The sequence below is a fragment of the Phoxinus phoxinus genome, assembly GCF_949152265.1.
Source record: "Phoxinus phoxinus genome assembly, chromosome: 14".
Taxonomy (NCBI): domain Eukaryota; kingdom Metazoa; phylum Chordata; class Actinopteri; order Cypriniformes; family Leuciscidae; genus Phoxinus; species Phoxinus phoxinus.
In genome coordinates, this window is record NC_136889.1 from 19,070,948 (window position 1) to 19,125,168 (window position 54,221).

General features: G+C 38.8%; 1 protein-coding gene across 2 annotated transcripts; it reads left to right on the forward strand.

Moving 5' to 3' along the window:
* The first annotated feature begins 8,456 nt into the window (after positions 1–8,456).
* Positions 8,457–49,861, forward strand: jag2a (jagged canonical Notch ligand 2a). 2 transcript variants are annotated; one of them, XM_079634579.1, is made up of 26 exons: positions 8,457–8,703; positions 9,209–9,529; positions 20,409–20,469; positions 31,110–31,364; positions 33,052–33,112; positions 34,123–34,253; positions 35,024–35,143; positions 35,285–35,398; positions 35,493–35,606; positions 37,600–37,713; positions 38,550–38,596; positions 39,049–39,222; positions 39,301–39,451; positions 39,663–39,827; positions 39,921–40,034; positions 41,774–41,887; positions 41,968–42,081; positions 42,159–42,275; positions 42,499–42,526; positions 42,804–42,889; positions 44,653–44,766; positions 45,371–45,486; positions 45,755–46,012; positions 46,139–46,270; positions 48,211–48,364; positions 49,380–49,861. In XM_079634579.1, exons 1-26 carry the CDS (start codon positions 8,641–8,643, stop codon positions 49,844–49,846), a joined length of 3,705 nt encoding a protein of 1,234 aa, XP_079490705.1. In that variant the 5' UTR covers positions 8,457–8,640; the 3' UTR covers positions 49,847–49,861. The 2 variants fall into 2 exon arrangements, with proteins under 2 accessions (XP_079490705.1, XP_079490706.1); XM_079634580.1 differs by lacking the exon at positions 37,600–37,713.
* Positions 49,862–54,221: the final 4,360 nt, after the last annotated feature.

The window sequence follows — 54,221 nt, forward strand, 5'->3', positions numbered from 1 at the left end:
GTATATAATTAAAGTAAAAATTATTGATAAACACGTCTTTTGGTATGTAATTAAATAACAAGAACTTTGAGTGTCTTGTCCCGCGATATCCGCCTTTGATCTCGTTGGTGTCTGATCCACTGCGAGAAGAGAGATCTGTCCGCCTGGACATCAAAAAGTTAGAAAACCCCTGATGAGATGGAAAAAAAGGATGTTGCATGTGGCAAATTGAGAGGAATGATAAAACTGTTTGTGTGTGTACAGCTACACCTGCTGGTCAAATGGAGGATTTTTTTCTTTCTCTCTCTCTCTCTCTCTCTCTCTCTCTCTCTCTCTCTCTCTCTCTCTCTCTCTCTCTCTCTCTCTCTCTCTCTCTCTCTCTCTCATTCTAAACATGATCACTAATCTTTCACTTCTCGCTTTGTCCCGCGTGGGTGGAGAAATCTGCATAAATTATCATCTTTTCATATTCAAATAAGGCCCACTGATCGTTAAACCCATGAGGGGTTAATGATGAGAGAAAGCTTGTTAAGGCCAGGCCAATTCAACTGCAGAAGAGCAGTGTGTAAAGCAGGGCAATTAAAGACTAATTAGGAAGAATTTTCTTAATTAATTCCAAAAGAGCACATGTGTGTGAGACCTCCCAAATGATGGTTACTGTTATAAAATCACAGACTGTGTACATAGAAAAACACACATACATCCTCATATCTCTCACTCAGTTCTCAGAAAATGGGTCACCATCAAAGAGAAACTGGAAAATAGAAGCATAATGAATAATGATTTCTTCTGCTCAAAGATCATTAGAATTAACCACAAGAGGCTTGCACTTTCTAACAGCTGTCCTGGGGTACTGTACAGACTGATATACTGTATGTGCTAAATTAAGATTTTAATAAGATGATTATAAGATAAGATATTGAGTGTGATCTTATTTGACAAAATACAGAACATCTAAAAGCTCCAGGCATGATAAAATCATTTAAAAACTGATTTTCTTTTCTTTTTTAATGATTTATTCCAACTTTGGCTGATATTGTCAACAGAGTTGCAATGGGACCCTTCTTCATTATGTGGATCATGTTTGAGGAATGTATTAGCCGTATGTGGCAGAGGAATGTCCATAACTACAATTTTCGATCTATTAGAAATCAATATTTTCCCCATTAAACTGCTTTTGACAGTTAAAGGCATCCTATATGCAAAGCACAGCATGAATATTTATTTAAACTGTGTTTAAAAGTCTGGTTGGTTGGTGTATTTAAAATCCTAAATATTAATGTTAGGGTATGCAATGTTTTTCATAACATTTATGTTATAATGGTTGAAACTCTCTTCACATCCTGATAGCAATCAATAATAGAAGTGGTCTAAATATAAAAAAAAATAGAGGCCCTACGTATCTCTTCTGTGAAAGTCTCAGGATCAAAAACTGTTTGTCCAATAATTGAATTCGGTCCAAAATAATTGAATATGGGTAGCCTATGTGACCTCATTGCAATTCATTGTTGTTTTACATTCACAGACTGTGGTCTTGACAGCTTTTGTTTGTGTTCCTAAATGATGCTAAAAATAGTGAAGGGGTGGTATTATATTTACTTGTTACTTGTATTATATTTGCATTATATTTGTGGTAGATAAATAAAATATGGTTATGCAGTTATATTTGTGTTGGATATATAGCCTACATCATATGAAACATTTTCTGTTTTCTCAGAGAGCGTGCAATGTGACACATTTGTGATCATGAAATCATGAAATTATTTATCGTACAGACAGTGATTTACATCGTAACACTACATTATTATGTGGTCAGGTAATAATTGGCTTCTGCGTAAAAGAGTGACCGTAATACTGCGTTTTGGAGCCAGACAATTTCAAATCCTACTTAAAAGACACTTCTCGGTTCACACACACTATTAAGTTAATCCATATCCAGACGTGCAGACACACACACACATTCTGAAGTCAAAACAGCTGCCCTATTATTGCAATGCACCTTCACAGATCTCTCTAAGCACAGAGAGACGCTGCGTCTGTTATCGTGAGGCTTTAATGAATGATACTGTAGTTCAATGGATGTATAGGTGGTGAGTGTGTGCGTATGTGTGTGTCTTTGATGCAGTGTGGAGACATAATGTCTAGCAGTTTTTAAGAGAAGTAATGCTCAGGTAAAGGTTGAATCACCGTCATCAACCTGTCCGGTGTGTGGGCTTGTCATCTATCCACCTAAAAGAGAAGCAAATGATCCCTACAGAATGCAGATCTGAGAAAGCCCTGGACAATCATAAACAACATATTGGTTTATATCAGTGATTCTCAGCTGGTGGTTACTGTAAAAAAGTATTTCGATCAAAATAATCTATCACTTGATAAAACACTATTGGCCCAGGGTTTGTTCAACCTGCTACATAAAATGCATTTATATATTTGTAGAATTGACAATATTTCCATTCAGCCTATGTTTTGCATATTTTTTGCCCAATGTACACGGTAAAACATGATTTTTCGGAGTATGTTTTACAAGAAAATACTATATCAGTTTTTCTACTTCAAAATTGTACATTTACTTTAACATTACTTGCTGTTTCTTTGTAATGATTTGTGAAATGTACTAGTGATTTCTGAGTGAAAATTGTTTTAAAGTAAATCACACATCACTAGTTCATGGTAGTACATCATATTCTATATAAATATTTCATAAAGATTTTAAAGACATTTATGTTTACATTTTGAATAGATGTCCAAAGGAAAATTTGGGTCATGAAACAAAACTAGTTAGAATACAATAGAATACAATACAATAGAAAACTAGAACAAGAGATGTAGCAACAATTAAACAGCAATAGTTACAAAGTGTTTTTATCTGTACTGTGTCTGAAGCAAGGCACATGTTATATATTCTGTATGATGCGTTCACGATATTTATATCAAAACATCAATGTGTTTTCCAGTATGTACTAAATGAAAGTGTGTATAGACTCCTGACACCACACCCATACATGCTTGCTGAATATTTTCTTTCAAAACCATAATTTTTCTGCTACAACAGCTTCCTCACTTCTGGGAAGGCTTTTCACTGCAAGTCGGAACACAGCTGTGGGTTTTGCAACCATTTAGACACAAGAGCATCTAGGACGCTTAAGCAGTGATGTTGGGCGATAAGGCCTGGTTCACGCTGTTCTTCAGGCTTCAGGTCTGAGCTTTAAAAAGTTGTTCCACGGCAGATTCAGTAAAAAATGTCTTTATGGGCCACGATTGGTGAACAGGGAGAAAAAGAGATGAAACTTCTGCAACAAAGTTGGAAGCACAGAATACAGAATCTTTCAAGGTGGCGGGTTATTTCGCTAACGCTCTTTTGGGATGACACCACTAAGTTGACGCATTATCAGTTCAAATGAGAACAATTAGAAAATGATCAATCACAGACCAACGTGTTTATCCTCCAGGAAGCTTCTGAAATACAAACCACCGTGAATCTGAGCAGCGCCAAAGATCTGAGGCGTCAAAGACAAAACAGATCAGGCTCTTTAAACTCTTAACTGTCAACAAAGTTGACTCCATTTAGAACCGAATCCAGAACCCGGAGCTGTAATGTCACAAAGAGCCCTCGGAGAACTCTGGAGTGTTCTGTGTTTACAGTAAACAAAGATAAGAGCCATTCTCATCTTCTCTTGTTTGAGAGTTCAGTTCTGCTTTGATTGATAAGATCTGCCCAGGCATTATTTTTGGCATAGGACAAATGTAAGTGTGCACTTTGTAGTCTCCTTGACATGTAGAGGCCAGACTTTCCTCCTCTTTAATGCTTTCTGTCTCCGCTTCTCGGAAAATGAATACCAGAATCCTGCACATGAAAGGATTATTGCCCCCCATATAAAGGTTTTCCCTCCAACACCGTGTCAAGGTTCAGGAATTTGTATCATTCATGCAAAAACTTGGAATGTGATTTGGCATGGGATTGTATAAGCAGATTTACCGTGGAAGAGGGAGAGTGATATGACCTTGAGTCATGATGTGTGTTTTTCCTGTGCTGCTAAACTGAGCTGTGAAGTGTTTGGGACAGACTGGAATGTCTGTGGAATTCCCCTCGAATCCCCTTCATCATGCAGTACCTTTGACAGATTTCTCAACAATGAATTCTCCCGACCCGTTTCTCCTCACTTTTTTCTCTCATTCGCTCACTATCGTAGGAAATGTTACCTCATACAGAAAAATACCTCTGTGTAAAACACAATTGCACAGGATCTTTCCCTCCCCAAGAACAATCCCTTGTTCCTACCCTCGAAAAAACACGAGAACTTCTAGGAGTGCACAAGTCCATTAAAAAATCTTAACATGTCTTAACAAGAGAGGAAAACATGTTTAAACTCCAGGTAACAAGTGAAAGTACATGGCCCTTAAATACTCAGCAAGGCTGAAGAGGAACTTAATTCTGTAAGGTTTTATGGATCCTTAAAATATACAGCCTATCCCGAATGTACATGATATTCGAACCAACAACATGATTGTGAGTGTGATATTGCAACACACTCTCATAGCAATTCATATCTTACATTTTGGCAAATTGGTGACTAATTTGTATAAGTTTGTACATTCTCATTCATATTTGTACGTACAAACTGCTTACACCCCATTGATGGTTATGTTTAGGGGTGGACTTACATGCTTAATATTTTTTCTTCTAAAAATCATTTGTTTCCATATAAATCACATTGTACAAATTCATACGAAATCGCATACATTTTAAAAACTATATTGTCATCTTTGTCTAATTTGAGAAACGAGTTTCAAACGAAGCCAAAGCAGAATTAGCCGTCACGTCTTCGTTGAACATTGTCGAATAGTGGCGTTCCTGAATAAATCCATGTTTTGGTTTGTTTTAATAAATTATTCAATCACTCACTTATAAAGACCTTTAAAAAGTACTTTGTCGTGATTTTTGTGATGTCCTTTAATAATAATTAAAAAAAAATACTTTTGTTAAAAAATAGATTTTGTTTTTATTTTAATGTAGATTAAAGTTGTATAATTTTGATATATTAATAATAATTGATTCATTTTATGTAATCTCACTGAGGTCCCCTAGTGGGTCCTGGACCCCTGCATCTTAAACTCACAAACAGAGACAGGCGGAGTGATAAAAACAGTGAAAAGTCCCAGTCAAATTTGAGGACTGTTGTGTGTACCCCCACCCCTCAAAAACACACAACAGAGAATATTCTCATGTGTAAAGGTCAGACTTACACTCAAGGGGTCCTTAGGGATTTCTCTGAGAAACACATAATCCATGCACAACCAGCCCTGCCTATCTCCTTCTATTCAGCACTGTATATAAGCAACACAATGTCTCATTGTGTGTGCGTGTGTATGTGTGTGTGTACTCCTCCCTCTCGTACAGCACTCTAATGCAATGAATGATTGGCACAGCTGACTGAGCTGATAACAGCTCCATCCTTTACATACCCACCCACTGCTAGGCACGCACATACCCGCCTGAGGTTAACCCTCGTGGGCCGCAGACCTAAACGCTGCCTGGCATCTATTCCCAGAAGCCTGGATCAAAACCACAGCTGGGCTTCAAAAACTGGCCTATGTGGTGGGGTCACATAGCTGTCTAATTACCAACGGTTTACAGTCTCAAGCTGGATCTTGTGAAAATAAATAAACAACTTTCAGTTCAACATTCAGACATTATAAAAAAATTAAATTATTGAAGGTGTAGTAATTTTTGTCACTAGCAGCACTAAATTATGTTTTATTAACAAAGTTCGGGAGGAGCAGGTTCAGATAATTAACCCAATTAGCACAAGTGGAGATCAATCAGAGCATGCCTCCTCCACCCCATCGCCTCACTTCTAGTTCCATCTACTCTTACCACAACTGGGGGGAGTACTCTGGGTTCGGGCCGAGCTTGGAGTCCTCCCCCCGGACAGTACGCCATATACACATAACCTTTATTGTATTCATTTTATGTAGATGTGAACTCGTGAAACTGCAGTCTGAGTGCTCTGATAAGGCAGACATAACACTGGCTCAACTAAGTAAGTTTGGGGTGGAAACTGTTTGTCTTAACAATTTGGTTTGGTGCCACTAGTCGCAGAAATAACCATCACCAAGAAATTTGATTGATATGCTAACAAGATGTATCAAAGTTTAGAAGTGGATTGTTTGACAGTTTTCTCTCTGAAATCCTATACAGATATATTTCTATGATACAATGATGCTTCAACTCATTTTAAAAGGATGTTTTGACTTTCTGTCTTCAGTGGAACATAAAATGTTGAACAAACCTCCATTCATTAAAAGCAAATGGGGACCAGGGGCTGTCAAGCTCCAAAAAAAAGGACAAAACCTGGCATAAAATGCAGGAGTGCATACAGTCTGTACACTACATTGCAGGCCATTTAATAGTTGTTTTTTTTTTTTGGTGCTGAAATGAAATCTTCATTCACATGATTTAAAAGAAAATGTAAAACTAAAGAGTAAACAAAAGGATCTGCAATTGGGTTCCAGAGATCAATCGGAACAGGGCAAACTGAGGTGAGCTGTAAGATGCCTCTTCTGAAGAAGACATTTTCGGGTCAACCCATTGGCATGTCGCACCCCTTCAGTGACCCTAAAAGAGGTGTAGAGTGCAAACACCGAGGGAATCTGCATTAGCTGTAATAGAAGTCTGCCTTGAGGTCAGAGGTTAAGCACTCTAACACTCCATCACTGACATTTATAAACCTGAGACAGAATTTCACACCTCCCAATGACACACCTGCTCGCTAACTCTTCAGCACTTCTGTTTCTCTCTGCATCTTCAAGAGGAAGCGGAGAGAACAAGATGCACATAGACTAAATGCATATGGTGTCCCGTATATATTTGGCCACTTAAGATATGCATTAAATAATATTTAGGGCCACTCACTGCATGTATGAATGTGATTTAGCATGTGAGGTAATCTCTTATATCAACACACTAAGCTTTAATCTTTTATCTCATCCTGCAACACAAACAAATCAATCAATCAACAACACTGTATCAAAATTGTACTTTTGACCGCGGGCCAAACTTCAGAGCAACAATGACAACAAATAGGCCTACAACAACAACTCTTTTAATTAGTCATATCCTCAGAACCCTGTGTAGATATCATTCCATGTGCATCCACTGGAAAACTTAACTATTTCAGTTTCCCACCCCCTTCCCAAATATGTACGTGTTCTGTGAAGTTAACAGAATGCAGGTGCCTTTCTTTCTATCAGAGCTGCAGTGTGTCACATCCTCAGAGTGCAGCACGCATTGTTCACATCTAATTCCTCTGCATGTAGCTCTCGGGCTGACTTCCTTTCTTTATTCCTTTACTCTGGCTATGGACCGGCAGTAGAAGAACGCAGGATGGAGTCTGACTGCAAGATTAGGACTACAGCGTCACCCATTTCCTAAAGAGAGAGAGCAGAGAAAGACATGGATTAACAAATTGCAGGATGTGACAACCATACAGTAAATTTGTGATATCATCTCGTTTAGTCTATTACTAACAGACTAAGAGCAAAAGTTCAGGTCTGGCATCACAGCTGAGGGGTGGGAAGCCTTTGACAAAAAAAAAAAAAAAAGCATTCCCACGCTGTTTTTATCAGGCACCGAAATAATAAAGAGATATCAGAGTGAAATGCAAGTATGAATGTTGAACTTAAACAAACAGACATGTTGGTATATAGTGAACCTCACGCACACACACACAAAAACATGATTTGGCTGTTTAACGAGTCTTTCAAATTGTGATTATAACTTCAAATACCCTCACAAGATGTTTTTCAACACTGAGGCCTATCCTATTTGTGAGGGAATTAAACAAAAATTATATCGTACAACTTAAGGACAAAAAAACACCCCAAAAAAAACCCAAACTTTTTTTTTTTTGTCTTCTTTTTTTTTTTGTCAGAGGGCAACCGGTATAATATAATTCGCCAGTAATCGATCACTAGAGGGCGCTCTGTATCTGTTACCCAAAAACATTCAACTGCGCCTTGACATTAGTGTCAATTTGGATTGTGAAAGAGTGCAAGAAGAGAAAATGCTACAAAAATGCTAAAAAGAATAATAAATTGCTTACTGCGTAATATTCGTTTGCAAAATGTCACCGTATACATTTGCCAGTAATAACCATTCAATTGTCAAATATTATAGAATGGAAAATTATTCCTTTTGTGATGGATTAAATGATAACAGTAATTGTTTGAAAATCTTGAAAATCTAAAAAATCTTTTTTCTTTTACTCTCCAAACTAAGTCAATAATCTTTAATTATTTAATCAATAATTATATTATTTCAATAAAGGCATCTATCTATCTATCTAATCCTGTCAGATCTATAATTTGTAGGGAGGCCCCGCCCTCTGACTATGCGATTGGCTGCCGCAGACGTTCTACTACAGCTGATGACTTGCCAGTGGTTTATTGAACTGTCAGTCAAGTCCGTTCAGACGTCTAGTAGTTAACTGATATAGTGAGAGCAGCGCGCTGGAGAACTGAGTGGATGTATGTGTGTGACTTTCATCTCATCTTCTGGAGGTCTTGCGGAGAAACGAATCACTTTGTATGGCTGGATTTTTGTGGCCGATGCATATATTGGTTTTCTTTTTTTAACCATGTCGTATTAACTTCATAGGAGTCATGCATAACTATTTTGGAGCTTGTTTCTCAATAGTGTTACTAATTTTGACGTTTTGGACTGAGGTGAGTTAAATTTCCGTAAGCCTTTTTAAGTCCACTTTTTCCTTCACTGTCTGTCACGTCCATAGATTTAACAGCCGCTTTACATTGAACTGAAACTCAAATTAGATTTTGGGATTCTTGTCCTAATATAATTATCCTTCTGTCAGTGGAATCATGTGATCCTCAAAGTTTAAAGCGTTTTAAAACAAGTCCGCGTACACTGTAATGCACCGACTTTGAAACTTTAAGTATTGCATAAATTAATAATACGGTAAGGATTTAAAGTGCATATTTCATTATTGCACGAGCCTGTTTATTGACGTTTGCCGCGAGTGCATTGGTATTTCTGCAATACCTGTAGTAGCCTACCAAAAAAATCATTTCTTAACCACAAATGTAAGTCAATGCACTACTATCGCTATAATTTTGTGTTGCGTGTGCTGCTTTATTATTAGAAACAAGACTCATTATTCCGTGCAATCATGTTTGTAATTCATATTTTAACTACTGTTTATGTTATTTTTAGGTGTGCCAGTCGTCGGGTTATTTAGAGCTCCAGTTGATCAGCGTGGAGAATGACATGGGTCAGCTCGCGAATGGAAACTGCTGTGACGGCGCGCGGAGCGCACGAGACGGTCTGTGCGACCGGGGCGAATGTGACACGTACTTGAGAGTGTGTCTAAAGGAATACCAGGTGGAGGTCACCACATCTGGCTTATGTACGTACGGAACTGGACGCTCGAGCGTGGTCGGAGGGAATACATTTCAGTTGAAAGGATTCAATGGAAACCCAAACAAGGCCAATGACCTCGGGACCGTTATCATCCCCTTTCAATTCGCTTGGCCGGTAGGTGTTTACCGATACGATCTCAACAAAACAAACAATTTTTTGTGAACACTTTCTACATAGGCTATATGATAATGTATATTGTAATACTTTATATAGACTATTACAAAAAAAAGCTCGATTTTGTGAACTTTCAGAGTTTGAATTTGAATTTGCTTCAGTAGCCTATATTAAATCGAAGGGTGTCAGAAAAAAAGGTTGAATATTTTAAAGGAGGCAAAGGTGTTCTTGGAATTGAAAACACATGATAAGCTTGTAACATGACTTTTGGTGAGTCTCAAATCATATATATTCCAGCTTATGTTAAGGGTTTTCCCCTATGCAATATAGCCTATTGCTCTAGCATATTATCCACCTTAAGATGGTTGGCTATATCGCTGATTTAAATGGTTATTAGGTATTTAGGTAGGCTAAGCTATAAACTTTACCACATTAAGATTATATAACCAGCTGGAAGCTTGTTTATTGATGGTCCAACATGATCTACTTACCTTGCACTGGCTAACGACCAGTTTAGACCAGTTAGAAACCAGCTACCATGTTCCATGAATTTACAGCAGATGGCCAAGACGCTCAAGTGAAACATGCTTGGTCTTAACAACACCAACTGGTAGCCTGCGCATTAAACACTCATTGCAAAGCAAATGTTTGACTCGGTGGAAAGTGGAGAGCTTGGTGTCACCGTGGTCACTGGCGTTAATCGTAGAGATGATGAGTAGGGCTTCTCCGGTTACGGCGCGCGTTTGGCTGCGCGAGCGGCGGCTGGTGCGTGTCTCTCGCGCGCGCTGAGCGTACAGTTACACGCGTAACTGATGGTGTCGTATTTATAGGACGTAGTGTGTTTTACTTCACGGGGCTGCAAGAAGACCATTAACACCACCTATCTATCTATCTATCTATCTATCTATCTATCTATCTATCTATCTATCTATCTATCTATCTATCTATCTATCTATCTATCTATCTATCTATCTATCTATCTATCTATCTATCTATCTATCTATCTATCTATCTATCTATCTATCTGTCTATCTCAGGCATTCTCTTTTTTCAGCAGGGGGTCTACAACAATTCAATCAATTTACAACAAACATTTACAACAAAATAGTTGCTACAGTTGATTTTACTGTAGAAAGGAACCTGCCACCCTTTCAATAAAACACATCTTAACAGCATCTTTTTCTTTTCTTAGTGAAAGAATCATAAGATATGATGAAGGGCAACAGTCGCATGAGTGCGCAAGAATGCTGTTTTGGGCAAAAATGAGATGAGTATTTTTTTTTAAAGAAAGGCACGATTTACACAAGACTGAGTTCTTGACTAGAGCTGGCATGCTCATGGAGTGATATCACAACCCAAGAGATAGAGAAGAGAAAGAGAGAGGCAGTGGGAGTTGTCTACACGATCATGTTTCAGATAGCAGCATTGTCGCTAAATAGACCAGAACAGATAGTTTGTAAGATAACGCAAGGCACATTACTGTGGGTAAAACATTTAACTCAAACCACACAGAGCTTACATCAGTGTGAGTTTATTTTATTTTATTTTTAAACCTGGTAAATCCGTTTTGTAAGTAGTGAAAACCACTGAATCACTGCATGTGAGTCTGCTTCCAGATTTCAGCCATGGTGATAACAGTAGCATTTTGGTGAGACCTGTCAGTGTTATGTACACATGCCTTTTTAAACATACAATAATTGCCTAACTGAAGATAAAATTGTGATAGAATTGTGACTGTGCGTGAATATTTTTTATATCTCCGCAGTGGTTCTTCAGTTTAAAAAAAAATAATCTATCTACAGTATCTATCTATCTATCTATCTATCTATCTATCTATCTATCTATCTATCTATCTATCTATCTATCTATCTATCTATCTATCTATCTATCTATCTATCTATCTATCTATCTATCTATCTATCTATCTATCTATCTATCTATTGTTGCATCTCATTCTAGCTACTGTAGCATGCTCACAAGTTGTTTATTTTATTTTGTTTATTTGCTTATGCTGAAGAACATCTGTGTTTTTCCAATCACCATATAACACGTTTTTTTTCTATTCAGTATGTCTACTGTATCACAGGGGACAAATTCTACCCTTTGAGTCTTAGTTTTAGGTGTAGCTAAGCTGTGTCTCAGAACCGTTATCTGGTCACCTGCTTACGAATAGGTCTATAAGTGCTGTTTCAACAGTTATTTGAGCAACTGATTTCACATTCAGCTGGTGCACATTTGAAGATCCTTCTCTGCTGTAACTGTTGAAGTCTGTGAAGTCTGTAGTCTTGTGTTAACAACTCTGGTCAAGACAGCCCATAATAGGAAGGAAATCCTCCTGCTGTGATGTTTTATAGTTATTTCTGGAACTGGCAAACCACAAAAATAAACACTTGCTAATGGGAATAATCCTCCCATAATGTTCTTCTCTGCAGCTTGTCTGCTTACAGGTCCTCACAAATTATTCAACAACGAATAGGAATGATGGCACACAATATAGCTACTGTTTGATACAGTTGCATCAACGCAGTCTGCGCATCATCATTGTTATTTAGATCAACATCAGCTGATTTGAAATCTGCCAAGACACTTGCATCTGCCATTGTCCATAGTTTCTTAACAAATCTGGTGTGCCAAGGGGAGGGACGCAGTTTACGGAAGGTGATGTTCATGGGCCTTATAAGTCCTGCTGTGCTTGACGTCCTACAGCTGTGAGATCTTTGATTCTCTTCCAGCATACCATCTTTTGTTTTTGGATTAAAAAAAATCTTGTCCCACTGAGCACACACACACATACCACAATTTTTTTTTTTTTAAAGCTTTTCCAAGTAAGAGCTCCCCAAGTTCATGTTCTGTTTTACGATTAGGATGTTTTCAGTCTTCAATCTAAACCCTGAATACACAGTCAAGAAAAGAGATATTTTTACAAACCAAACAGGAATGCACAATAACAATATATCTTTATTAAAGATAACATTAGCTCTTTTAAAAGCAGTCAGTGTATCTGGTTGTTTTGAGATATGGGGGTCAGGCCACTTAAATTACTGTGTCTTTATCATTTATGTCTCTGTTTTATATCGCATAAATGTGGACCTGCCAAGAAGCTGCATTGAAAGTTTTACTGAAAGAGAGAGGGATGCTAGTGACAAAACAAACTTGATTCTATAATTCTTCACAGCAGAAAAAACGCTATGAAGGCCTGCATGGCTAAATACTGGATCTCCTCTACTTTTTATTTTCAGATCTTTCCTGTCCTCCTTTCACCCATCCTGCTTTCTTTAAATCTTGGATGAGTGTTGGGTCTCTTGTTTCACGACTGTTTCTTTCTCCTATTTTCTGAGTGCTCTGTAGTTGGCTGAGCGTTAGAGCAGGTGTTTGATGCAAACCTGAATTGTGTTCTTCTGGACTCTAATGTCGTCTGCTGGTTACAGGACTGATAACAGTTGATATTTGACTATCAGACCTATTAATGCAAACATGTTCCGTTCTGGGCTGGTTCGGAATCATGCACTTTGTTTTAGTTTCATTTGTTTTAGTTTGCTATCCATCCATCCATCCATCCATCCATCCATCCATCCATCCATCCATCCATCCATCCATCCATCCATCCATCCATCCATCCATCCATCCATCCATCCATCCATCATCTTCTATCTAGAGACTTGTGCAATAGACTTTTAAGGTGTTTTTTTGTTGTTGCCCATTTTAAAAGCATAGCCCCATACAGATCTCACAATGTTCTGATTAGTTTTCTCATTTTTCTAAGATATTGAAATGATGTCATGTTATTGTCTTGCTGCTACTAACTTTTAGGGACTATTCACACAGAGAGATATCTAGAGGAAAAACTGTTTAAAAAAGGTCTTAGACAGAATGGCAAAAAAAAGCATGATGGCATTTCAAGTGCAATATTACTGCCATATACTCTTAAGTTTATATCAGGGCTCGATAATATTTTTTATAATAAGATAGAGATTATATTTTCTAGTTGTCCAGTAGTTATCTGCCATTAGAATTTAGATTTATGTACAACCTTTAATCTCTACCATCGTTACCCATGACATGCACGGAAAAGAGTTTTGCAAACCTTAAAGGTTCTCTAAGCGATCCTGGGTGACGTCACTTCTTGTTGACGTTCAAACTATTGTCAAACAAAACGGAGGCTAGCTAGACCCTCCCTCCTCCTCATCCCCGCACTAACCCCCCAAACCCCACCCCCAAATCCTTCTTGTCGGTTATTGGCTGGAACACTGTTTGTTATGTTTCGTGGTGCGGGTTAGCCCAGTTTGTTTTTGTTGTTGTTTGTGGAGCCTGGGGTGTCTACAGAGACCGCGTTTTTTTAGAGTGTGTTCAGGAGACAGACAGCTAGCGGATAGTGAGGAGATATTTGCTGTATGTGACAAAAAAATGTTTGGCCTAAAAAATGCGTGACATCGCTTAGAGCACCTTTAAGTATCGGTTGTAGCCTATACATGTAATGTACATCTAAATGTCTGGCCTTTTTTTCGCGTTTGACAGCGCAGATTTTAGTTTTTCAGTGGTAAATTCCTTTTAGAAGGTAAGATCACCATAGTAAAATCAAAATACACAGCTTAACTTGGCTTATTATTGCTAAAAAATAACCACGACCTCTTTCTTTGAAAATTGCACACAATAGAATTGCATTGTTAATTATGTGCCATGGAAACCCAAGCACATTGGGTATAAAGTGAATTTAGAACACAGGTGTGTTACCAACCTGGCATATCACATTCAGCTTTTAGGTGGAACAGTTCTCTGTGTGTGTGTGTGTGTGTGTGTGTGTGTGTGTGTGTGTGTGTGTGTGTGTGTGTGTGCGTGTGCGTGTGCGTGTGCGTGTGCGTGTGTGTGTGTGTGTGTGTGTGTGCGTGTGTGTGTGTGTGTGTGTGTGTGTTATTGTGCATTGATTTGCATTTGACCTGAATCCTTATAGACCGATGTGTTCACACCTGGTGCGAGTGATTCCCACGCAATTGAATGTTAATGAAAGGCACATTCAGGCTGGACTCTTGCAATATACAGTACAGCACGTCCCCCTCTCTGTCCTCTGATGTGTAAAAACTGTGGCACTGCTTGCTCAGTGTCACTTAGGAAGTGTAATTTATTCATTGCCTGTGTGTGCGTGTGTTCCTGTGTATCTGCTGGCATGTGTGTATGCATGTGGGTGTCTTATTTCCCTCTAACTAAGGAAAGATAAAATCTTCCCCTCTCCTGCTCCTCCCTAGACTGGTGGTTGGTGTCTGATGGCTGTCTATGGAGATTAGTAACTGTGTTACGCCACTGACCAGGTGCTTAAATTAATATGCTCATGCTGCAAACTAATTCAACCTTTCCCTTTCTTTAGTGTCCTGACATTGATTCATCAACATCCTTAATGGGGTTTGGATCTTATTCTGGATATTATAAAGCAGTACGCAACTCCTAGGGGGTCTGTGGCAGTACTACAGGGGGTCCGCCAATTATTGTTTCATGTCAAATAAAAATTTTGTGCAAAAAATACATTTTAGCATTAAACAAAAATAGAACATTTTGTTACCTTCAACCATCAACCATATAGAAGTAAAATAATTAGTTTCACTGTCCTTCCCAGTTCCCACAGTAATCATTATTTTATATTGTAATGTAAGCATCATAACAAAGTACTGCATACACATAGTTAATTTTACTGTATTTTGTAAGATGATTGTGATAGTGTATTAATACATTTTGATTAAAAGAAAAAAAGACATTTATAATGTTGCATAATATTTATATTTCAAATAAATGCTGTTCTTTTGAAATTCATCAAATAAATTCTTAAAAAGTGTATCAGGACTTCCACACATTTGAAGTGTAATGATCAATAAATCAAAAAGTCAAGAATGGAGTCTGTTTGAAGTTTTCAGCAGGATGTGATGTTCACAAAAAGCTCCAGGCAAAATGTAATGAACTTGGAAATATTTAAGAGAAACAGAGCAGCAGATAGAAGAGAAAGATTGTGTGTCAAAGGAGATTGGACACTTTGACAAACAGAGAGTACAAAGGAAAAAATATTTGATGAAAAAACTGATGAACACAAGTGGCAGAGCCCAACAAGACAAGAGTGACGGCATTAAGCAATATTACTGCCACACTCTTAAGTATATACAGAGGTGGGTAGAGTATCCAAAAACCGTACTCAAGTAAAAGTACAAGTACTTCTAGAAATATTTACTCAAAGTAAAAGTAAAAGTAACAATCTTAATAGTTACTTGAGTAAGAGTAAAAAAGTATCCAATGAGAAAACTACTCAAGTAGTTAGTTACTAGTTACTTCGGATCATAGGCCGATATATATGATATATATATAAAACATGATATGATTTAGATATTTTTTATTTAAATGACTATTATTATCATAATTAGTATCCAATGAGAAAAGTATCCAATGAGAAAACTACTCAAGTAGCTATAGTTAGTTACTTCGGATCATAGGCCTATATATGATATATATATATATATATATATATATATATATATATATATATATATATATATATATATATATATATATATATATATAAAACATGATATTATTTAGATATTTTTTATTTAAATGACTATTATTATCATAATTAGATAGGCTATCTTTGCCACAAAAACAGAAGAGACAAGCATTATTTCTGCCATCTGTAGCCCGAAAATCATTGCCTGTCCTTTGGTTTGTATAATAGTAACTTATACAACTACAGTTGGATTATTAGACAATGTCGAAATATAGTGAATCTGCAGAGTTTTGCATTTAAAGGCATGTAAAGGGAAACATTGACACAGAGAAGAAAGAGTTCAAACTCTACTCCGCTACTGAACATCTGAACACAAACGACGATCAAACGCACATCGACGGATCTTCTTCTGTCTGTTCTCCAAAATGTAGCTAATCAAATGTATATTTCTGCATGCATGTTTAAACTGGTCAACAGTGTCTAAGGCAGGCAAAGGCATTCGTTTTCAAGTTGAGTTCGCACGCCACTGCGCAATACACACATTACCGCGGGATGGCGGGTGTTCATTTCATATGTGGACAATGGTAGCTTATTTATTGTATAAAGTAATGTATAGGCCTATGTCCAAAAAAACGGGTAATGTCATACTTTGAAGTAGTGCTATCATATTGTAATAATCTGTTTGGTTGTAAAATGTATTACCTGAATGAAATTAAATCGAATATCGTCCTGTGGAACGATATTCGTTCCACAGGATATATCGTCCTCAGCATACGAAGATAATAGAGATCTTCATCGCTGGCAAAAATTATGCATTTGCAGATTTGCGTTCACTTGACTGTACTGTAGGTCCACAGCCACTTCATCCAGCTTTCTTAATGTTCTTAAATCTTCCTGTTACGACTCCGAGTCGAGTGTGAATTGAAAGCGCTTCAGACGATTCAGTGCGTGCAGGAAACTGAACAGATCATACAAACTGATTCGCGAACCGATTTAGACAGATCTGCCCACTTGTTTGATGAAGTCTTTGAACAGAATCGACTCAAAAGAGTGATTCATTTGTGAATTGAGCATCGCTCATGCCCAGAAAAAAGATACAGCGCGCTTGGAATAAACTACGCATTTAACAACACTTACTGCATTAAAATAAAGTAACGAGAGGAACGTCGCTCAACGTAACGAAGTAAAAGTACCGTTTTTTTATTAGAAATGTACTCGAGTAAAAGTAAAAAGTACCCACATTTAAATCTACTCTTAAAAGTACAATTTTCCCCCAAAAATACTCAAGTAAATGTAACGAAGTAAATGTACTTCGTTACTACCCACCTCTGAGTATATATAACAGGACTTGATCATATATTTATATTAAGATGATGCCTGTGTTTTGTAGATGACAGTTGCCTTACAGTGTACATTTTTTTCATAATGAACATCCTTCAATCTCCACCACCATTATTGCATACTTTACGTATCTGTTGTAGCCTGTCTACATACAAGGAAAATGTACATATATAAATGTCAATGAAATGCCAAAAAGAACAAAGGATTTGTAAGATTTGTGAATTTTGCTTAGAGGTTTAGTGAAAGGTTTGAAGCCATGCCTGCATCAGGAGTCTTTCCTTCTTACCATTTACTGCATGCACCTACAAGTTTGAGTGGTTTGGCTTCACTGATGTTAGCGTGCTGATTCATGCTTCCAGAGAAAAGGTGCATGAGTGTCAGCACACAAAATCCATGGGCATGTTTCTCATGCCGTGCTGCTGCAGTAAACCTGATCTCTGCCCAAACCAAAAAAATTCATCTTCTCTGCAAAACATAGATCTGCTAAAAACACCTCTTCGTAAAGGTCCTGTTTTCCACAGTGGCTCTTTGAAACATAAAAAGCTGTTTCCTTGCATTTCCTGTCTCAAAGTATGGGAAATCTGTGATTTTAAACTAATTGTATTTCGTAAAGACTTAACCCTTTAACTGTCTCCCCCCTTTTTGATAATAGACATGAAAATGCACTATTTGTAAACCAAGAATGCTTTACAGTAGGCCATGTTTTGATAGATTTTATACATTCGGTAAGTTTTGGTTTCACATTGCAACAATTATGCGAGCGCACTAAAATAACTTTACATGACATACTTGCGTCCAGTCGTCATCATCTGAGCTGCATCTGGACATTGATTGGCTTGTAAACGGACGTGCGTCTGACGTCAGCGTGTTGTCAATTCGGCGGGTAACTTTGAATAATCAGACGCATATCGTTGCCACTATACTGTTATTATTACGGCTTTACTACCTCCAGCACCAACTATACTTGAGGCTAGTTCAAATTCGCCAAATTTATTTATTTGACATTTTATTTATTGAAGAGGAATAACCCCTTGAGATGAACCATCTCGTTTTCGAGGGGGGGCTTAATTCCAAGTACAAAAATTAACATTGACCTTACAGCAGCAGTCAAATAAAACAGAAGAAACAAATGAACGTCCTCATTGTGCAAACATTTTATCGTCGCCGGCAAGAAAGGAGGAGAAGACTGCAAGCAATCTTGCGAGAACCACCGGAAACTTCCTGTAAATGGTCTGAAAGTCTGACTCTGAATCATACAGAAAATGCTTTCACACTAGAAACGAACCAAACCTTTGTTCAGTTTGACCCGGACCGAGGCTGCGTTCCAGTCCAAAATTGGCATGCCCTTCACTTGCTAAGTTCACTCGGATGTACGTCATTGCTTACGTTGCACGAGTGCCCACTACAGGCGGAAACTGCAATGGGCTGAATTGGAACGTCCTAAGCCCTTGATCACTTGGAATCAACTATGGAGTTGATTTATTATTTAAAATTTTTCCCCTTTAATAATTTGTTTAATGCAGCATCCAAATGTATATAGGCGTGCTTGGGTTGTTTTAAATATTTTTTTTAAATAATTGATATATCATAGAGTTATTTGTTGTGGTGGTAATTAGACGAGATCTGTGCTCACGTCACAATCGTACTGCATTGTGGTACATATAGATGCCTGAAGTGTACATGTGAAGTAGGGAACGTGGGTTCTGTCCATATAAACTTCCCTCGTCCACTTCACGAAGTGGAACGCACTTCAAAATGGCGGCAGGGATTCCCCCGAGGGGATGTGCTTAGGAAAGTTTGCAGGTGCGTGTCTAAATGTGGACTGGAATGCAGCCCGAGACTACCTCTTTTCGTCTGACCAAATTTCGTCTTTTTGGTCCGGACCGTGGACACTAGGGGAGGAGCCTGCTAAAATAATTTAAAGTACCATTTTCATGGTAACTCAATGTCCAATTTCAAATTGGTTTTCACAGGATGAAATTTGACTTCATAAACTTTCGAATTATATCTAATTTATGATGACTACTAAAATATGTGATACGAAAAAAAGGCAATAAATAAAAAGAGCGCCAACCGTCACGCTCAGCGGGTTGGTGACAGTTAAGGGGTTTTATCTTATTACACATGCTTTTCTGTCTTGTGTCTGTGCTAGAGATTTCTTTCCATTGTTTCAGACATTTCCTGAAATGTCCATCCAGGACAGTGTTTGTAATCCCAAAAGCACTTTGGTTCTGTCAGATTAAAGGAAAGAAACGCTACTACCCCTAATTTGATACGACCTCTCCCTTACCTCACAGTAAAATACTGCTGGGTCAGGAACCTTTTGAAGTCATGTTGTTAATCGACTTGACTTAGCAAAACATTTTCCCACGCAATGAATGAATTAAAGAACATCGTTGAAGTATGTGCAGTGTAGAAAAAACATGCATGCATAAACATCTCACAATCATTTATGAATTTGTTGACTGCGGCAGTGACCTGATGCACACTCATACAAAAGTCCTTACACCATCTCATCGTTCATCTGGTTTATAACCGGGCTAATCAGTCACCAGACTGTGGGAACCAGGTTATTCACATTGCTATTATGACTTGCATCCTGTTAAAAAGGTACACACACATATTCACATGCTATCTAAATGAGGACATAAAAAAAATTTGCTATTGTTTTATAATGGCTACAAACTAACCATATCCCTAGAGTAATAGAAAAAAAATCCCTAGATATTATTATACTTTAATATTTTTAATTTTGATTAGATATTTTTTCTTCTTTAAGGATGTCGATGCCCTTCTATGTTTTGTGAGGTTAATGTGAATACATAAACATTGAACTTTTGGATGGTTGTAATCAGTCTTTATTTTACTTTGCCTCTGTAGACAGACTAATAAGTACTGTGTATGTATGTGCTTCTTTTGCCATGGTTTTTTGTTTGTTTGTTTTTTGGACTACGTATTATTTCATTGATAATTTCTGTTTGTCTTTTGCATAGACTTTGACTGCGGAGACCTATATGTCTGTGTATATTAGCTAACCAGCTCTTTCTCTCTATCTCCTAGCTAGCGTACACTTTGATCGTGGAGGCTTGGGACTGGGACAACCAAACGATTACTGACAGCAGTGAGTAATGATTTCCCAACACCTTGACACACACTACCACGCTTTACTGCGCACACGATCTTTAAGCAGTCCCTCTCTTGAGCATGTTTACATCCACAAATGACACAGAAAGTCAGATTTGTGCAGGCTGGCTTTGACATTTGACTGAACATTCTTGAATTAGCAAACTCCAGGGTAAGACTAAGGAGATGTGCTTCTCCTTTAAAACGTATTTAAATAGATTTCCAATGGTTTTAAGTTACGTGTTGCCGCACAACCTACACATCTCAGAATAAATGCTCCTGAAAAATAGTTTATTATTAAAGCATATATGTCCAGAAAACACTGTTAATTTTAACAGAAAAAAGCAAATAGCTCTCCCTTTCACTAAAAAGCTGTCACTCATTTTAGTTAATTGTCATCTCACAAAGTTCTGTTATAATCATTGAAGCTGACTGCACAATGAATCTTGTATTTACATAATGTCTACACTTTGTCATAATGAGAAGATTTTATGAGTTTGCAGAACTTAGCTCTGCAAAACTCCAGTGTTTGGAGCGGTGAGTGGATTCTAACTTAAATGCCTCTGATTGGCCATTGCATTCAAGAAATCAACAGATATGTTTGTGATTGGTTACATTGCTCAACGTTGCAAAAACACATTGTAAATATAAATCTTTGACACTATCCAGAGTGCAAACACTGGATCGCTTGCCAAATATGTTGGCACATATGAAATGGCATATCAGTGATCAGGAGAAAAACTGTAATAAAAAAAGCAGGTGGACAGGGTGGTCGATCAGATTGTTAAGTCAGAGCTGGATTCCTGTGGTCTGATGTGTCTTTGAACCATTAAGGGGTACCCGCAGGCCCATGAAGAATGTGCATGCACAGAACTCAGCAGAAAATTACACAGGTTTCTGCAGAATCTAAACGTCCCTCATTCACTAAATTCCAAATATACCCTCTCTACATGCTCACGTTTAAATATTTTGGCTAATTTGATCTACATTATTTTAAAAAGTAAAGTTCTCCATTATAGACACCATAGTGAAGGTTTAAAAGTCCACTGTCATTTTTTTCTCATTAAAAAGTATCCTACATAAACAACTTGACAGCGAATGGTTGAAGCAAAAAACATCATAAAAAACAGTGTATTTCAATGAAAAACACAAAACTTTAAAAAGCTCTTCTCAGGCAAAACAGGAAACAGAACAATCTCTATACATGGACCAAATCGAAGAACTAAGGGGTCGTTTACACAACACCGTTTCAATTGAAACCAGAATACATTTATGCATTTTGGCCGTTCATTTACAGGCGTACGACAACAGCGTTTTGGGGGCCTGAAAATGTACATTTTTGAAAACGGGTTTCAAAGTGCAAGTTTTTAAAACCAATACTGTTATAGTCTCCGCGTAAACTACAAAAACGAGAATTTGTGAAAACGATGATGTCATGTGCATTACATTACATGTTCAGTCTATAAACGTGTAGTGTTTACTTACAAAGTGAAATCGGCAACTACTGTCCAGGCAAGATATAATACAGCGTTTTTAGTTGTTTTCGCGGATCCGTGTGAACGTGGATTGTTTTGTCATCTTTGTCGACTGAACTCGAAGGTAAAACTTTTTTGGTTTTAGTACATCGTTGTCATGTAAACGTAGGTACCCTAAAACTGAAGGCCATATATACACAAGGAAAAACACTAGGGATGGGTAAAACGAGGTAATTGATTAAACACAGGTGTGTGACACATGCTAACAAAACCAAGAAAACTTTGAATATCAGCAGATTCCATCTGGGCCTTGATAACTCTGCCTTTATTATTGTAGGAGAAACTCATTTATTGGATTTTATTATTATCAGAAAGCACTGTAGTCAACTGTCATGCATGGGAACCCAATAGCTACAGGACATGTTAACACATGGTGTGAATGTTGATGTGTGTGTGTGTGTGTGTGTGTGTGTGTGTGTGTGTGTGTTGTCATACACAGATGTGTCCTGTTTTCCTCTTCTCCTCCTGTGGTTCTCCTTTGCTTCATAATAGAGGATGACTCTGACAGGAAGTACCATTAACGAAGGAATTCACGTTCTCTGTGTTGGATGATAATTTACAAGCAATCTATTATATAAACCCTAACATGCTGAATACTCTCAAAGAATTTCAGTTAATTAATCACCTTGAAGAAATTAAGATACACTTTTCAAATGTTTGGGGTCAGTAAGATTTTTAAAAAAGAAACCAATGCTTTTGTTCAGCAATTGGATGCATCAAGTTAATTAGAAGTGATATTAAAGACAATAATGTTATAAAAGACTTCAAATTAATGTTGATTCCTTTGAATATTAAGCAGAACTCAGATGGACTGGAGATTTGCGTATTTGACTGGATGGGAAAAGTTTATGTTAGAAAGTAAACTGTTATGTTATGTGTTTTTGGGAAAAACAAGTGATGTGGATCAGTTAGTGCTAAATGTCACTGTAAAGTGAGGATTATAGATAGGTTAATCTGAAGGTTACCGGTGGTGATGTCTGGAGGCTGTGAGTTGGTCAGAAACAAGTTATTACAAAACTAAACTGCTCTATAATAAGCAAATCCTGATCCATTATATCTAATAATGTCTTATTGGATAACCTATAATTATTTTAGTAAGAACAAAGTCTATTCTACTGCAAAGTAGAAGAAAAAGAGAATAAACGTATAAGCACATGTCTCCTTCAGTCTTCAAGCACAGAGTATCGTTTTAAACCTTTCTAGACACTTTACAGCAGATTTGAGTATTTGTAGATGTTAGTTTATGTTTATTTGTGTATGAATATCTTGTGTGGCTGTTTGTTGCTAGTGTGCGAGTGCCCTTAATTGGGAAGGGTGGTCGTTTTAGCATGCAAATGGAAACTGTTTATATTCCGCGTGTCATGTTTAAAGTCCCTGGAGAGAGTTCGGGCCTAAACAAAGAGTATGAGGTCATCGCCTCGTTAAGACATTAATTACTGTTACTGTTACTGCTCGTTATTTTCCACACATGTCTGAGCTAATTATTGTCTGAGCAGCTGCAATGCTACTATTCTTCACACACACGACACACACGTACAAACAAATACACCCCCGATAATTAATCATAAAGCAAAGGGCTATTGACTGGCATGATTATTCACTCTCACAAATACACACAACACTAACAAGGCACTGATATGTTCACATACACAACTTTGCCTGACAATTGTCTTCTGACTCTCTGAAACGTTGCTTGGCATTTAGTTCAAACAGACTAGATCTCATTGAGAGAGAGATCTAGTCTGTTTGAGCCAGACCATGAGCAAGATCTAGTCTGCTTTTTTGTTTTTTTAGATGATGATCATCCAGATGACAAGATGTTGATGTTGAGACATCAAACGGTAAATAGGCAGTGAGAGTATGTGAATGTTCCTGATGCATTACGAGTGGAGCGAATTACTGATGAGTAATTCAGATGAGTGTTAAAAGGGACCTATACACCTTTTTACAAGACGTAATATAAGTCTCAGTTGTCCCCAGAATGTGTCTGTGAAGTTTCAGCTCAAAATACCTCTCAGATCATTTATTATACCATGTTGTAAATGCCCACTTTTGAGTGGAAGGAAAAACATACCGTTTTCGTGCACGTACTGTATCTTTAAATGCAAATGAGCTGCTGAGTATTAAACTAAGTTCTCTTTCATGGGTTATTACGCTTAAACTGTCAAATACACAAGGTTGTCAAAAACATACAAAGTTCACATAAACACAGTTATGTCTGTGAACGTAAACATCAAGTAAAGAAATCGCATGTGAATATTATATCTGTGTATTTAAGTGAAAGCAGCGTAATATACAGTAGCCTACCTACTGCTAAATATGCTGTAAATATGAATCAAATAACAAGAGAAAATCACTCACTGCTCTTGATTGAATAACTTTAATAAGAATACATTTCTTACTTGAATGCTGCTGTTAAATGTTCTGACGAGGAGATAAACATGGTACAGCTCACTCAGGGCAGGGTCTATGCTAATAGGGCGGAGTCCATCAGTCATGGCGTCATTTGTGATGTCACATTGCATAGAAGCTGCAAACGGCTTGCATGTGCAGTGCAGACACTGTTTATGATTAATGGGGATTAAAAAAAGAGGAGTAGGTGGATTTTTACCAATATAGGGTGGTTGTGTACACACTGCTGACACACATTTATGTTCAAACACCATGTAAAAGTGAATTTTGCATATTAGGGCCCCTTTAAATGTGGTTGTAATTCCTTGAAGGCATTTGTTTTACTATCATTTTTCTATAGACATTTTAATTAATAATTTTTTAACATTAAATGAATACTACTTAATCTTTAACATTATTATTTGATTATTGCTTGTTTATTATTATTATTTGGTTGTTTGTTATTTAATAATTAATTTAATTGATTATTTAATTATAAATTATATAGGCCTATTTAGTGTTATTTTTGTAACTTTTTTTTTTACACAATTTACTCGCAATTGCTGTCCTGTGGCAAAACATGAAGGCAGTGTCACGAACACACACAGGAACAGGTAGATCCAAAAGCAGTAGTTTATTGAGGGGTAATCCGTACTCACAATCCAGTCCAGGCAGAGGTCATATCCAGGGTAGCAATCAAACATAAAATAAACAAACAACAGGAAAACAGGCTCAAAAGTACAACGGAAGTGTGGGGACAATATACAAGGACTCCGTGACAAACACTGAAACAGACAGGGTATATATACACAAGTGCAAACAAGGTGACGAGAAACAGCTGAAGGAAATGAACAATCAGTGACAGACAGGATTATGGGAAATGTAGTGAAAATGCCTAGACACCGTGAAAACTGAGACCTCTAATGTTAAACCCAGGGAACCACCAGATACTGTGACATAACCTCCCCTCTACGGAGCGGCTACCAGACGCTCCAAGACCACAAGAAACAAACAAAACAAGAGTCCAGGCGGGAGGTGGAAAGGTGAAGGATCAGGGGGTGGGATGGGGGGCAAGGTCCATGGAGGGAAACAGGAACAAGGGGGAACGGCTTAAGCGGCGGCCAGGGCGAAACAGACAGTCCATCGGGCGGCCAGGGCGAAGCAGACAGTCCATCGGGCGGCCAGGGCGAAGCAGACAGTCCATCGGGTGGCCAGGGCGGAGACGACCCCTCGGGCGGCCACGGCGGTGAAGACCCCTCGGGCGGCCACGGCGGTGAAGACCCCTCGGGCGACGACCAGGACGAAGACGACCCCTCGGATGGCCACGGCGGTGAAGACTCCTCGGGCGGCCACGGCGGTGAAGACTCCTCGGGCGGCCACGGCGGAGAAGACCCCTCGGGCGGCCATGGCGGAGACGACCAGGGTGAAGACGACCACTCGGGCGGCCATGGCGGTGAAGACCAAGGCGGAACAGGAACAGACCCTGGCTCAGGAACAGTCACAGACACCACCGGCTCAGGAACTGGAACAGCAACAGACACCACCGGCTCAGGAACTGGAACAGCAACAGACACCACCGGCTCAGGAACTGGAACAGCAACAGACACCACCGGCTCAGGAACTGGAACAGCAACAGACACCACCGGCTCAGGAACTGGAACAGCAACAGACACCACCGGCTCAGGAACAGCAACAGACACCACCGGCTCAGGAACTGCAACAGACACCACCGGCTCAGGAACTGCAACAGACACCACCGGCTCAGGAACTGCAACAGACACCACCGGCTCAGGAACTGCAACAGACACCACCGGCTCAGGAACTGCAACAGACACCACCGGCTCAGGAACTGCAACAGACACCACCGGCTCAGGAACAGCAACAGACACCGGCTCAGGAACAGCAACAGACACCGGCTCAGGAACAGCAACAGACACCGGCTCAGGAACAGCAACAGACACTGGCTCAGGAACAGCCTCTGGCTGGGCGGAACTCAAGTGCTTCCCCCAAGCGTGCAGAACCGCCAATGAGTAAAACCTAAAGACAGCTCTCCTGGCCGTGGCAGGACTGATGGTGGGCTGTTCGGGGACGGCCTCCGGGACGACAGCGGGCTGTTCCGGCACGGCAGGCGTGACGCAAAGCTCAGGCTCGGAGGGCGTGACGTGAGAAGTTTCTGGCTGGGCGGAACTCATGTGCTTCCTCTGTGCGTGCAGTACAACCACCACATAAAAAAGGAAGACAGCCCTCCTTGCCGTGGCAGGACTAATGGTGTACAGCCGCGGGGTGACCTCCGGGACGACAGCGGGCTCGGAGGGGACGGCCTCTGGGACGACAGCGGGCTGCTTGGAGGGGGCGGCCTCCAGGACAACAGCGGGCTGCTCGGAGGGGTGGCCTCCGGGACGACAGCGGGCTGCTCGAAGGGGGCGGCCTCCGGGACGACAGCGGGCTGCTCGAAGGGGGCGGCCTCCGGGACGACAGCGGGCTGCTCTGAGGGGGCGGCCTCCGGGACGACAGCGGGCTGCTCGGAGGGGACGGCCTCCGGGACGACAGCGGGCTGCTCGGAGGGGACGGCCTCCGGGACGACAGCGGGCTGCTCGGAGGGGACGGCCTCCTCCGGGACGACAGCGGGCTGCTCGGAGGGGACGGCCTCCGGGACGACAGCGAGCTTTCTCCTCCTCCGCTGTTTCTGGCGGAAATGTGCAGGCTCTGGACTGGACGGGCACCACGGCGAACAGTTCTCTGGGCTGGGCGGAATCAGCGGCGGATGGAACTCTGGGCTGGACCTCACCAACCCAGGGCCGAAGAGGGGCCAGAGTGGAGAATGGTGTCTTGCTTCCACTCGACCACCTCCTCAACTGCGGCCTCCACGGGTCCCGCGAATTTTGACCAATCGGGTGCCCTCAAAAAATTGTCTTCTCTCCCATTCGGTGGCTGGGGAAGAGACATTAAAAAACATACTGCTGGATCTTGTGATGACGGAGTCCTTCTGTCACGAGCACACACAGAAACAGGTAGATCCAAAAGCAGTAGTTTATTGAGGGGTAATCCGTACTCACAATCCAGTCCAGGCAGAGGTCATATCCAGGGTAGCAATCAAACATAAAATAAAACAAACAACAGGAAAACAGGCTCAAAAGTACAACGGAAGTGTGGGGACAATATACAAGGACTCCGTGACAAACACTGAAACAGACAGGGTATATATACACAAGTGCAAACAAGGTGACGAGAAACAGCTGAAGGAAATGAACAATCAGTGACAGACAGGATTATGGGAAATGTAGTGAAAATGCCTAGACACCGTGAAAACTGAGACCTCTAATGTTAAACCCAGGGAACCACCAGATACTGTGACAGGCAGATGCGTTTTAGACCAAACATTTAATGGTGATTGAGTGCGACCTGAAAGCATCAGTGAATGGTGAGATATTTTGCTAAATAAAATAAGAAGAATAGTGTGATATAACTTGATTATGTCCGTTCCATCTGTATCATCTCAGTGAGCTTTTATAAGGTTTTACACATGCGAAGTAAGGTGAATTATGAGTGTGGATGTGAAACTTTTGAAAAATGCTTAAAAAGTTGGTTGCAGATTTGGTAATAGGCGTTTCATTTCCGACACACACTGTAAGCAGTAGACTAATCAAAACAGACTGGGCCATCTGACCAATCAGAGCTGAGTAGGCTCTCAGAAAGGAGGGGTTTAGAGAGACTGAATCTTTAAACAAACCGTTTCTTTGAGAAATTAGGTGATATGCAATGTATATTCTGAGGAAAATAATGCTTTTTGACATGTAAATCTATTGTAGGAGACGAAACTAGGAACAAAATGAGGGCACTTTAAAGCTACACTGTGTAGAAATTACTCCCATCTAGCGGTGAAATTGTATATGACTACCAACTGAATATTACTTTCTAGCCCCTCCCATTCCAAGGGCGTTTTAACTTCTACGGTAGCCGTATTCTTTCAAATCTGCCGGCTGTCGCGAGTAATCTCCCCCTCGCATTCGTCACGCTGCCACTGAGTGTAAAAACTCAAAAGGCGAAGCTTGCATTTCCAGGTACGTCCTGGATAATGTATTTTTGTTTTTGTTTCCTGGACACCACACTATGGCTATATATCTGCTGTCAGCAAGAGATCAATTTGTCATCATGGTGTCATACCTGCCTCAGAGTTAAACATTTTTACAGGTATTTCTGAGTCTAGTTAGCTCAAAGGTGTAAACCGGGCCTTGAAGCAATAAATAATTCTGGCTTTAAATGCAAGAAGCCAGTTTTGCTGTTTGCAGGGCATCAGGTAGCGGAGGCCCTTTGGAGGAGAGGGTCCTGTGGGGCTGTTTACCTTTCAGGAAGTCCGTCTCTCCAGCTCTGCGTTTGGACTCTAAACAGCTCTTTCTGGCCAGCAGGTCAACTGCATTGTTCATGTATCGTCAAGGGGCAGAGAAAGGGGCGTTATTGTGTTTCACTTGTACTGTAGTGCTTGCTGGTAGATCGCTAGATGGTAATAAAGTGGATAAGTGAAAAAATGCAAAAAGGAAGTGGAAGTTAAGGAAGGTGGGGTACATTATAATGGAGGAAAACTTAGAAATGTGTGTGAGAGAGAGAGTTGTGTAGTTATAGGGAAATTATTTGGCCTTGTTCGATTCTTTGGTCTATTGTTTGTGATCTGTTATCGCCGTGGCAATAGGGGCCAAATCGCACCCATTGTGCTGGAGGCAGTGAAACAGAGCAAACTGGAGACAGACTGATGGAGAGATGTAAATAGGACAGAAAGAAAATAATAGGAAAGAAAAGAAACTAAGAAAAGACGCTTTGTTTCTAAGCCTAACAGCAGCCCTCATCTGCATTTCCTGAGGTTTTTCTTTATCTAAAGCTGTTGTTTTGAGTTAAAGAGAGCCTCTCAGATCAAGGCTGAAGTTCTGGTGTTAATTGAGCTCACGGGATAAACTCGACTGATTACTTCGAGAGCTGTTTATCTGCTTACATGTTTGATAGTTAGGGGTCTTTTCCATGTGTGTGACTGTTCTTGAGCTGGCTTATCTTTAGGGTCTCTCTCCCTCTCTCTCACACACGCACACACACGCACACGCACACACGCACACACACACACACACACACACACACACACACACACACACACACACACACACGCACACACACACACACACACACACACACACACACACACACTCTCTCTCTACCCAGTAACCGTCTCTAAGTGTCTCCTTCAGCTTATAGAGAGGGAGTGATTGGTGTGTATTTTTATAACTAATTGCTGTAGATGAATTAGGAGATGAGTACTATTTTTTTTTTAGGTTTATAAGTGGGGGGAGAGTGAGAGGGGGAAGAGAGTACAGCAAAAAGGGGGGATGGCACATTTGATATGAAAGAGCTTGACAAATTCCTTTTTTTAGTCAGAAAGTAGGAAAGTATGTCATAGCTTTTGTTCCACTTCTGGAATCGTGTGTCCATTTAAGGAAGAGAGCAAGTGGACTGAGATGGGGCGAGTGGGGTGATTTCGGCTGTGGGGAAGGATTCGTGAGGGAATGTGCACAAGGACGATTTATAGAGCACCTTGGCTAGCGGTCAAACATAGCGACCTGTCAGAAATAACACTGCTATCTCTGATACATCCTCAATTTACTTTGGCTTTTTCAAATATTTTCTGGGAGTTACATTCAAATTCAATATATATTCAAAAGTTCGCTGTCGATAAAAGTCTCTTATTGTTGTCATATATAAACACATACTACCATTTTCCAAATGTAATCAAATTTTAGAAAAATATTATTCTTATGTGTTTGTTATAATGATTTATCTGTGCACATCGTGATTTATTTTACATTAAACACAACATTATAATTTACGGATTAAAAATATTTTCATTTTAAGATTTATATCTCAAATATGAATATACGAATCTCAAAATGAATATCAGTCTTTTTGAACTGTACATTATAATGTTGTAATGCCTAAATTCACTTTTATTGATTGTAATGCCTAAATTCACTTTTATTGAAAAAGTATTGATAGTATCATACCATCCATTGGTAAAATGCAAATGAGTCTCTGGCCTCAGGTAAGTGATTGGGCCTCTGGTGATCATGTCACCCCCTGATGTCAGCCATATCCCTATCCCTGTCGTGTCCCTAGACGATGATATTGCTAATTTAATCAGGTGTGAATTTCTTGTATAAAATGGAAAGTGCTGCAATGTGAGAATCTCAAGCCAACACCCACCTTCATGAACAGCATAGATTAAATTTGAATCATTGTTGAAGTTGTGTTCACTCGCTCTTTAAGACGCTGTTTGTCTTTTTCCCACACACCCAGTCACCCACACACACTTTTCCTCTCCATGACTGTAGTTGTTCGCAAGGTCACGATGTTTCTCTTCTCTTCTCGAGAGCAAGTTTGGGTGTGTTTGGGGGGGGGGGGGGGGGGTCTTCCTGGTCTGTTCCTGATTGTATTATTTCCTCACTGGCTCCCAAGCAGTCTGAGACAAGTGTGTGTGTTCCACTGAAGCAGGAAGACCGGCCGTGCTTCATAATTAGCGCTCTCTCTCTCTCTCTACAAGAGTCTACTCCAAGGCTCTCACACACACACACACACACACACACACACACACACACACACACGCACACACACACACACACACACACACACACACACACACACACATAAATAACCAATGTTTTTGTCTCTGTCACAGGTGAGGATCTGTTAATCGAGAGGAGTATAAATCGTGGAGAAATGAACCCCGGAGAGGAGCGACGGATCTTTCAGTACAAGGGCCAAACAGCCAGCATCAAGTACAGCGTGCGTGTGCGCTGCGACCGCTATTACTACGGCAACAAGTGCAACAAACAGTGTCGCCCCCGAGATGATTACTTTGGCCATTACATATGCGATCACTTGGGCAATCAGCAGTGCATGGACGGCTGGACTGGGCCAGACTGCAAGACAGGTGTGCAAGTGTATACACGTGTTTATGAGTAAACATACAGTATATTGATTTTGGTACATAATGCATACAGAGAGAAAGAAAGGTGGCGACAGAAACCGTTGATGTTGTGACGTGTTCAGCAATGCAACAGGGTTCCGTTAAAGTCACCGTGAAATCACAATTGACAATTTAAAAGAAAAAAATGAATGGAACATTGCATTGTTTATTATAAATGATTTATCTGTGCACATCCCAATTGTTTTATTCACGTACCCTCATAATCTTAACTTAATAACTTACCCCCCCCTTCACAACAACACCTCTTCTCCATGTGAGGGCACAACAATTATCCCTTCACTCCAGCAACCTGTGACTCACATGAGATCAACAATTATCAATTCCTCCCTAGTGAAAAAACTACCCTATATTTTATATTTATTTCATACTAAGTATACTACTAATCCATTAACATATTTGCTTGAGACTTATACTGATATAAATATTATAATTAAACTTTATTTGGAGTACTTCTTAATTGCACAATGCACATTTCTTAATATTAAGCCTAAAATGTGTTTTAATATAATTAGTAAGGACAGTTTGATCACTGTATAATATCAGTCTTTAAATGCAAGTTATTTAAAGTGTACCTAAAGTCTACTTGCATTAGTTCCACTTTAGCACAATCAAATATAGTATATCTTTAATTGGACCTCAGCACTATTTCTAGATAACTAAAGTGAAACTAAATTACTTGTTCCAATTCTGCAGACTTTAAGTATACCAAAAGTACAATTGCAGGGTATTTAAGTACCTAAATGTGTAAATGTATTTGTAGTATAGCATAAAATAAATGTATTTCAAATACATTTTGGTATATTTATTCAAGTTCAAAATCAAGTTCTACTCTACTTTTTTTCGTTGAGGAACCCGTTTCACTTTGGTATACGTCATCGGAGAGAACAGACGATTGCAACATTCATTTCATGCCAACTTTAATGATATAAAAATCATTGAATTATGCGACTTGAATTGTTTGTATTATCAAACATATTGTGCTCTTTACTTAATCATTCATCCATTCATTAACATATTATTAACTTCAAGCAGTTCTGCCCTTTGATACTTGTGAAGATATATTTACATACCACAATGTAAATAGCCAAATCTCTTTTTAATTGGCACTTTATATTGTTAATTGACATTTATAATCAAATATTTAAGTTAAGTCCAGTTACAGTATTGAGGAGTTAAAACGACATCCAACAATACAACTGTAACGCTGTGGTGCTGAGTGAAGCGCACGACAAAGAAGTACAAGGAAAACATTTTTAATCTCAGGACATAGCAGGAATAATTACTCAAACACAACTACATGCACATCTTCAATGACAGACAAAGAACTAAGGAAAACTCAGGGCTTGAATACATGGGGAGTAATGAGGATACAAATTAGACAACGGGTGAATGAAATCAGTAACTATGGGAACAAACTAGTGGCTGGAAAATGAGAACAAAGGAAACAGGTACAGGAACTAAAACCAAAACACAATGAACATAACGTAATCCTGACAACAACCTCTGGGTGACCTCCAGCAATAAAATCATTATATGTGCAGCCATCAGTCTCTGAATGTAAATCACATGTCTCAATGAAGGGAGAGCTAAGTAATATAATAAAGTTCATTCATACTTCTCTGTCTTTCAGCTTTCTGTATGCAAGGCTGCAGTGAGCTTCACGGAAGCTGTGACGCTCCGGGAGAATGTGTGTAAGTGTTAGTTGATCTCTCTCTATTCTCAGGCCATGCATCCAGAAGAGATGAATGAGTCTGTCTGTTAGAGTAAAATTGTTTCACACACACATTTGCTTGCATGCACAGCAGCTTTAAATAGTCCCGAGCAGACAACTGAAGGATAAAATGATAATATTAGCTCTGCCTCCCCTATGAATGTCTGAGTGGTTGGCTTTTTCAGAATGGAATACAGTATATACAGCTTTTTTTAAATACATGAAAATGAATGCATAAAACACTTCAAAGAGTCTATGCTACTTTTTACTATTATTGTCAAATGACCTCACTTTGTTTGTCACATGAACATGAATGTGGCCAGTTATCATCTTGAGAAAATGATGTAATGAAAATAATTTTAAAATGTACATTTGGCTGTATTATTAACTAATCAAAAAAGAAAGAGATGCTCAAATGGGTTCACCTGTCACACTGGAAGAAGTGGACTCTGATACATAGAGTGTAATGTAGTAGGTCATCTGAGTAGTACTGTATAGTACATGCATACTGAAAGTTTACATAAAGTATGTTTTGAATATAACCACTGATCCCCAGTTGTGTCTGAGTGATGTTTCTTTTCCTCTGCGGTAATTCAGAAATCTTTTAAAGTATGTGAGGTGGAAATGACCTTTGACCAGCAGTCTGTCTGGAATTCATTGCTGTCTTAGATTAGGAAAGAGACAGAGGTCACGACCTGTGTGTACTACTGGAAAGAAGTTTACACTCCTCTCCCTGTGATACTCAGACTTCCCTCCCTCAGAGTTACTGGTGTGGTGTACATGTGCAATGTGTGACAACATTTTCTGTGTAAAAAAAAATGTTAAACACATTGTAAGTTGACATGATTTAATAGTTTTAATTTAATTAGTATAAATTAACCCCATAAGATATGGTTTACCAGGACCACACACACACACACACACACACACACACACACACACACACACACACACACTCCTGCTCATGCTAATGCTCTACTGGTGTTGTAGGTGTAAGTACGGCTGGCAAGGTCCACTGTGCGATGAGTGTTTGCCGTACCCGGGGTGTATGCATGGCACCTGTGTGAAACCCTGGACGTGCACCTGTGAGAAGAACTGGGGAGGACTTCTGTGTGACAAAGGTAAGTTGAATTACCTTTTTTTTTCAGCACATATAGATGGAATTAAGCAGCATATCACGTAATTGAAAAAAAAAATCCATTCAAAGGCCTAGTGCATCTGTATCAACAAAAAAGAAACACATACACTAGGTTTTTTTTTTTATAAATGCTGTTAATGTAAATAAATTCTTCTTTTCTGTTCATCAAACAATCCTGAAAAAAATATTAAGCAGCACAAAATGTTTCTTGAGTACCATATCAGCAGATTATGATCATGCGACTGAAGACTGGAGTAATGACTGCTGAAAATTCTGCTTAGCCATCATAGAACTAAATTACACTTTAAAATATATTAAAATAAAAAAACAGCTGTTTTAAAATTGTGATAGCATTTCACATAACTACTGTTTATATTGTAGTTTATAAATCCTTGGTGAGCATAAGATATTTTAAATATTAAATATAATATATAAAAAATATATATTAAAAAATTGTAGAGATGCCAAACTTTTGAGCAGGTAGATTACCCAAATATTTGCAAACACACACACACTCACAAAATAACCCTCTATGATATTCCTGGTGCTATGACCTGAATCTTCTCATTTACTAAAACATGTTTTGTTAAGATAGTAAATGAATGCAGTCGAGCCCTGTTCACTCTCACATTAGACATTCACTGACATCCACATATTTTCTGCTCTGAATGGCATGTTGCAACTTTTTCAGCCATATTATTTCCTGTCGGAAAAGAAAGATTGTATATAGTTTATTTGTTTGTTTCTGTACAGATTTAAATTACTGTGGCACACACAAGCCCTGTGTAAATGGAGGCACTTGTCTGAATACTGAGCCAGATGAATATTTCTGCTCTTGCCCTGAGGGTTACTCCGGGAAAAACTGCCATATCGGTAAGAAAAAAAGCTTTCTTATACTCTGATGACAAAAGTTGTCTTATAATTCTCCAAACTATTCGTAATGGTTAAAAATACAATTGCAGTATATTTGATTTTAGGTATACCAAAACGTGTGTGTGTATTTGTACCTTACAGCCGAGCATGCGTGCATGTCAAATCCATGTGCAAATGGCGGGACATGTCATGAACTGGCATCAGGGTTTGAGTGCCAGTGTCCCGCAGGGTGGGATGGCCCAACTTGTGCTAAAGGTCAGAAGTCACTCGCTTTTTATCTAGTCTAGATGAAGTAGACTATACTCTCAATTATGCATATTCATTTTCATTCTGTGTATGTGTGTTTCAGACAAAGATGAGTGCACATCAAACCCGTGCTCTCATGGGGCGACCTGCTTTGATCTGGAGAATGGCTTTGACTGTTTATGCCCCCCACAGTGGACAGGCAAGACCTGTCAGATAGGTGAGACCTAGTATGTGTGTGTGTGTGTTTACTGTTATTCACATAACTGATTTTATAATAGGGCTACAAAACAGTACCACGTTTAACTGGATCGCATCACGTCTAAATAGGAGGCATCATGGCACCTCTCAAATATCAGCAGTTCTCTCGAGTGTGCATAGTGCTTGTTTAATGTAATGAGGTGTGTAACTGAATGTCGCATTTACATCTTACATCACGAATTACTCACAGGTGATTGTGTTACAGCGCGAGCGTACTGTATGCTGGTGCCTTTGATTGTTTTTTGTGAGTGCATGAGCGTGTGATATGCCTGTAAATATGTGTATATGTTGGCATTGCGTGCTTGTATGTTGATTTAACCTGAGTTTGCGGGCATGTACTGTACTGTATGTGTGTGATATGGAATTTCGTCCGAGGCTGTGTGGTCATGGCACATAGCTGAATATTATCTGTAACCAGACCCAGGTGATTTAAGTAAAGCTAAATATATCAACGGGCCTGGCAACTGCCAAGACGAGGACTAATTTTATCTTTTTGTGGGACTATATTAGAGTGATCATGGGGTGGAGAAAGAAGCTCAAAAGGGGTGTGGTGGAAGTATTTTACTGATAGTGCGACAGGAAATGCGTTATAACCTGTAAACAAGTGCCGTGTGGAATTGTAGCTGTGGTGTCTGGTTAAAGGGGCCGGGTCAGGTTTCCCCGGTAGTGTTCCAGTCTCAGGTGTGGAGCAGGCAGGGTTACCTGTGCAGGATTGAAGAGGGAGTCCGATTTCATCCAGGGCACAACATCGGTCCCACATAGCCACACAACTTTAATCTGTTCACTTAATACATACTGTACCCTCCTGAACACACTAAACACATTTTCCCTGTTTCAGAGTAAAGCATGCAGTGCATTTCATTATTATAAATATCAAATAGGCCTACTATTTTTTTATAATACAGTTGTAATTACAACAGAAATAAATTTCTCTTTATTTGTTAAAGTTTAAATTAGAGTTAAAATATAGAACTACTACTAATAATAATTATATTATTATACATTGTATTATTATATATTGTTTTATATAATATTGTTGTTTTGTTATTGTTTTATATTTTTTTAATGTATATTGTTATGTTGTGTTGGTGTCCTTGTGGGTGGTGTATAGTGAAGCCAAAGACAAATTTCCACTTGTGGACAATAAAGGAACTATACTAAACTAAACGTATTATTATCGACATCAGAGACCCATGGATATGCAAATATGTCATTAAATTATCAAAATAAAATATTTAAATTATTAACTTAAAATCTCAGCAGGTACTTCAAGTAAATATTTAACATCTAAGGGCTGACAAGGGCTGACAATAAAGTTTGGGAACCCCTGTTTTAGGTCAGGTTTTGTTTTTTGTTTTTTACTCCAAGGCTTCACCATTGTCCACAACAATATTCAAAGGCCCCATAACTTTTTAAGTTGTTGATAACTTACAGATTAAATATTTTTTATTCACAATTTCTACTCGATAAAATATTTTAGACCTTGTCATAACTAGGTAAATATATGTAATATTACAATGTAATATTATAATACTATTATATTTAATTTATTTACTTGACTTTTCCAGGTCTAGAAATCACACATACATTGTTGAGGGGGTGAATTAAAATAAGAAATTTCTAGATATAACTTATTTTAGCTTATTTAATGATAATGTTATCATGTTCTTCTTCTGGTTGAAAACCACTGTTTTAGGGTGTCTGAAAGCTTTTAAAATAAAACATGGACAATTAGATCCTTTTTATGAACTTCTATACTGTCGTAACAACACACACAGGGGAATTTAAATGAAAGGCTGTCTGCACAGAGGATGTGTATATGCCACAGTGCATCATAAGAATCTGAGTTTGTTTACGGGGCTTGACACAACCGAGATCTTGTGCTTGGTGGTGGGGCTCAATCTTCCATGCTATCTCTAGCTCCCCTCAACCTCCTTTTCTTTCTCACACAGATGTGAATGAGTGTACGAGGAAACCTTGTCTAAACGCTTATGCTTGTAAAAATCTAATTGGTGGATATCATTGCAACTGCTACCCGGGCTGGGCGGGACCGAACTGTAATATCAGTCAGTATACAAACTCTATAAAGTCTATATCTCTTAAACTTTTCCCCCCTCTTTTGCAAAGCAGCAAACTTTTGCTCTTCTTCCTATTCTCTAACGCTGATTAAAGCTGCTTTGCTTTTTATTGAGCAGAAAAACCGGTTTAAAGGAATAGTGCACCCAAAAAAATAAAATTCTGTTATAATTTGCTTATCCTATTGTTGATCCCAATCCATGAGAATGTTTCTCTTACACTACAATAGCTTTGAATAGCAAATAGGCTGATATTTAAGCCAATTTGAAGTCAATATTTGCTGATTTTCACCTATAGTGTTAATTGTTGTGACTGAATCATTGAGTCAGTGAGGTTTGTGAACAAATATTTCAGACCAATTTTGTAAACTGGATCAAACAATTAATTGAACCGATCTGACTCAAAGAATTTTTTTTTTTTTTAATCAGACATTTTTCTGATGAACGTTCCAAGGAAAAGAACTTCAGTCTGCAACAATTTGCTCTAAAAATCACACAAAGTTAATGTAGCTATCAAAAACACTTTTATGATTTTTTTTGTCCTTTTTGAAAGTTTTTTAAAATTTCATGTTAAAAAAAGTGACCAGCACAGACTTTAAAATGTATGTATTCAACAGAAACAAGCCATGAGCACATTGTAAAGGAAGTGATGTATTTTCTGTCTTCAGTTATTCTGTATTTGTCTCCTGTGCATGTGTTCTGCAATGCCTGCTCTCGCATGTCTAACAGCTCTGAGCCGTTTTAATCTCTTGTTTTCTTATTTTTCTCTGCTTTTACACATATTGGACCAGAATGTTATGTTGATTGTGTTAATGATTATTTCACAGATGTCAACAGCTGTTACGGTCAGTGTCAGAATGGAGGAACCTGTCAGGTGGGCATAATCTTGTTTTATTTAGCATTACTTGTTAGACATTCTGTGTTGAATCGGTTGCACAGCTTTTGTGCACTGTATATCGGTACAGAAACCTGCGTCTTTTACATTAATCATCCGCAAACTGGTTTATTTAGCCGCAATACTTTTTATTGTTCTTCTGTGGAACATAAAAGAAGATATTCTGAGAAATGTCTTGGTGTCATTTTTGGCCACACAATGGAAGTCTGTTTCCAACATTCTTCAAAAAATCTTTTTTGTGTTCCGCAGAAGAAAGTAAGTCACTTGATTTTTTCAGTTTTGGGTGAATTATCCCTTTAAGAAAAAACAATGGAATGAGATCAGAGTAGATCATAATATCTTGGTTATTTACACCCTAAGGTTTACAAGCTTGCTTGGGCCTCTGCCCTGCACACCTGCGAATCATCTCCACCTTTGTGTGTATTTGTTAGGATGGTCGTCATGGTTATGTGTGCCAGTGCCAGCCGGGATTCATGGGAAGACACTGTGAAGTGCAGCAGAGCAGGTGTGCAAGCTCCCCATGTCAAAATGATGCACGGTGCCGTTCGCTAGCCATGGGCTATGAGTGTGAGTGTCTGTACGGATACACTGGAACCAACTGTGAGGTGAGGTCAATACTTCCATATGCACACAAAAAAACTTTCTTTCTCAATCACTAATTTCCTCTCTCACTCTCTCTGTAGGTGCAGGTGGATCTATGCAGTCCAAACCCGTGTCAGAATAAAGCCCAGTGTCACTCTCTGCAGGGAGATTTTTACTGCGCCTGCACAGATGAATATGAGGGGAAAACATGCAGTCAGCTACGAGACCACTGCAAGACCAGCACCTGCCAAGGTAGACAATGACCTCACTGAAGGTCTGATCAACTTTATGTTATGATGTGTTCCTGTACCTCAAATAGTAGAGCACGGCGCTGGCAACAAGAAGATTATATTTAAGAATATTTTTTTTATTTTACTTTATATGCTCTCTTTCAAAGATTCTGATATTACACACAAACACTAATGACAATCTTTGTTTAATCTTGTTTTGTTTTTCCTATTAGTGATTGACAGCTGCACTATTGCCGTGACAACCAATGGCACAGCAAAAGCGGTACGGCACATCTTATCAAATGTGTGTGGTCCTCATGGGCGTTGCATCAGCCAGTCAGAAGGAAACTTCACCTGTGCCTGCCAACCAGGATTCACTGGCACGTACTGTCATGAGAGTGAGTAATATTACACACATCGACATACACACACCATTATTAAACCTTCCATATAAACATACAAGCAACATTCTTTTCTGCCTTCTCTCTCAGATATAAATGACTGTGAATCATCTCCTTGTCTCAGCGGAGGAACATGCATTGATGACATCGACTCCTTCCGCTGTGTCTGTCCTGATGGCTTTGATGGTCAACTCTGTGAGCTGGGTAAAAATATTAGCTCTATATAACTATTGTCTCTTACATTAGTGGAGTAGTGTAGCAAGAGAGATATTTATTAATTGATTTAGATATTAATTTGAAAACTGCCATTTAAAAGTTTGTGGTCAATAAGATTTAAAATACTTTTAATCAGCAAGGACACATTTCTATAAATTTTTCTATTCATCCAAAAAATTCCTCACAAATACGTATATCCGGGTTTCCACAAAAATATTAAGTTGCACAACGGTTTTCAACATTGAAAATAATAAGAAATGTTTCAGCATATTAGAATAATTTCTGACTGAGGAATTGTGTGACAGGTAAATTCAGCTTTGAATAAATTACATTAAAAAAAATATATACATACATGTATACATAACGGTCCATATATACCGGTATATATATATTTAGCCTTGGTGAGCATAAGATACTTATTTAAAAAAACAATTAAAAAATCTTCTGACCCTAAACTTTAGAACCATAGTGTATGAAACATTTTAATATTTTTTGTAAAATTATATATTTATTTAAAGTCAAACTTCTAGGAAGCAAAAAATCTGTGCCAGCTTATTTTAGTGTGGAATTTTTTTTTGTAATAAAGCGCATTTTGAAGGAGTGGAGAAACAAATAATAGTCTTTAATAAATCCAAAATAGAAAACTCAGGAGATTGCAGAAGAATAACTTAACACACCCAAATTTACATTGACGAGACTGGTCAAAAAACTGAACAAAACACAGCTTAAATACAATGACAAAGCGTAGCTGAAGGCCCGTAAGTCTGTGGCACAGGCAGGTTGACGTCTGACCAAGGCGGAGCCAGAGGGAAGGATGAGCCAAGGTGGAGACGACAGGTCGACAGGCTGAGGTGGAGTGACGTGACGGGAATGACGGATAGAGGCGAAACAAGAGAATCCTCTTGACTAGGTGGAGCTGGAGACCGGAAGACCAGAGGCAAATCCACACAATAGAGTGGTGTCAGAGGAGTCGTCGAGGGGCTGAAGGGAACCAGCTGAGGCGTGGCCGAGGAACTGGCTGATTTTAGAAGAGGAGGCGGGAGAGAAAGGCTTGGTGGGAACTCTGGAGACAGAGGAGATTTCGAGCTGGGCGGGACCAGCGGAGACACAGGAGACTTGGAGCTGACGACACCTGCTGGGATGGGAGAATTAGGGAAATATCCTCTTCCAAATCATCAAAATTAAATGCAAACGCCAGCTGCGTGTGGGCGGTGCTTTGCTCCATGCCCTCTTATTTTTGACATACATGGCATGGCATGGCAGGTATGTCAGGTACTGAGGGGAGAGGGAAAAAAGAAAGAAAAATGCCGCAAAAATCTGTCCTAGGTCCGGTATTCGGTCATGTTTGGGTGTAATAAAGCGCACGTAGGAGTGGAGAAACAAAGCAATCAGAAAACTCAGGAGATCGCGAGAGAATAACTTAACACAACCCCATTAACGATACCAGACAAAGACCTGAACAAAACACAGGGCTTAAATACATGGGGATACAACAGTGGGACTAAACAGAACTAAGGCAAACAGGAACAGAGCAAACAGAATAAAAACGAAACCATAAGGGAACATAACAAAATATACAGTACACATTACAGTGTCTTCTATCCAGGTTGTTTGTTTTTGTAGCGAGATTTGGCAATATTGATCTGAGTCCTTTTGAATTTAACATTATGTATAATGTTCTATATATAAAATCTTATATATCTTAAATCTTAAAATGTTCTCTTCAGATGTGAATGAGTGTAGTGGTGAGCCTTGTCGAAATGGAGGTTTTTGTATCGATCTGCTGAATGATTTCTACTGTCGCTGCACTGACAACTGGAAAGGAAAGACGTGTAACTCACGTAAGTGAATGTATAAATGTATTTTCATTTTAGGCATCTAACCGTCCGTGCCTGCACTCAAAGTAGATTTGTTGTTACAGGAGAGAATCAGTGTGATTCCAGTACATGTGCAAATGGAGGAACGTGCCACGATCATGGAGACTCATTCCGATGTGTGTGTCCTTCCGGTTGGGGTGGCAGTACCTGTAACACGGGTGAGATAGAAACCAAAACACCTCCATGCTGAACTCATTTAGTTTGTATGTTTCTCACTATCTCTCTTTCTTTCTAGCCATGAACAGCTCGTGTGAATCTGGTCCGTGTCTAAATGGCGGGACTTGCATTGGAGGGGGCAGCGTCTTCACTTGCGTCTGTAAAGAAGGATGGACGGGGCCTATCTGTGCTCAGGGTAAGACAACGCCCACTTATCTGTTTCCCCCTAGCTTACTCTCTTTTCCAAAAATATCAGCTTACTAAAACCTTGTGCATGTTTAATTGTGATTTACTCCCACATGTATAGCTGTGATTGGGCTTTAGGTGTGCTGGCAGGCTGTGATTTGCCCTGACAGGTCTAGTTCTGATATATCCTCTGGTAGTTCTGCCTTCATGAGATGTTTTCATTCTGTTTTCAGATGTTGATGACTGCAACCCTCATCCCTGGTAAGTGATGCAATAGATAAAGTAAGTGAAGAAAAGTACAGAAAGGAGAGCAAAAAAACATAACAATCACTCACGCAAACAACTGAGCTTGTCTTTCACAAAACTTTGGCAGAACTTAGTGTGTCTTGTAGGGACACATAATATAAATGTCTAAATGCCTACATCTAGCGTGACGGCTTACTAGTTAATGCGCATGTAGCATCTTTATCTTGGTAAGCTTGTCAGTTAAGATCAAGTATGTATTAATCAGATACCATCTCTCTCTCTCTTTATGTAGTTATAATGGGGGACAGTGTGTGGACGGGGTCAACTGGTTTCGTTGTGAGTGCGCGCCTGGATTTGCAGGGCCTGACTGTCGCATAAGTGAGTGAATACATCTGCACATACTGTATCTGTAAACATGATTCAATGATACTGCAAGAACTATGAATATTAATAACAGGAAGTAAAACACCTTAGTGTTTTATTGTTAAAAATGTAAGATAAAGTACTTACCATAAAATTATTTTACTATTTATCAAATATAAAAATATTAAATATTAGTTTACAAGTGGAATGTTAAAAAAAAAAAGTTTTTAAACTTAAAATATATTATAAATAATAGTTTTATATTTTACCATCGTTTTTAATTTGATTGTCATTCACAATGCTTCATGGGATCGCAGTTCTTAGGTAGGCCTCTAGGGATTAGGCATGGGTTCGACAACCTATATGTGCCAGAGAAATATTAGCTGATTATTTCAGAAATATTAATGTAGGCTACCTCGCATCTGCACTCACATTACCCATCAGCCTCCTTCTTTGGCACACTGCTAGTTTTATTTAGTTTTCCAACTATCAAAATCTGTATGGCAAAGCTGTGTGATCCACTGAACAGCACGGAGCGGATCCTAGCACTCCTAGTTAGGGGTAATGTTAAAGAGCTATTATAATACAATATATCATATAGGTCCAGAAAGTGCTCTCTCAGCTGCGGGAAGATATCAAAACCCTGAAATGACACCTTCAACAATAAAGCCATCGTCATCTAGCAGTATCAGAAATTAACTTATTATGGGGCAAATTTGTCATTTTTCAGGGGCATATTTTACCTTTATAAGGTCAATTATTCTAACCTTTTTAAATATATTTGTCATCTTTTATGCTAAATTCTTAACTTTAATTCCATTAGAATAATAAGACAATAAGCTGTTACCTATCAAATTAAATCATTGAATCATTCACTCAACCGATTCGATTAAAGAATAAAATTAATTAAGGAACAGCACTGTGCAGTGTTTGGAGTCAGCCTTGCAACTGTTCTGTGGCTTTATTTTGCAATAGCATTAACTAATTTAATTTCAGCTTCATCCCTTGTTCAAAACTCAGTGTGCTGTCTAAAATAAAAGTTATGACTCCTGTATGATGAGCCGTTATCTCATTTTTCTACTTTTAATATTAAATCGAAAAACGAATGAACCAGGTGAATGTACACGGACCAGTCTTGTACCTTTGTCTTTTTTCAAATACGTTTTTGCTTCAAATAAAAGGTGTGTAATGCTGTAATTCACCTCATAGCTGGTTGGCTTGGTTTATGGCTTATAGCGCTTTAACTTCAAAAAACGTTAAAAGTCTTTTTTTTTAATCACAACGGGTAAAAATGAATCGAAAATATTTCCGGAACCAACACAGCTAAAAAAATTGGGCTTAGACTAATGCGCTCGGTTACATTTAGTGCAACTAGTGGTGCAAAAATCACACACTTAACCCTTAAAACTTTAAGTGAAAATTCAAATCTATTTTCTAAATGCATCTAAATTACCTTATTGTGAATAGGTCATCCATGCATGCGTCTAATTTTTTTTTGAGCTCATAATTTTTTATTAAAATGTCGGTCTCCCAGTAAAATGACAGACTTCTCTGTGGTGACATATGGACTTCTACAATCATACAGTCTGCATAAGCCCTGTCCCTTTCTAACAATCGACTGCATGCTTGCATTCAGATCTGCTCCATTCAATCAAAAATCCCCCCCAAAAAATTCACTCGGACGTATGTCACAGTACGGAAGAAAAGATTTGTCACTACTTTCGTTACATTGCGACTTTAACACACTCTCTCTACTTCTTTCTCTCACTCGATCTCAGACATAGATGAGTGTCAGTCCTCTCCCTGTTCGTATGGAGCCACATGTGTGGATGAGATTAATGGATATCGCTGTCTGTGCCCAGTGGGACGAGCTGGACCACGCTGCCAGGAGTGTGAGTTCCCACTGACAGACCACCCTACTTGTTTGCATTATGAGAAATGAAGTGTTGAAAATCTTTGCTGTCTACTAATGTTGTGTGAACACACCTTAACTTGAGCCTAACAAAACTGGACAAGACTTAATTGCCTGTTTCAACAAAGTTCAACAAGGGTCTGTGGCGGTACTGCAAGGGATTGGTCAGTGTTTGTGGGTAAAAAATGAAATACGTGTTTAACAAAAACAGCTAAATACATTCAGCGAAATGTTTCAGTGTCCCTCCCACCTTAAGAAAAATATTATGATTATTCATGAATTAAAATCAGTTATTTAAAATGTTAACTATTTTCTATTTTAATGTATTTTTATTCCTGTGATGCAAAGCTGTATTTTCAGCATCATTACTCCAGTCTTCAGTGTCACATGATCCTTAGAAATTATTCTAATATGCTGATTTGCTAAATTTGTCAAATTTGATCAAGTTAATGCACCCCTACTGAATAAAAGTATACATTTTAGAAAAAAAGGACTGACCCCAAACTTTTGAACAGTACTGCAACTTTCAAGATCTAATCTCTCTTTCTTTCTCTGGGTTCCTCTCCATCTCTTGTCATCTGTAGTCATTGGTGTTGGAAAGGCATGCGATCGCTCAGGGTTGCAGCTTCTTCACGGTGATCGTTGGGAGGATGGGTGCAACAGCTGTCAGTGCATGAACGGAAACATCAAATGCACTAAAGTGAGTCCTATGATCTACCTCAGACAGACTGTGCTACTGTACCAACCTAATCTTACAGTCCAATTGTAGTCACATTCAGTGTAAAATGTTATTGTTGGAAAGAGTTAAAATGCATCTCACAAACTTAAAATATCAATCTCACAAACATAATTTTTTTGCATAAAGAAAATGACGCCTTCATTTAGATTTTTTTTAAATTATTTTATTATTATTATTTTTTTCTAGATATAGATTCTTCATTAAGTTTGTTTTTTTATTGTGACCGCAGGTGCGTTGTGGTCGTCAGCCCTGCATCTTGCAGTCAGACTCTGGTGAGCCACAGCGCCCCCTGTGTCCACTAGGACAGGAGTGTATAGCGCATCATTTCCTGTCTTGCCTTCGTCCACCCTGCAGTCAGCTGGGAATATGCTCCACCTCTGAACATCTACTACAGCCCATCAGCACTCGGTGCCTACCCAACAACGACTACCTAGATGATAACTGTGCTCGTGTTACGCTTGTATTTGATTCTGACAGTGTCCCGCAGGTAAGAGGTTTTCATTTAGTAAATGCTCAAAGTATTGAAAGGCATACCCGTCTTATTCACTCACATAAACATGATTTCCAACCAAAACACCAACATCTGTGGCATGTTCGTGGGGTTGTTTAACAGGGCACAACTGCTGAAGGTGTTTGCACAGAGCTAACGTATCTGCCAATCACACGAACCCTGGCCAAAGACCACACCCTTTCCATTCTTTGTGACCAATCACCGTCCAGCCGTAATGCCGTGGACGTTGCTATGGTGAGCTCACTCTCTTCAACCATCAGTCTTTAATCCTATGAAATTACCTCATCGGTTGTAAACAAGCCCGGTACCCATGTTCAATCAAAAAAAAGCAACACGTCTTGACATACAACATAAAAACACTGGTAACAAGCTAAGGAAAAATGTTAACAGTGAAGATTTTAGTAGCATGAATAGTAGCTGTTTTCACATGACAATAAATAGATACTGCACTTTACTGTATCTTTTGAACTTTAACTGATGTTTTCTGATCTGTTTTTTTTTGTCTTGTGTGCCACAGAAAAAAGTCTAAATGAGTAGTATGTCGCAAGTTTGATCTCTATTCTTAAACACAACACAAAATGCATTCAAACTAAATAGTAACGTTTTTTTATGATCAATTAGCATCTGCTATTAATGGACACGCCTCCAACTTGGAAAGTTGGGCCTGCTTAAGTTTCCTTCTGCTAAACACTACTGTGGTTACATTTATGTGGACTCGTCTCGTATAAGCAATCACTCTGACATCTCTTAAAGGCAGCATAAAACAGTGTGTATCAAAACACTGAATTTTTCATCCAATAACACGAAGAACACTCGTTTCTTCCTGAAACCATCACATCTGTTTTCCTTCACTTTGGAGTGTTTATTTCTCTCTTTCCATCTCGTTTCTGCTTTAAAACATTTCCCTGCCTGTCTTCCAGCTTGCATTCCTTAAAAATATGCACTTTAAATCAGTCAAATGGCTTCAAAAGAGTGGTTGTAAAATTTTATTCTTTTTTTTTTAAATCGAGACTTTATCTAAATGTTTGTTTCACATAAAAAAAAATCCAGCTTTTCACCTTTAACATACCTCTACACCCTCTCATCTTTCTCTCTCTCTCTCTTCCTCCTTCACTGGCTCTGAGACCATTGCTGTAGTAATCTTGGGGAAAGGTCTGGTCCTCTACTTTAAGCCCTTAATGGCCAGAATCTTACTTCTACTCTTTCTGTGATGTTGTAATGCTCTCAAGATTTATGTTGTAACATTGAAAGATTTCCGGAAAAGGAGCGGTAACCTTTTATAGTTTGAGCTCTCATAAGACTTTGCTTTGTCCTGATGTTTTAAGCTCAGCACTGGGACGTCCCCTGTTGAATCCAGTGTGGTTATACTCTGACTATTACCACAGAAAAATGACATGTGGCTGGTCATGAAATTTAAGGGAAAGGTGAATAACTTGCTCAGTCAGGTCTTACTTCTTTCATTTCTGATTATTCAATTATTTAATTTCAATAATTTTTTACTCTAGATTCCTCTGAGCAATCACTCTGACATAACTTGAAGGCAAACAGTAGGCTGCATAATTTATGCTGTCTTCCAACATGTCCCCATCATTCCTTCTTCTCTTTTCTCTGACTTTTTTCTTGTTATTCAGTTTACATTTTTGAGTGCTTTCTTATGAAAACTAAAGAAAAAAAAATCTTATTACTTTGTTTATTTCCTGGTTAAAATTAGATTTTCCCTTTGTAGTTATCCTAATAGGATAAGGACTTTTTTTTTGTTGTGTGTTACATAATCGAATGAGTGTTTTATCGGTTTAATTTGTGGTTGAACATTTTCCTGGATGTCGCAATCTGTATTCTGTGATTGCCTGTTTCAATAGTAAGGTTGTGTCAGCTAAATCTGTACCTTAACTATGTGGCTCTTAGTTGTTGTTTTCTTTTATGTGACTGTGTAACAATACATTTGTGTACTGTCTTTTTAGGGCCAAATAGCATTACATTGACTCTATTGTTGTTTTTGAGTTTCCCAACAAGTGATATAATTATGTTTAATTAGTGTTGTAATTTGGTTCGGTCTAATTAGTTTGACAGTACTGTTCTGTTCCAAAGTGGGTGTCTAAGTAAAACATCAGGACTAAAGCTGAGAGAAACGACTTGAGTCTGCACATTTTAATTTGTTCTTCTTTTTTTTTCAGTCATATGAGCAAAACAGCTTTGTTGAGGGACGAGCTCAGATACAGGATGTTGTCCGCTCCATCATTGACGTTCTGTCCAAACTTCACAACAGCACGTTACTGTTGGCTGTGAGAGAGGTCAGACTCGACACTCAGGACCCGCGTCCTCAAACTGGTGAGTGAGATCCCTTCTCTTTTCACCTGCTCATCCTTTCTCAGGGGGCTTTCACACTGGGCTCGAGCCCGAGCGCGATTGTTCCCTGCGCCCCCCGCAGTGTTAGTCTGGTTTCACACTCAACTTGATTCTATCGAACCCTGGTGCGTTTGCATGCATATTACGTCATCATACGGCGCATGATAGAAAACAGAACGCGGGTCAATATATTGTGTTTTTTTATTAATTCTGTGTTATTATGCGCAGCTGAGTGAAAAACACAGGTTTACTGTGCGTGTTTAAGGTGGCCTTCTGGTGCTTGCAAACGGACTCTTTTGAGGAAATTTCCATATTTGTTGCCCTGATTCCACGGGCTATGCGCGAATACACTGCAGGCTCACTCTCGCTCGTATCCAAGGTAAATCATCAACACTATCATCCCTTACATGTGTTTTTTTAATTAAATACATAATAATCAGCTAAACGCATGCGCAGGTCACTTGACTTCCTAAACAAGTGCGCACCCGAGTCCATGTTGCTTCCACATTCACGCGAACCGCGGCACGGTTCGGGAGCAACCGAACTCAGACCACCTCCTCCAGGTAGTCTCGGGTTCGGTACCCCAGTGCGCACCCGGGTCCGCATGACAGCGTTCACATTAGCGATTTTTCATGCAAACCGTGCCCCGTTCCGAACTAAACTGCCAGTGTGAAAGCACCCTCACTCTTTCAATCCTTTTTCTTATGTTGCCATTCAAAAGTTTAGGGTCAGTATGCTTTTTTTATTCAGCAACGATGCATTAGATAAATCAAATGTGACAAAGACATTTACAATGTTACTGTTTTCAACATTGATAATAAGAAATGTTTCCTGAGCAGCAAATCAGCATAATAGAATGATTTCTGCAGGATTATGTGACACTAATGACACTTTAAAATATGTTAAAATGGAAAAGTGATATTTTAAATGGGAATAATATTTAATATTTTTTACTGTATTTGTTGATCAAATAAATAATTGTTGTCTTTCTCTACAGGTTACCTCATCCCGTTGCTGTGTGTGTTGTTTGTGGTATTATGGATCTCATGTGTCATCGTGTGTGTGTGGTGGTTCCGGAGACGCAGGAAAGCCAGACAAAGAGAGGACACGCAGATGGAGGAAAGCATCAACAACCAGCGCGGGACACTACTGAGCACTCGCACACCTCACAAAGACAACACGGACCCGCTGCAGGAGAACAAGAACCTGCTTTACCCTCTGGATCGGGTTGGAGACGGAGCTGAGCGAGAGGAAGAGGAGGAAGAGGGAGACGAAGAGAGCGACAGAGGGGTAGTTCTGCATAAGTGCTCATCTCTCGCGTGCTCTAGAGGGGACGCAGTGTACACTATTCACACTACAGCCCAAAGTCAGCCACACAGGACACACTACAGCAGCAAAGACAACCGCTGCAAGAACAATGTGAACGAGAGCTTAAGCGAGCACATGAAAGATCACTATGTATGAAAAAGCCAGACAAACTGGAAAAACACAAGTATTTTTTTCACTGACTGATCTGAGAGCATCTGGGGCTGGTGTGATTGGTGTTTTTCATCCTTTTATCATCGTGTAGTCAAATGAAACAGGGATTTGTGTCACATAAATGCAGCAAATCAGACTTTCAAAGAATGATTTTCAAAATCCTTTTCTTTTGTTTACACTTGCACTCACTTTCCTTAAAAAGAAGGACATTTTTTACACAAGGCTGAACTTTGAGATTATGTCTGTGAACTGTGGCGAGACCTTTGACCCTTGGGGCTGAGGAGAAATTGGCGATAGGCAGCTTTAAAGTATTTTTGATTATGTCCAGACCTGCCCAAAGTCAAGTGCTAGGAGCCGTTAAATCTTCTAGAGGAATATATATATATATATATTCAAGTGCCTCATTGAACCTTCAAGACAGTTCTTACGCCTTTTATATACATTTTTTTAATGATGATACACATGTTGGTTCTTATTGTTTTTGTTAACAAATGCTAAATATACACTTAAACCCAGGGTTAGTTCACCCAAAAAAAGTCACCATTTAGTCACCTGTGTGTCACTCTAAACCAGGGGTGGGGAACGTTGGTCCTGGAGGGCCACTCTCCTGCAGAGTTTAGTTCCAACCTTAATCAAACACACCTGAACAAGCTAATCAATGTCGTCAGGATCACTAAGGCTACAATCAGGTGAGTTTTTTTCAGGGTTGGAGCTAAACTCTGCAGGACAATGGCCCTCCTGGACCAACGTTCCCAACCCCTGCTCTAAACCCACATGACCTTCTTTCATCTGTGTAACACAAAATTAACATAAGAGTGTAGTAAGTTGCTCAGGAACTTTCAAGCTTCAAACGGGGCGCAAAAATAACAAAACTATCGTCAAAGTATCATCAAATACATTTGTATGGTATATTCCAAGTCTCTTGGAGCTATATGGTCAATTTTAGACTATTCGTCACACAAAAACGGTGAAAAAACTAAATGGAACAAAAGTCATTATTCAATAATATCTTACATTCTGTTGGGCTGTTACCTGTGCAATGAGTTTGAGACCAGATCAGTCCAATTAATGAACAAATCATTCAGGGGTGCGTTTCCCAAAAGCATCGTTAGCCAACTATGTTTGCAAGTTCTGTCGTTATCAACATAGTTGTCAACTATGAGAAGCAGAGTTTCTTGTTTGCATGACATGTGGACTTAATAAATCCTTATCTTGAGCCAAATAAGCAAGCTGACATTCAGGACAATCTGTATCTTTGAATTTAGAAGACATACAAATGTCAATTACGTCTTTTAGTTTGTCAAGAGATTTAAGCGTCGTTTTTTTGAAGAGTGCGCATGTGCGAACGTGCTCTACTCCGTAAGAACGAGACATTTAGCGTTAATTCGATCTCAAACTGTTTCATTAAAAGAAGTTATTACTCTACCATGGGCGTGACGTCATAAACCAAGGTGGTTGAACGACCACTTTGTGACAACATGGTTTCGGGAAACAGTCGTGACTACCGGTAGCTAGTTGATTGTACTATGGTAGTGAAGCAGCGAGTTACGTAGTTGTACGGGAAACGCACCCCAGAGCGGTTTGTGAACAAGATCAACCGATTTTACTGGATGGATCAACTCAAAACATGAATCGGACAATCTTTACCTCTCTCATCAAGGAGATCTAGGGCGGATGTCAAGATATTCATTGAATAACAACTGAAGTTTGTCCCTGACACAAATCTATTGTATGACTTCAGAAGACTTTTTCAAAGATACATGTATTTTTAAGATACTTGACAGCCTCCGTGCTTATCCACTTTCGATAAACAGAAAAAAGAAAGATTGATATTTGGAATTACATAAGGGTGACTAAATAATGACAGAAATTTCATTTTTGGATGAACTATCCCTTTAAGACTGTTAAGAAAAAAGGTTTACTTTTCTATTGTTTGTTTCTATTGTTATTGAAATGAACCGTCTTTGGGAATTGGTACTCATAGTCCAGACAGTAAAAGAGTATTCTGACTGATACATTCTCATTCAGCTTTTGATAGGTGGAATTATAACTCATTTTTGTTCTTTCTCATGACAGCCATATAAACCGAACAGTCAAAGTGTAAAAAAATTGAGGGCCACTTCACTCAACGCACTATTGTGTTGTCCCGAAGGACTTGGCCTTTTGGTCACACAGTATGGTAAAATTATTTTAGTTCTTTATTCATTATAATGACAAAATATGCATGTACATATGTAAATAGTGAAAAAAGACAGCTGTGTATATTTGAGTTTAGTAAGTTATGTGACCTTTTTATTATTGTCATTCTTAGAATTATAACTTTTTCTTATTCTCTCCTTCAGTCGCTCTTTTTTTCAACAATGTCATTCCTTTTATTTATGTTGGTCAGAAAATGTTTTATATATAAATATGTAAAATGGCCACAGGCTGTAAGTCTGTGGGGACTTTTTAAGAAATACTCTAAACATTACATGATCTGTCTTCATGTTAGAATAGATTATCTGTTATTTTTTGTGACTTTCCTAACGAATGTCAACTAGGGATTGGACACATTGACCATGCTAAAGGTAAAAATCAACAACAAATGTTGTCACTGATCACTACTTCTGAAGGTCTAAAGTACTTCATTGGAGAAAGATATGCTGCGTGTCCGAGTGGCACTCGTCTCCTTGGAGAAGTCCAACACCTGCATTTTCAAGCCAATGTCAGTCATGATATAATTATGTGTTTCTATTAGTGTCCCAGACTGTCTGGTTTTTCAGTTGGATGTTGGAAGACTTTGAAAGATTTTTTATTATTATTATTCTTAAATGTTTTCAGAACATCATTGCTTGGTATTATGCTACAATTCAAACTGAATCACAAACGGACCAGAGTCTCTTCATGAAATGACCCAAGTCAAGAACTTAAAACGCTTGAGTTTTAAGTGTATCTTCTGTCTGAGTATAGTGTTGAATATCAGATTTTATATTTAAAAAAATGGTACTATAATACCATTTTACAAAAGAATACTATGAGTAAAGATTTAATTATGTTTTCTGAAAACCTCCCTTGTTTTGAGGTAGCTGGGGTATATTTTTCCCTTCTTTATTTATGAGCTGTTCTGTTAAATTTGATTGGGCTCAAATCAAACACAATTATTCAAGCTTCAAGGTTTCTGGAAGGTCAGGAAATTTGTATCAGTGCATGTTGCTGTGGCTGAATGAAGGGAGAAATGTATGTTTTCATCATTGTCACATGTTTCATTTGGTGTCTTTAGTGCAGTAATTTAGAAAATATTACAGTTGAATATAGAAATAATTGGATAATGCTAAATGTGACCGTAATTCAGATTTATTCACGTTTTGAATCATGCCACTTTTTAAAGGGTCATTAATTACCCTCTTGTCGTTCCAAACCCGTTAGACCTTTATTCATCTTTGCAACACAAATTAGGCTGCCACGTATCAAGGCCCAGGCCCTTTCAAGCCCCGGAAAGGTAGTAAAGACATTGTTAAAATAGTCCATGTGATAGTGGTTCAACCTTAATGTTATGAAGCGACGAGAATACTGTCAGTCTCTGACGCTGTTCAGGTTGTAAACACAGTGAGGCGCTTCCAGGTTCTACGTCAGAACGCCGGCTCAGTATTGGCTCCTTATTGGCCGGCTCCTGCATCAGCATCACACGCATCCATCGTGGTGGTCCTCACGTGAACAGTGTCGGAGACTGACACGGAAGACAAAAAATTGGTGAGAATAAAGTCTTTTTGGGGTTTTTGGTGCTTAAAAAGTATTCTTGTTGCTTCATAACATTAAGGTTGAATCACTGTAGTCACATGGATTATTTTAACAATGTATTTACTACCTTTCTGGGCATTGAAAGTGGAAATAACTTTGCAGTCTATGTTGGGTCAGAAACCTCTCGGATTTCATCAAAAAATATCTTTTTTTTTGTTCCGAAGATGGTCACGGGTTTGGAACGACATGAGGGGGAGTATAATGACAGAATTTTTTGTTGAACCAACTCTTTAATTAAAGTTTCATTATTGTATTAAAAAGAAAACTCCAAAAGTCCATTACTGGCTGTGATTATTTTACATGCACTGATGCTCATACTGAGTCTGAATTTTATTTGTTCCATCTGTTTGATTTTCCCAACAAGTATTTATTAAAGAATTTTGTACCTATGAGGTTTACACTTTCATTTCAATTGTAGCATTTTTCCATTTCTAGACCCAAAATTTAAGCTTAGGTCTCATCTGTCAGCTGCTGACATCATGCATGACAGTGAAATCCAAAGCTGGAGAAGAATCCTGAAAGTTGAAGGCTGATAACAAGAGTTTTGTTTTGACTCAGAGTAACGATGTGTATCACCTCTTTT

What these genes read in the sequence shown, in the direction of transcription:
- jag2a (XM_079634579.1), top strand. Translation starts at nt 8,641, where the DNA reads ATGCATAACTATTTTGGAGCTTGTTTCTCAATAGTGTTACTAATTTTG. An exon ending in CGGGAAAAACTGCCATATCG is followed by an intron (nt 35,144 to 35,284) that starts GTAAGAAAAAAA and finishes TGTACCTTACAG; the next exon opens with CCGAGCATGCGTGCATGTCA. An exon ending in TGGCCCAACTTGTGCTAAAG is followed by an intron (nt 35,399 to 35,492) that starts GTCAGAAGTCAC and finishes TGTGTGTTTCAG; the next exon opens with ACAAAGATGAGTGCACATCA.